This window comes from Papaver somniferum, chromosome 10 (genome assembly GCF_003573695.1).
Source record: "Papaver somniferum cultivar HN1 chromosome 10, ASM357369v1, whole genome shotgun sequence".
Classification (NCBI taxonomy): domain Eukaryota; kingdom Viridiplantae; phylum Streptophyta; class Magnoliopsida; order Ranunculales; family Papaveraceae; genus Papaver; species Papaver somniferum.
In genome coordinates, this window is record NC_039367.1 from 72,127,448 (window position 1) to 72,199,536 (window position 72,089).

General features: G+C 36.8%; 4 protein-coding genes across 4 annotated transcripts; 3 read left to right on the forward strand and 1 right to left on the reverse strand.

The window, feature by feature from the left end:
• The first annotated feature begins 22,896 nt into the window (after positions 1-22,896).
• Positions 22,897-28,261, forward strand: LOC113317859 (glyoxysomal fatty acid beta-oxidation multifunctional protein MFP-a-like). Its single transcript, XM_026565987.1, has 18 exons — positions 22,897-23,282; positions 24,187-24,258; positions 24,358-24,423; positions 24,515-24,571; positions 24,680-24,747; positions 24,855-24,936; positions 25,051-25,106; positions 25,219-25,521; positions 25,604-25,690; positions 25,791-25,965; positions 26,047-26,168; positions 26,257-26,420; positions 26,493-26,747; positions 26,850-26,971; positions 27,058-27,179; positions 27,331-27,479; positions 27,673-27,811; positions 27,900-28,261. The coding sequence occupies exons 1-18, from the start codon at positions 23,183-23,185 to the stop codon at positions 27,936-27,938; spliced, it is 2,178 nt and encodes a 725-aa protein (XP_026421772.1). The 5' UTR covers positions 22,897-23,182; the 3' UTR covers positions 27,939-28,261.
• A 4,034-nt stretch (positions 28,262-32,295) lies between these two features.
• LOC113317942 (exocyst complex component SEC15B-like) lies at positions 32,296-35,144 on the forward strand. Its single transcript, XM_026566052.1, has one exon. The coding sequence runs from the start codon at positions 32,371-32,373 to the stop codon at positions 34,807-34,809; it is 2,439 nt and encodes an 812-aa protein (XP_026421837.1). The 5' UTR covers positions 32,296-32,370; the 3' UTR covers positions 34,810-35,144.
• A 19,569-nt stretch (positions 35,145-54,713) lies between these two features.
• On the reverse strand, positions 54,714-55,840 carry LOC113318065. The gene is made up of 3 exons (XM_026566192.1): positions 55,711-55,840; positions 55,353-55,584; positions 54,714-55,182 (listed from the first exon to the last, which is right to left on the reverse strand). Exons 1-3 carry the CDS (start codon positions 55,765-55,767, stop codon positions 54,854-54,856), a joined length of 618 nt encoding a protein of 205 aa, XP_026421977.1. The 5' UTR covers positions 55,768-55,840; the 3' UTR covers positions 54,714-54,853.
• Positions 55,841-61,480: 5,640 nt separating this feature from the next.
• Positions 61,481-61,951, forward strand: LOC113315776. The gene has a single exon (XM_026564032.1). It carries the CDS (start codon positions 61,481-61,483, stop codon positions 61,949-61,951), a length of 471 nt encoding a protein of 156 aa, XP_026419817.1.
• The last annotated feature ends 10,138 nt before the right edge of the window (positions 61,952-72,089 follow it).

Genomic DNA, 72,089 nt, shown 5'->3' on the forward strand with positions numbered 1-72,089 from the left:
GCTTGGAATTTCAGCGCTGTGGTGCTTGGCAGAGACTTCAGATTTTGATGTTCTATGAAGGAGCGACCATCGGATGCTTCTGAGAACTGATCTGATGGCTGAGAACGGAGGCGTTTTTGTGTGTAGAAAATGAGGTTGTGCGCACCATTCTTCGCGGCTTCCTTGCGTGATTTCTCCCGGCTTTTCACTACTTTTCTGCTCTATTCCGCTCCGCAATTCATCCAGACTTTATTTATTACCTAAAAATGCAAAATAAGTAAGAAAAATATTTATTCTTGAAAACAATGAAAATACAGAATATGGGATAAAATGTAGAATTAATGCACAAAAGATGAGTTAAATGCCAACAAAAAGGGATAATATATACATTATTTGGCACTCATCAAATACCCCCAAACCTGAATTTTACTTGTCCTCAAGTAAAACAAAACTAAGGAAATCCTAACTATACCACTGTCGCTGGTCTCTCGAATGCATTTAGCGTATGCACTAAGCCTTTTAAACCACTAAGTGTCCCTAGTGGACGAGTTAAGTCTCGTGAAGGTTTGCTTAGAACGTACCTACAAAGTTCTAGGTCAAAATATAAGCTCAGATTCCATCAAATGTGACATGTGCAAAACAGTTTAAGCTCACAGCAAAATGGAGATGTCAATCTAGCTATCAAGGCACAATCCTAGCACTGATAACAAAAAAAGACATGTGATAAGAGTGTAAAGTGTATCTACACATGTGTAAAGAAAGATCTGAAGTTATGACTACTAATCACCAAGAGATAGTTTCTCAGGCTAAGAACTGAGGTCGAAATCTAGCTAGCTGTCCGGACTTTACGAGAATTGTGAATGAGTTGGAGGTATTTCACAATTACTCGCGTTGTACATCAATGGCATACACCCTCCTTGCTTATTACAAAAACAACAAAATGACTCTTTACATGACTCTTATTTACATTGACTATTCTCTTTTTATTTTTGGAACAAGAGATGATGGAATACTTGATTTTTTTGTATTTTTCTGATATTTTTTTTTTTTTTTTGAATTATTCGTTTTTTTTTTTTTTGCATAAGAAACACTTTTGATACATATACAAAAGGAAACAAAAATTACATGACACTTTGCAAGAGGTAGCCCTTTTTGATGCACCCAGTTAAATTCGATGGTTGTTTTCTTAATGTAACCTCCACCTTCTATCCCAACCAACCAAAGAACAAGCTAGTCAAGTTTCGTTCAGTATTCTAAAGTGATTGGCAATCGTAACTTCCTATCAAACACCTTGAAGATCGAGGCCATACATGTATTGGTAGATCGTGCGCGTGCAAATTTCTTATCACTATGTGAATTGTGCTAGAATCAGGGTGCCTAAATATCTAGACTAAGACTCCTAATAAAAATACATATTTGCACAAGAGTCAACATTTCAAGGTAAATGAGCTCCATTTTTATGATTTTTTTCATTTTTTAATTTTTTTGAATTTTGATTTTGAATTTTTCAATTTTTTCAAAAAAAGGAGTTCGTTTTCAATTATGGCATATTATCGTGGTATCTACTCTATACCCCCAAACCTAAACTAAACATTGTCCTCAATGTTTCAAAATATGGAAAGAATTAAAATGCAACATATGGAAAGGGACATGCTGAGTAGAGTAAAAGGAGAGAGAATACCCGATTTCGGCGAAAGCAGAATTAAAACTCCGTTATTCAAGGCAAAAATCCAACATATTTCAGCCGAGATCATATTGGATTAGCAAAATATATACAAAAGGAACAAAAGGGTTTTTAAGAAATTTTATCTACTGGATTATATACAAAAATTCACCATACACTAACAATCTAAAGAGTTGAGGATCAACCCAAAAGACAAAGTGTAAGGTTTCAACAGCTTCACACATAATAATATGGTAGGCATGCAAGTGAAGCTGTGAAACAAAATGAGCTACCCCCAAACCTGGATTTTTCAAAGATAAATTTTGGAAACAAAATCGCGCAGTTTTGGGGGTTCATCATGCAAGGTCTAGCTCGAAATGAACTTGCTAGGGACGGGCAAACATGCAATTTCCAACTGTGGTTCCTCAAAGATATTATATTTGAATGCAAAATGGTCCAAGAGGACTTGGGAAGCACACAGTTCCAAACCTAGATTAGGCATTCTCAGAAAAATTGGTTTTACAATATTGGTACAAACCAAATCTAGGTTGGGTGGAAGGCCATCAGATTGTGACTCATGTAGGAGAATAGGTGCGTCATTATCAATCAAATCAAAATCTCCTAAATCATCTACACATGTCACATCATGCTCACAATCATCAATCAAATTAGCAAGTTCACACTCAGAATCATCAACACATCAACAGATTTTCCATGCATCGGCAATCAGGAAATATCACAATGTGACCTAGGTAGAGAATCAGACACATCACTTATATTTTCATGCATAATAACATTGTCTACAGAAGATTCAACTATTCCTATGTCATGCTCATCTTCACAGAATAATTGTACGAATCCCATGTCAATATCAAAATCATATGAATTACAATGAGTATTAGAAAAAACAACATTCATGAAGGTCGAGGGCGAGAAGCCATATGTTATTGAACCAACAGGTTCCACAATATTTTCATGTTCTTCTAACACATCATCATAATCATCATAATCATCATCATGGTAGCATGCATATTGGTCCTCATTAAAAGTGGTGGTGTCGTTAGTCGATTCATGTTCCTCTAAATTAGGTTCATATTCAACATCATTTACATGAATGGGACTAGACACTTCATTAGGGACAACATACATTTCCTCATGAATTTCCTCCTTTTGTAGGTGAAGCAAAATCTGATCTAAATATGCCTGAATTCGTGATGTAGATCTATCGAAGTTTTGTTCACTGAGTCTGAAAGCTTCTGTGGTGGAGTCTAAATTCATGGGAGTATAAAATTCTTCATGTTCTAATTGTGGTGATTGGTACATGTGTGCATGGTCATTAGGGTTTATAAAAGATTGATCGCAACCCTCAAAGGATTGATTATGGTCCCAATGACTACCATTCTCACAATTTATGGGCATTTCATACCTTGGATTTTCTCTAGATTGCCTAAAATTATGCAAAATATGACAATTCTCAACAGGGTGGTCTAAACTACCACATGCGGGACATGCATAGATTTCAGGTTGCCTAAGAAAATTAGATGTGACAGATTCCTCATGTGATTGCATTTCTAAAGCTGCGATTCGAGCTTCTAATTGATCGATCAGAGATGATTGTGTGGGTGAGGCACTAGCAAAATGTTCATTTTCACGTTGTGGCGAATTATGCATGTGTGAATAGTCATTAGGGTTCAAGTATTGAGGCTCGGGACTTTGAAAATGTCCATAATAATTCCTATGACTATTGACATCATGGTCTATGGGAGGTTCATAACGTGAAGTATGTCCACACGCAAGTTCTCTAAGGGATTTGTTGTATTCCCCAACTGTAGACCAAGATCTAGACATGATTGGGCTCAAAAGCTAAGTAACTATATTACAAAGCCCAAAATTTGGTTTTTAATGGGTTTGGATTTTTGGGAAAAATTTGGTTTTTATGGGAATGAAAAACATTTGGTTTTTGATGGGAAACATTTGGTTTTTATGGGGATAAGCCCACTGTTTTGGTTGTGCTTTGGTGAGGCAATGGGTTTGGAGAACTGTTGTGAAACAGAGCCCAACTTTCGGCCTAGAGTTTGGGTACACGGCCCACTAACGACTTTAGTAAGCCCAGAAACTAATGAAGCCCAGCTGAGTTGGTAGGTTCAGTTAACCTTGTTTAGGTTGTTTGTTGGGTTTTTTGAAACCCAAAATTTTGATAGGGACAATCCCACAGTTAAGCTCAAATACAAACCCAAAAGTTAACTTAAATTACAAGCCCAACAAAAAAAATGGAAAAAATTATTACAAGCCCACAAATTAAAAATGGAAGCCCACAGGTTGGGTTCTCTTAATGGGTTTAGGCTTACCTTTGAAGCACAGCCCAGCTGCTCAGTTAGGTTGCAAAAGCCCAGTTGGGCTTTGGATCATCCTAAGCTTTGGCTTCAACACTCAAGGCCCAGTTGGGCTTGGTTCAATTTCTTATCCTTCTGCAGCTTACAGCCCAGTTGGGCTTGGTTCAATTTCTTCTCCTTCTGCAGCTTACAGCCCAGTTGGGCTTTATCTTGCACCAGCTTCAGCAGGCAGCAGCAGCAGCTTAGGGGAGGCTGGCAGGTTGCAGGGAAAGCACAAGAGAGGAGCTGCAGGCAAGCAGCACAAAGCAACAGCAGCAGGAGAAGCAGGGCAGTTGAGGTAGCTGGAAAGAAAGCTGCAGCAGCACAGCAGCTTGACAGCCAAGGCAGCAGTCAGCAGCAACATCAGCTCCACAGGAGCACTACAGCAGCACAAGAGCACCAGCAGTTCAGCAATAGCAGCTCAGCAGCAAGGCAGTGAACAAGAATTGTAATGCAAGATTGATTGCAAGAATGTAAAGATGACTAATATGCAAATATGATATGCAATCAGGACAGCAAGATGTAATGAGTATGCAATGCAAGGATGAATATGCAGGTGAGGCTAGATGAACTAAGAACAGCAAATAAGAATGCTTCGAAAACACAACGCCAAGTCCCCGGCAGCGGCGCCAAAAACTTGGTTCAGTTGAAAAACACACAAAAACTCTTGCAAGTATACAAGGCCAAGTTTTAGTATAGAAAGTAAGCAAGGGATCATTCCACAGGGACTTGGGGTGTATTGAAGTTTCCTAGATAGTCTGAGCTAGTGACAGGCAGTGAAGTTAAGAGACAAAGAAACAAAGAAAATTCAGTGGCAGTGAGCCAAAGGCAGTGGCAAAGAATAAGAAAAACTAAGAACAACTTAACCAAAACAGAACATGGAAAAGAAATTGTGGATGGGAAGTGTAAGGAGATGGATGAGAATTCCCTTCACCTAGCTAGTTCATCTAGGTTAAGTTTTTGTCATATGTCTAGTTAACTAACCTTACAGCCTTAGCTAACCCCTAGTATTGGCTGTCTGTTTAAGGCACAACCAATCACAGACTAACTAGGCAGTGGCTTACTAACTAATGTAGCTGATTAACTCCTTAGAGCCACCACTGACCCCTAGCATTAGTGGTCTTCTTACAGCACCACTAATCACAAATCAGTTGGGCTTTTAGGAATCTAACTAGCCTAAGCTATTTTGAGTTCAACAAAAACCATCCTAATAGCTAACCATCATGGTTCAAAGGTCTTCTCTGAGGTTTAAACAGGGAAAATACATGATCATGTGTAGAAACAATACAAACATGCTAATTAACACAAACATAACATGACAGATAGATACAAAACATCACAGGAACAAACATCACACACAGAACACAACAGGATATTACACTAAACATGAACACAACATGAACAACACAAAAATGATCATTAACAGAACTTGGTTCTGGACACACTGGCTAATCCAGGCATGCTTTACAACAACACCCACAATTCCCTTTTATACCCAATACATCAAATTAGGGTTATCACCCATTTTCCCAAAATTCCAAAATAAAACAGTACAATTAGGTTTACTGTTTTTCTAATGTCATGGGTCTAATTGAGCCCATTCCCCTACTCTAATCCTCTCCTGGTACGGTCCCAACATGAATTAGGGTTTCTAGAAAAAAACCCCAAATTACAGAGAAATTAGGGCTTGAAATTAAACTCACCTAACATGTGATTTGACGAGTCTTCTTTCGACCCATTCTTCTCCTCAGTCTCCTGCTCCATTCCCATGCTTCAATTACGTTTTATAGCCTCACCTAGTTTATTGATTTATCACCTAGGGTTTCAGTGGTGAAAAATCAATAAGTTAGATGGCTATAGAGGTAGGGGAGGTAGCTACGGCGTGTAGGTGGTGTTTGGTGGTGATTTGGTGGAGGTTAGGTGGTAGAGATGGTGGTGACAGAGGTGGAGAAGGTGGTGGTGTACGGTGGAAGGGGAAGGCTCTGCAAACAGGGTATGGTGGTGAAGGAGAGCTCGATTGTTTTGGGAAGAAGGGTGCGTTTGGGTAGCTGGTATAGGGTTTGGTGCTCCAGTGTGTGGCGGCTTCATCGATTTTTGATGTTCAGCGAGACTAAGCCGTGAGATGTGGAGCTGGTAGGTAGATCGGACGGTGATGCGGAGGCAAGCGAGGAGCGACCGTCGGATGAAGGGATACAACGAAACGAACGGTGCTAGATTAGGTTAGGTGCTGTAGTGTAAGACGGAGATATCAAACTTTGGTGAACAGCAAGGGAACAACCGTTGGATTCAACTACCATCTAATCTGAAGGCTTGGAATTTCAGCGCTGTGGTGCTTGGCAGAGACTTCAGATTTTGATGTTCTATGAAGGAGCGACCATCGGATGCTTCTGAGAACTGATCTGATGGCTGAGAACGGAGGCGTTTTTGTGTGTAGAAAATGAGGTTGTGCGCACCATTCTTCGCGGCTTCCTTGCGTGATTTCTCCCGGCTTTTCACTACTTTTCTGCTCTATTCCGCTCCGCAATTCATCCAGACTTTATTTATTACCTAAAAATGCAAAATAAAGTAAGAAAAATATTTATTCTTGAAAACAATGAAAATACAGAATATGGGATAAAATGTAGAATTAATGCACAAAAGATGAGTTAAATGCCAACAAAAAGGGATAAATATATACATTATTTGGCACTCATCACACCACAGTGCCAATGGAAAACCATGACAGCCACGTCTCCGCGCCAAGGCATGGCAACCATGCCAGCCGCACCACCGTGCCAATGGCAAACCATGCCAGCCACGTCTCCGCGCCAAGGCATGGCAACCATGCCAGCCGCACCACCGTGCCAATGGCAAACCATGCCATCCACGTCTCCGCGCCAAGGCATGCCAACCATGCCAGCCCCACTACCGTGCCAATGGAAAACCATTCCAGCCACGTCTCCGCGCCAAGGCATGCCAACCATGCCAGCCGCACCACCGTGCCAATGGCAAACCATGCCAGCCACGTCTCCGCGCCAAGGCATGCCAACCATGCCAGCCGCACCACCGTGCCAATGGCAAACCATGCCAGCCACGTCTCTGCACCAAGGCATGCCAACCATGCCAGACGCACCACCGTGCCAATGGAAAACCATGCCAGCCGCACCACCGTGCCAATGGAAAACCATACCAGCCACGTTACCATGCCGGCCTTCTCTTCACGACTGCTAAAACGAAGGCGTGCGACAATCAACGACCACCCTTCCATCTTAGATGTAAATCTTAGTCGTCCAAGGTCACCAACCAACGCATGGTAACCTTTGGCCCAACGCCAAAACCCTAGTTTGGTCGCGCCTAAACCTAGCCAAGGCATGCCGACCATGCCACATGTGCCAATGGCATGCCGCGCCAGCCACCTTGTCGCGCCTAAGCCATGCCATGTCGGCCTTCTCTTCACGGATGCTGAAACGAAGGCGTACGACAATCAACGTCCATCCTTTCATCTAAGATGCAAATCTTAGCTGCCCAAGGTCACCAACCAACGCATGGTAACCTTTGGCCCAACGCCAAAACCCTAGTTTGGTCGAGCCTAAACCGCGCCAAGGCATGCCGACCATGCCACATGTGTCAATGGCATGCCGCGCCAGCCATCTTGCCGCGCCTAAGTCATGCCATGCCGACCTTCTCTTCACGCCTGCTAAAACGAAGGCGTACGAAAATTAACGACCATCTAAGATGCAAATCTTAGCCGTCCAAGGTCGCCAACCAACGCATGGTAACCTTTGGCCCAACCCAAAACCCTAGTTATGGCCACGCCCAATGCGCGCCAAGGCATGCCGACCATGCCACATGTGCCAATGGCATGCCATGCCATCCACCTTGCCGCGTCATACCATGCCGGCCTTCCCTTTGCGGCTACCAAAACAAAGGATTGCAACGATCAAGGACCATCCTTCCATATAAGATGCAAATCTTAGCCGTGCAAGGTCGCCAACCAACGCATGGTAACTTTTGGCCCAACGCCAAAACCCTAGTTTCGGCCACACCCAAACCGCGCCAAGGCATGCCGACCATGCCACATGTGCCAATGGCATGCCATGCTAGCCACTTTGCCGCACCCAAGCCATACCATGCCGGCCTTCCCTTTACGGCTGCCAAAACGAAGGCCTGCAATAATCAACGGCCAATTTTCCATCTAAGATGCAGATTTTAGCCGTCCAAGGTTCCCAGCTAACGCATGGCAACCTTTGGCCTGATGCCAAGACCTAGTCGCGCCCAAACAAAGCCAAAACCCTAACTTTGGCCGCCCCTAAACTAGGTCATATTAAAGCCATATCGGCCATGCTTTCATGCCACTGGCTACCAAACGAAGAGTTGCAGTAATCAACGACTACCCTTCCTCTCAATATGCAAAATATCGACCGTCGAAGGTCACCACCGAGCCGACAAGTTTCCCAATCTCAACTTTCCAAACAACAACAACATTCTACATGTTTTCCACGAAAACACTCGAGACATCAACACATGTCACAAACTGGGGGATGCTCATTGGGTATTGGTTTGGCGGTTTACAACGTGCGGCGTACACTACGCCCGTTATAAAACAGTGTCATAAGGATGAGGCGGTTAGTAAATACAGGTAGTAATGGTGAAACGCTTTCTTTTATGGAACATCAATTCCAGGCGTTACCGGTTACCACCTCCTCCCATTTACTCACCCGTTTTCCATTTCTTAATGAGACCAGAGTACGTTTCACTTCGACTTGTATAAATAGGCCTTACATATTTCCACCGAACAAAAAAGTTCAGTTCAGAAGCATACAACACTCAGAAAATATTTGCTAGCTTTCCATCTGTTAGCTTGCCACTTTCTGATACAAGTCGTAAAACAACTACTCTTCCAGAATCAACTATTCTGGTCTCAACACTCTCTTCGCTTTCCTCCCCAAAACCAACCCTTCTACTTCACTTTGTGACCGAAGCAAGTCTGGAATGGTCATTTCTTGGTTTAGGCCGGATTTGTACAGATTGATCTCTCGAATCTAAAGTACTCCCTTGCAGTACATTGTTTAGGGTTTAAACTCATCTCTCACCCACACACCCGAAATTACTAAAATCAGCAGAAATCGTTTTCACCCTCAAACAGCTTCATAATCTTTGGTGTGCAAAATACTTGTTCCGGTATAAGAGGATCCAACTATAATCAGTTTATCCTTGTGGTAGATTGGATTGATTAGTTGTGTAGATCGGCATCAATACAATTCTTTGTGATTAAAAGTATTGATTCCAAAATCTTAACAATTACTTCGGTAGTTGAGAATAAGATAAATCTAAGAACCTGCCGAAGGAGTTTATTGAGATAAACAGAAGAGCCTTTGTCGAACTCACATCACTTGGTTGAAAAGAGTTGATACCAAACAAATTTGTTGTTCGTTTACTGTTTGGAATACGAACCAAAGGAATTGTTCCAAGTACGTGACTTATTCATAAGTTGGAGGCATGGGAATACAGACGGAACTAGGTGAACTATAGGTTTAGTTGATTGGTCTCAACTACACGAAGTTAGGTTTAATTTTGTGTAGCGGCTTAATCCTGAGAATATTCAATTCTTGACAAGGTCCCGGGATTTTTCCGCATTTGCGGTTTCCTCGTTAACAAAATCTTGTTGTGTCATTTACTTTTATTTTCTACAATTATAATTGTTTGTTATTATAATTTAAATTAAATTACACAAACGTTAATTTCTATTTTACTTGATAGTAATCCTATTGTGTTTGGTTAAATCCGAACCTCTTATCAAGTAAACATACTTCGTTATTGTATTGTCTCGATCTCGTATCCATAGACGATCACAAGAAGTATGAACCGACTAGTTGTATTGTCTCGAATCAGTCCATAGACAATCACTTTCGGAGAAAGGACTTATAGGTAGGAAAAGTTTTAGCTTGAGGTATATTTGGGTACCTTCGCATTTCCAATTGGTATCAGAGCAGGCAAACACGAAAAGATCTAACAATCTGTGTTTGGTGCGATCCAACCTATCAGAATTGAATCTAATGAATGATTCAGTTAACGTAAAGCAAGACATTATGAGTTTTGAATTAACACTTGATGATGGCATCTACAATTCAATATCTGAAGAAATCATCTCTAGAGATTCTAAGAGACAAGTTAATCTTGTTAATGATGTAGAAACCAATGAAAACTGGAAAATCTGTCTACAAGAAAGGATGGATGAAATTTCCGATGATGATGACTCATATTTTGAACGAGAAGTAGAAGAGGATATCTCATAATACTCTAAACAACTGGATTCTTTGAAAAATAAAAAACTGAGATCTTCAGGTTTCGTTGATCTTATGACTCCTCTTTGTCGTGAGAATAAGAAATTGAAGAAGATTTTTCAAGGATATTATATTGGTTACCAAATCGGTGATTCTCTTCTTAAAGATCGTACTGACGAGCTAAATTCTAAGAAATTAGAATGTGAAATTCTTCGAAGAGATCTCTTTTTATCGAAAAAGAAACTTGCTGAATCTGAAGCAAGGGTTAATTCTCAACCAAAGAGTTTTGAAGAGAAAGAAGGTGTATATCTCTCACGAGAAAAACATCTTAAGGATGATCTAGCTGGTGATCTTGATAAAATCAAGACATTGGAAGAAGAAATTTTGGACCTTAAAAAGTTCAATGTTAGCTCAAACAATTTAACCTCAATGTTAGAAGCAAGTAGAAATCATCGTGATACACAAGGATTAGGCTACAAGGGAATAGATCCTTCAAATATTAACAAAGAGGTAAAATTTGTTAAAGCTACTAATTCTTCTCAACCAGAGGCTTCCACCGATGTAAAAAATGCTTGTATTTCTCGTAAAGAAGTAAAACCAGTCAAGCCTAAGAATTGTGTTCAACCAGCAGCAATCAAAGAGAGCACTTCTGCTAATGTCAAGAAACCAAAAATGTTGAACAAAGAGAAGAAGAAGAAGAAGAAGAAGAAGAAGAATCGTCGAGCTCCAATGCAAGAGAATCCACAAAAAGGTAACATTAAAACTCACACTTCCTATGTTACTAAGCATTGTAGTTATTGTGGTAATAAAGGGCATGTGGAATGGGGATGCAATATTCGTTAGTTAAAAGACACACTTTCTTTTGTATCAAACGAATTGGATAATATTTCTCCCCAAAGGAACTCAGATCGGTATTGTCCTAAGTTTAAGAAAAAGAATTATTATAATGATAGTTCAAATTTTGCTTATCACTCGATATGGTCGTTTCATAAAAGACCCAATTATAGAAAGAGATATGACTTTTTAAATGCAAAAACAAGATCTGATGTTCCAAATTGGAGAAAGGGTGTTTCGCAAAATATTTGAAAGGACAATGATCCTAATGGTATGAAGGAGAAAGCTGCTCCTGCGAAACCCAACTCTAAATGGGTCCTGAAGTCCTCCATAGCCAAGAAGGGACCAAAAGTTAGTCACAATAATGACTCTCAGCTATTAATTGTTGGTGACAATAATTACAAGAGTTTTCTTGAAAGACTAAAGAAATACATCATGTCTAAATTCTCTTGTACTAGTGGACATTGTGATAATGACACTCTTTGAAAAGGCGAGGGCACCCAAATATACCTCAAGCTAAAAAATTTCCTACCTATAAGTCCTTTCTCAGAAAGTGATTGTCTATGGACTGAGTCGAGAAAATACAACTAATCGGTTCACACTTCGTGTGAACGTCTATGGATACGAGATCGAGACAATACAACAACGAAGTATGTTTACTTGATAAAAAAGGTTTGTACTTAACCAAACACAATAGGATTTCTTATCAAGTAAATAGGAGTCAACGTTTGTGTAATTTACTTTAATTATAATAAAACAATTATAATGCGGAAATATAAAGTAAATGACAGCGCAAGATTTTGTTAACGAGGAAACCGCAAATGCAGAAAAATCCCGGGACCTTGTCCAGAATTGAATACTCTCAGGATTAAGCCGCTACAAAAAATTAAACCTAACTTCGTATAGTTGAAATCAAGCAACTAAACCTATAGTTCACCTAGTTCCGTCTGTATTCCCACGCCTCCAACTTATGAATAAGTCACGTACTTGGAAAAATTCCTTTGGTTCGTATCCCAAACAGTAAAGGAACAAAAAATCTGTTTGGTATCAACTCTCTTCAACCAAGTGATGTGAGTTCGACAAAGGCTATTCTGTTTATCTCAATAAACTCCTTCTTCAGGTTCTTAGATCTATCTTATTCTCAACTACCGAAGTAATTTTTAAGATTTTGCAATCAATACTTTTAATCACAAATAATTGTATTGATGTCGATCTACACAACTAATCAATCCAATCTACCACAAGGATAAACTGATTATAATTGGATCCTCTTATACCGAAACAAGTATTGTGCACACCAAAGATTATGAACCCAAAATCAGAAATACTCAATATCTTCTTTGTCTTCAAATCTTCTTAGATCTTCAATAAACACCTGCACACAACAACTCGAATCTCTTGTGATCAATCACGCACATAACGGAGTCTGTTAACAATGGATTATCACAATATCGTCTTTAGAACTAACAACAGTCTAAATATCCCTGTCGAAACTTCGATCTAGTTTAAGTGAATCTTATATCAGAAGAGAAGATTCTTAAGCATTAACAAACTAGGTGCAATCAAAGTTCAACCACCGTTAGTCAATCAAATAAATCGAAAACACAAGATAAACCGCAATTATCTAGTTTCTTACCAACGATACTCGTAGAGCTTCTCAATCCCAAAGAAGACTTTAAACTGAGAAGCCGTAAGAGATTTCGCCTAATTAGGTTACTCTCCTCTCCGAATAGGCGGCTTCACCAGTAACAACACAACTGAGGAAGTTTGCTGTCACGAAGGATTAGTTTGCTAGAAATGCAAACTTCAAGTATTTATAGACAAGGAAGTTTGGACACCAAGGAATTTCCAAAACCGAAAATATTCTCAAAGATATTCAATATATTCCAAATTCGGTTTCCATAATTCCTGGAAATGCTCTGTCCAAAATAATGACCGAAAGTCTCTTTGGAAAATCTCAACTAGTAAATTCACATTACTAATTCTTATTTTCCTAAAATAAAATTAACAACCTTAGATAAAAGATTCTTAACTTATTTATATTTCGATCCTGGGATTTTCTTCCTGTAGCTATTAAGGAATAACTTTGAATAATTAAAGATAAACATTACTGCCTGTGTTCAAAGTGTGTCGACATCCTTACTTTGTAAGTGCTCCTTCATACTTACAACCTTGAAACCGATTTGCCACACTTCTAAACAAGTTTAGAATTGGTTCATCTGACTTTCAAGAACTATGCGATTGATTAAGAAACATTCAATCACAAATCATGGGTTTAACGGTTCTACCAAAAAAAATTTCGGTTCTACCTCCATGTGAGTATTGTGCATAGTCACACTAGCTTTCCAAAATTCAGTTGACTAGTACTAAGGTCGGTTCCCCACATATATATGGTATCTAACTTATATGTGTTGCACATGTCCGTAGGATCGGTTCCCCTTTCCCTAAAAACGTGTTGCACATGTCCAAGGATCGGTTCCCCTTTCTGCTACAAACTTGTTGCACCTCATATAAGGATCGATTCCCCTTTGTGATGTGTTTCACCTCTTCATATAATCGGTTCCCCTTTACCCAGATTCGGTCAAACAAATCACAAACTCGATCATACCATCTCAGGTGATTACTTAAGATCGGTTTCACTAATAAAAGTCATACCAATACATAAGTCAGGCCTTTGTGAATAGTTTTTCCAAGAACACAAACAAGTGGTGAGCAGTTATACTAAATCACACATATTGTATGTTCACAAGATATGCAATGAATGACAATCCCAATAACACCTGGCGATTTCCTTTTCGATTCATAAACAAGTTTATGAACTTACTTCCTTAAAACACATGTAAAACATTGTTTCCTAAGATGAAATCCTCACCTCATACCCATACATAATCACAATAGCATTTAAAAGATTATGTCGATGTCTTATCTACAAAGTTTAATGGTTAAGCAACAAACTTCATATTGTATTCCTTAACACTATTTCTATCTAGAGTGTTCATGCTTCGCAATTCCGTTTTCAATATGCATAATTTAAAGATACGTTAGGGAATGAAACAGTTCAAGTCAAATATCACTAACCTCAAGTTGAATGATGATGTTGTCGTTGTAGCTTCTTACTTCTTCACTTATTCAAGTCTTCACAATACTTATAATGTCTCATATCCTAATACTTTCAAGCTAACCTATACGAAGTTGACTCTAGTACATAATCAAGCGACTCTTAAAATGAGTTTTGATTCACTAAAATATGACAACCAAACTTGACATACCAACGCTTGGTGGGTTCAACCGAGCAATGCTCTAACAATCTCCCCCTTTGTCAATTTTAGTGACAAAACTCTTACAATCATATGGATAAACAAATTACAAGAATTCATTACACATACGCTTGATTCCTGAATTCAACAGCACAATAACTGCATTCATTCAATCCTTAAATGCCGATGTTGACATTATAATAACAAAGTTAATATTCCCCCTAAAGGTGAGATAGGTAGATTTCATCAATCTGCACGTCTTTGTTATACCAATTAATATGATATGCTACCCTCCCTTAGTCTATGCTTTCATTCTTTCATTAGATAAACATTTAAGCACAATTGTTCTTTTCCTTAGTGATACAAATCAATATAAAATCAATACCAGTATCACTTGTTTACTCCATATATTTCTCCCCCTTTTTTCCACAAAATGACAAAGAAACTAAAAAATAAAGGACAACACGAAAAGAATCTTACAAATCTCAAAATAGACTTGCAAACCTATAGAGTTAAGCACGAGGGTTCCACACACCATTTTTGATAACCAATATCAAAACTGAAACTACAAATTAATTTTTTTTGATATGTTATCAAGGAAACAATTTCCCGAAGCAATTTTCCCAATTTAGTTTAGCAAGACAAAAAATCAACTAAGCACCTTAGTCCCTTTCCTAAACCGATTGTACAAATACAATCGCTTCATTCGATAAGACCAAAATAAAGATAACTCTATTTTTCTCATCAGGTTCTAATTATCCATATAACATAGACCTTTCAATTTTAAAAAAGACAAGTACTAGGTTAGTTAACTAGCATTTCTTGTTAAGGCATTCGATTAGACTTGAATAACTGAAACCTCCACTTTGATAAGTCTAACTAAGATAAACTTAGTTTCTCTTATCCGGAATCAAATTGGACTAGACAACTCATCTTGTAAACCTTTTCTTTCGTTAAGCCATAAGTAAATCATACAAACCAAATAAATCAACTTGTATAATTATTCACCTCAACCGGAAGCAATTGAATCAACATTAAGCATTATAACACCGCAATTGCACCGAAATTCTGTAAGCCTAAACAATTGATACCACACAATAAAGCAAGATAACAATAGTTTTTCTTAGCCGGAAATAATTGAATCATACACGCATCCATACACACATCATGGAATAAAACATCAATTGTACCGAAATTTTGTTAAGCAAAAGCAAAATATATATGAAATAAAATCAGGTTTTTCTTAAACAAGAAAACAATTAACTAACAATATTGTTACCTCAAATTTCGCATCCACTTCTCCAATATGCTTGCATCTTCTTCCAAGGAGAATTGATATCGAAATATCATTATGTTGTCATCCTTATGCAAAACAAAAGAATAATCACAACCAACCTTTACCATAGAATGGTTGAAAGTCGGTTTTAACAATTGCAAGCAAAAGTTGAAAACCGTCAAAACACATATGCTTTTATGCTAAACCAAAACCGATTCAACATATTGTGACTTTTTTCACATATTGTTTCTACCAGAAACCCTCATGATCCTTTGATAAAGCCTACCAACATGGGCTAGAACTTAATCCTGCTAAATCAAAAAGTCACCCAAACCATAAGGGTTCACAACATTATGAGATCAAATTATCAAGAAATTATGAATGGTAGCTTCACCGCATTGGTATTTTACCGAGTGGTTGAATATGACATTTCTCCAAATCGAGCATTACACTGAGACATTCATTACTGAGATGATGTCCAAGCATGGCAAAGAACACTTTGGGCGTTTCTCCATAGCCTTGCAGGAGTGTCTGTGTGTGCCACAAAATCAGAAAGCTCTGATGTCTGCACAAGTGTTGAATCGCACTACCGCAACAAAAGGAATGCTGAATCAACATAAGATACTCGGGACCAAGACGATCAAACATTCAATGTTTAAGGGATATGACACTTCAACACTCAAGCATCTAAGAAGCCTTCAAATTTTACTCTCAATCAAAGAGTACACCTTCGATAATGGCGCATCTGGCTTCAACACAAATATCTCGACAATGATTCAACACCAACACGATCAAAGTGTAACTAAACTACAATCAATAAGTCTTCATTATCCCATGATAATACTTCTGAAGCAGATACAACATCGTTCATCCATGGATGGAAAAAACTCCTTCAACATACACTGGGGACTTGATCTTATTCGAGAAATCGATTCAAATCTATTTCAATAAATGTTATCCACATAACAAGTTATTGCAACCTGATGTGATTCCATGAAACTTCATCAGCTGAACCTCTCTACGTCACAAACCTTGCATGACCAAGGAACTTTTCTCCTCACATCCAGAATGGAGAATGTCGCTGCTATCTTCCAGAACAACATCGGTTCCCTGACAAAGCCACTTCACAGTAAATTCATATTCATGAGAATTATGGTTGAACTCCTAGTACACCTTCATCTTAGGAGTGCTCAACTCACCAATTAGTTCGTGCATGTAAAGGCTCACTGGATGGAGGAGAAATGACTATGTCGATAATCCAGCCTTTTCGGTCTCTGGAGCAACTCCGACCATAGTATCGGCATCAACCAGGATATGTGTAGGAACTCCATTCATGGTCTCAGCATCAACAAGAATTTCTAGAGAAAATTCAATCGTGATCTCAGCATCAACAATAGTCCCAAGAGCATCATCCAGCTTCATCAACTATCCATTCTATGAAGTGTTACTCGATGAATCATGCTTCTCCAAGAACTAACGATTCATATCAAGATGTGTAGACATGATAACATGTCCACATGAAATTCTTCCAAAATCTTGCACGACGGGCGGGCACAAGCCAGAGTCTTCTACAAGATGTTCTCATCACCTCTACAAATGAGATACAACACACTTCAGGCCATGGGTTTACAAAAACGTACCAACCGGGGAGAAATGAGACAATACTTCCTCAACGAAATATGTTCGTATACGCCTCTTCTACAACATACCAAAAGGACACGTCAATCGGACATACTAGCAGAAAGATATGGCTTCCACACTCATGTGTTATGGAATCTGAAAATTTGCACGGGATTACAAGTTATGAATGTGCATGCGTCATTGACTTCCATAGACATCTTCAAACGGAAGGATTGTTTTTTCATATGATTCCTCAATCTCTTAGATTCAAAATTTGGGGTCAAGCACCGAATTCTGACGTCGTATGAGGTTCATACAGCTTCTAGAGCATACAACATGCAAGCAGCAATTCTTAGACGGGATTCATTACCTTCACAGTCGATCGATGTCAACCAGGTATTTCCACTAAGTCCTTCATCAAGGTACCTCCAACTTTGACCACCTAGGTCTTTACATCATGTTTTTTCTACCTGGGTCCGCTATCTAGGTCTTGCCAGAAGAAGGAAAAACGAAAAAGAGATTTAACTAAATACTGGGGACTAACGATCCACTGATCATGACGATCATTTTCACAGTCCAAGAGTGGCACCAAGCCCGCCTCTGCTAATCATTCATCATAAAACGAATTCTACAACCGAGACATACAACCATGGTCATTACATCATCCCCTCTTGAGAGCAACCTCAGTTATGGTCCCGTGACCAGGGTTTCAGAAGTGATGTTTCTACGATTGACAGAAACAAAAATTGGTACTGGCTCATGTATCAACCATGGGTTTCATATAGGAAATTAATCAATGGCATTGAAATCCTTCATCAAGCATTCAAGACACAAGCAAATGGTCTAAAGACACAACAGAGGCGTTTTACAACAAGCTCGTTTGAGACGATTTTACACTGTCCTGCACAAAGAAGCGAGCTGGGAGAAATTGGTGAAGAATGTAGGTATGGGTCATATACCATTCTCTTCGCATGAATGTCCTCTACAACATATCCAAAATTTGCAATAATTGGATGAACGAGCAAAAAGATGTGGCCGAAACATCAAACTACATGACAACTGAAGTTTCTAAAGACTTCCTGGAAGTTTACTGTTTCGTTGATTTCGACCATTAAACGTGCTCAAAACTCAAAAATCTTCTTTGATAAATCTAGGAAATTTCCTGGGCATCAAAAAGTTGGGGAAGATCATCGAAAACAAACATCATATGAAGATTCTACAACATTTTCACTGAAGACCTAACTTCTGAATTTTCTGATGACGAATTATGACGAAATTCTTCATTCATACACATCTTAATCAGGATCTACACCATCAACGCAAGTCCGAACTTCATCTTCAGCCGATAGTCTCACTTGCAAGTCGGCGGTGCTTTTGCTGATGAGATATGAACTTTTCATCTTCAGCTCTTTTCTTATGTTCATCACGTCCCTGCTTTCCCTTAGCATCTGCTAAGACCAAGAAAGCATATATCTTAGCAAGAACCACTCTCATATTATCAAGAGACATACGATGTATCATCGTTCCAGCGTCTCTGAAAGGTTGATTCACTTTGGCATGACCATCTGCAGAAGTCTTCATCTTTGACTTGATATTTCTGGAGCGTCTCTGAAAGGTTGATTCACTTTGGCATGACCATCTTCAAAAGTCTTCATCTTTGACTTGATATTTCTGGAGCGTTCCCCGGAAGAGCCAGAAGGATGGTTGTAACTGGAAGTCACCATTATCTGAGGCGAAAGACATGGAGTCATGGATATACCAATAACAAACACGCAACAAAAATGGTAACAATCCAACTCTTACATTTTACAATTTCACTAGCAGTAGTGAACTTAGCCCAAAATTTTCAAAATCTTGCTTGTTTCTTCAAACCTGCAAACATGAGCAAAGTTCATTATTCAAAAATGATAAATTGATTTTCATAAAACTGTGAACAACCCGCGTAGATTTTTACTGAGTGAACATCCACTGATTTTTCAAAAATTGGATAGGCGTCCATTCTACAATTGTGAAACTCACATACAGACATTATTTCACCATGTATAATTGTCTACTTTCATCAGTTGTTCAAAATCAAAACATTGATTTTACAAAAATAAATATATATATATATATATTTTAACGTGAAACTCACTTAAATTAGAAAAAAATAATATATATATATATATATATATATATAGTTTGCTCCCTCGCCCGAGCATCCGTCTTTGAAAGAAGAGTATATTTTCAAAAATTTATGAAAACTCACGTATCGAAAATAAAAAATTTCATGAAAGCTTATAGAATTTTTTTTATTACTAGCAGACACACGTCTATTAAAAAAAAAACTTTTTCTCCCGTACGAGCATTCACCTTTGAAACGAGAGTATTCCATTTTGTGAAATCTCACATATTTGAAAAATAAAATTTTGGTTTTCCCGAAAGCTCATAGACAAAACTTTTATCATTAGACACATGTCTATTAAAAAAAATAAAAAAATAAAAAATTTCTCTTTTTATGTTAGGGATTATTGTTTGTTTCTTAAACTAACGAACGAACGAACGTCTATTCCTAAAACAATGATTTCTTTTTTGGACCGGGCCCGCTAAACTGTCCAAAATTGAACGTCTGATCGTCCAAATCAGCAGTGCTTCATCTCTCCGTGCTTACGGGATGACACTCTATCATACTGCCAGAATCCTTATCCAGACATTTGCTCGTATATGACATCATTGGATCAAATCGGGGATTCTGGAAATGCCTTTGTACGACTAAGTTCAACTACTTATCTCGTTAACTGGAAAATCACCATCCAGTGCTTACTGCGGAACATGACTGTCCCTTACTAAGCAGGGGACTTAATATTCATGGTGGATTTTTGACAAAGGTCAAAATTGTAAAATCATGATACTGCATGTTTCTGATCCGGCTTCAAGAATGTATATGACGGTTCATAGTTTATGATCCGTGAACCGTTTCACGATCTCTGACTGAGCGAACATTCCTCTTAGAGCTATGATGAAAATGTTTCTCGAAAGGCATCCTAGCTGAGCGTTTGATGCTTCACACGTTTCATCATCACCTCTACATAGATTTCCCTAGACATAATGTTTGTTAGAGAGCTTAACGCCTTCAAGACGTCACGCTGCATGTTGTTCCCTTGACTACGTAGAGAGACTGTGTATAGAATCTTGATGATTGGGCGGTTCCCTAGACATAATGTTTGTTGGAGAGCTTAACGCCTTCAGGATGTCACGCTTCACGTTGTTTCCTGACTATACACCCCTCAGAACGAGTATGATGCTTCAATTATCTCATATCTCGATTCTGCAAATAGATTAATTCTAGCGGGTCATTCATCAACTGAATTCCTAGAAAATAATTTATTTTATCTCATTACTCCGTTCCATGGCTGATCCTCAACTGGATTCCATGGATTAGAAATAGATAACAATTTTATCTCATTACTCCGCTCCCTGAATCCCCAGTTGGATTTCATGGATTAGTAATAGATACTTAACTCATTTTATTACTCCGTTTCATGAATCATTCCCAGCTGAACTTCATGAAATAGTAATAAATATTCAACAATCGAGTGTCTAGGCCATCACCGAGTAAGCCCCGAGAAAATGGTGCAAGTGTACTTGACAATAATGCACGAACGAGCACCCAAATGCACGAACGAGCATTCAAAAATATGGACGAACGAGGAACTTATGAAGGAAAATAATATTAAATAAAATAAACAGGAGGCGTGGGACCGGGCCCACCGGCCGGACGATCATGTCTCCGTGGCTGGTCCCCTTTTACGTTATTTTATTTTATTTTAATTTATTATTTCCCTCATCTTATGAAGACTCCTTCATTTGAGCAAACTCCCTCGTTTGAGCGAAACTCTTAGTTTCTCCATTCTTTCATCAAACAAAATAGAGAAAGGTGTCACGGGACAGGGCCACCTAGCCGGAAGGCCATGCCCTATCCGTGGCTGCTCCCACACCTTACAATCCCTTATTTTATCATATTATTATTTCCATCATCTTATGGAACTCCATCGCTTGAGCAAAATCCTAGTTTTTCAATATTTTCTCAAATATTGCTCAAACCATGAAAAAGTGAAAAAGTCAAATGATCACATGACCGACTAGGCTACTCACGTCAAGTATTTTAAAATATTATATTTTTCAAAATATTGGTCGCACGAGCAAAGTTCTACTTGCTCATTCGAGCAAAATCGAGAGTTTCAGTCAAGATCAAACTCTTCTGAAAATCCAAAATATTGCTCAAACGCGCACCAGAAAATACCAAAACTCTCAAGACTGAGACGCGGACACTGTGGTGACATGGGCATGCTACCTTGACCGACCAAGCCCGACCCTAAGGCTTGCAATGAGCCGGTCCCACTCTTTCACTCGAGCAACCGTCACACTTACTGGAGATCAATGTGTCTACTATTCTGGAAATATAAATAAGTCTCTGGATCCATGATTGAACAAGGTAGACAACGTTCGTCTAACAGAAGAATTCTGATCTGAGCAATCACTCTCAAGAATTCAATCAATCGACCAGAACTTATTCGAACTCAACAGTTCACAGAAACCTTAAACACATTCACAATCCTTGACCATCATTGATCTCGCACACTTCTCAGCTTCCCTCATACAGATTAAACCACTTCCCTCTTTGTGACCGAATTGACTCTGGAACGAACATTGTCTTGGTTTAGGCCGGAGTCCTACAGATTGATCTCTCGAACTCAAAGCACTCCCGTGCAGTGCATCTGTTTGAGGATAGGCAGTTTGCTCGGTTGAGGAGCCTCCGTCCACACGGTCGTCTCTCCATTCTCTAAAAAAACCATCAAATCGTTTTCCCCATCTACAGGATGTAATTCTTGAAATCCAACGGATTATTGATTGGGCCCGGATACAACCTTGAAAATCCCTTGGACATCCATACCCGTTCAATTTTCTTGTCAAGTCATACAAATATGAAGTTAGTATATTTGTTAGTTTCCAAATTAGGTATTCCTTTCAAGTCATACTTTGATGAGATTACAAGATACAAAACCAATATATGTATAAGTGGATATACTTATCCCAAGTCCACCATAAACATCTTATTTTAAAAGGGATGAGTCGTTCTTCCTCTTCAAATTTTGAGTAACTTTGAAGCATTATACTCAAATCCAATTTTAAACCCTTAAATAATGTAGTCTTATTTCTAAAACTATATGTATACATGTTGTTTTTATTTCTCTATTATAAACTTTAATTATAAAGTAAAATCCGTTAAATTATCCGCATCCAGTCCGTCCATCCGTACATCCACTGGATGCAAATCCATAGGATGTTGAATTGGATGCGGATGCCAAATTTAAAATCCGTACTGAATTGAATTGGATGCGGATGAGGTGAAAACTGGTCTATACCGGCCCATACTCAACCCTAATTTAAACCGTAACCAAGCAAAATAATCAATCATAGATTCATAGTGCTGGGCCTTATATAAGATTTACCGATCAAAAAAAATGGCCTTATTATAAGAGAAAAACTTGATCGGTAATTTTATCAACAATGAGTATTTTCTATCCTACTAAAGAAAATTGGAAGTAATTCGAGATTAGTAGTTAAGTCACATAACTAATATTGGTAGATAGCTTTAAAAAGCGTGTCAACATTGAATTCATCACCATCATCAACAAACCCGATCCGTATATTCATTTTTATATTTTGCTGACACATCCTACTGTTTCGAGAAGAAGCAGAAGAAATTGAAAACTTCAAAAACCCAATCACTGGAGCTGTCTAATTTAAGTTACAGTCCAAAAATCACATACGTCAAAACGGGTACAAAACTAAACCCTTGATCAAAGAACAATCAAGAGAAAACCCAATTTTCTGAAACTCTTAGAGAAGTTTAGAGAAAGAAACGTGAGAGAGATATGGGTAGCAACAAAGGAAGAACAGTTCTGGAGGTTGGAGCTGATGGGGTTGCTGTTATTACTATCGTTCACCCACCTGTTAATTCCCTCTCTTTTGATGGTATATTGCTCTGAATTTTCTTTTCAATTTTGTGCAATTTCAGTTTCTAAGTGTGATTGAATGCTAGGGTATTTCTGTGTCTGGGTCTGTCTTTTTATCTGAAAATTTATCCTATTTTATTGGATTCATTTGGTATCTATTGATCTAATATTTTAGGGGAATTTTTCTTCTCAGAAATCATTAAGAGTTACTAGCTCAAATTAAGGGAGGAGAAAATCATAACTTACGTTATTGCAGTTTATAAGTGATACTAGATTGGGATCAGATGAGTATAATATGGTGCTAGTGTGATGGATAGAACTTTAGAATCTGGGTGAACTGGAGTGGAATTTGGAGATAACCTAGATGATCATAGGAGTACATCAAAATGAAATTTCAGATTTGTTTCAATGTGTGAGATAGTTGATAAAGACTCGACGGGGTATAAATTGTATGTATAGGTGTTTGTTTGCAGTTCATAAACACTGAATAGCTTAGGATTATCTGTGAACCATATATGACTGTCGGAGTCCTGTGCTGTGGCATGAAAGGTTTCGGGAACATCTACTGTGGAGTTTGGAGGATTTTGTTTTATCCAGTTAGAAAATGTGGAATAAAAGGGCTTCCTAGATTTATTGAGTGGTGATAGGTGATGGGATTCAACATTAGTAGTCGAAATAGGCTGCCACAAATATGTTTATCTCTAGTGAACCAACATTTCTTTCAGATACTTTTTTTTTTTTTCTCGTATATGCCTTTTGGGGATTCGTTCGTTCAACGATATTTCGCTTGAAGTGTAACAATTTACCAATAGCAAGTGTTTGAAGATCAGTTTAGTCATTTTCCATGTCACTGTAAACTATCTTTCACTCTTGTGTTCTTTTCCATATGTTTTTCATTTTTTGTTTTTGTTTTTGTTATATAGTATTGAACAGCCTCAAGGATAATTGTGAGGAAGCTATGCGAAGAGATGATGTAAAAGCAGTTGTAATTACAGGCAAGCTTAAAGCCTTCTCAATCTATGTCTTTTCTATTAAGAATAAGAAAACGCTACAAGTGGGTTGCAGAATATTAAACTAATGATGTGTCTGAGCAGGCGCGAAAGGAAAGTTTTCTGGAGGTTTTGATATTTCGGCTTTTGGTGAAATCCAAGGGGGAAAGGGTATGTTTATTTTTCTTACGTACCAAAAATCTCATCTTCTCTTCATTTACTTTTTTTTTCCTTAGTTCAAGTCTCATTCTTCATTTTACAGTTGAGCCACCAAAGCCTGGTTATATATCAATTGACATTATCTCCAACACGTTAGAAGGTATTCCTTTGGGTTTCAGTGATTTTCTTTTCGTGTTACTTGTTGAGGAGTTTCTATATTCAGGGCCTAGTTTGTTTTGAGTGCTTTCTTTGTTATAATGATTCCTAGGGGGAAAGAAACCTGCAGTTGCTGCTATTGATGGCCTTGCCCTAGGCGGTGGTCTAGAGATCGCAATGGTATCTTTCACTGTGCTCTCAATAAAACTTCTTTGCTTTATATTGTGATTGCGGAAATTTTGTCATATGCAACATTTTAGATGACATGCTTATGTCTTCTTTGTCAGGCATGCATTGCACGTGTTTCTACCTCCACAGCACAGTTAGGCCTTCCTGAACTTCAGCTTGGAATAATTCCTGGATTTGGAGGTATTATTGGCCGTTGCCTTATTTTGATTATCATAGGTCTTGTATGAAGGCTCTGTTCAGATAGCATATATCTCGCCATCTACTTTTCAATCTTACACCAGTGTTCTGTTTCAGGAACACAGAGACTTCCACGCCTTGTTGGTCTTACGAAAGCCCTTGAAATGATGCTGGTAAATTTTTATGCCTTTTGCATTTGTTTTACTCATCTGTGAGTGTTGAATAGCCTTCTTTACCAGTTGATTGAATAACTCTCTCTCTCCATGACTCCATCTAAACAAAAAGATGTCTAAGCCGGTGAAGGGGCAAGAGGCTCATGCCTTGGGCTTAGTTGATGTCATAGTTTCACCAAATGAATTGGTAAACACTGCTCGTCGTTTGGCCCTTGATATTGTGGAGCGCAGAAGACCTTGGGTTCCTAGTCTTTACAGAACAGATAAGATAGAGCCCCTGGGAGAGGCCAAGGAAATACTTAATTTTGCTAGAGCTCAGGCCCGGAAACAAGCTCCCAACCTCAGACATCCTCAAGTCTGCATTGATGCCATCGAGGAGGGCATAGTTTCAGGCCCTGTTGCTGGGCTTTTGAAGGTACACATGTATCTTCTTTTTCTTTGTTGCTTTCTAGGTTGCCAGATTACACAAAGGTTTGATGTATCATTTGGGTTGGCAGGAAGCCAAGTCTTTTCAAACACTTTTACATGATGACACTTGCAAGGGTTTGCTCAACATATTCTTTGCACAACGTGCTACCTCAAAGGTCGGTATCTTATTCATAAGTTCATTTTCTCAGTCTGGGTGTGTTGCTTCATAACACTAGCGTTTATTACTGTAAACATTAATACTCTGTCGCCACATAGGTTCCTGGCATCACTGATAGGAGATTGACACCAAGAAAAATTAAAAAAGTTGCCATTCTTGGCGGAGGACTCATGGGATCTGGAATTGCAACAGCATTGATTCTTAGTAATTATCCTGTGATCCTGAAAGAAGTAAATGAGAACTTTTTACAATCAGGAATTGGGAGGGTAAAAGGTGAGGTCATTCAATAATGCACACACTTCATTCAGTTTGAGGTATTTTACTATTTTGCAACCTGACACCTCTTTTGTCCAGCAAATTTGCAAAGTCGTGTCAAGAAAGGAAAAATGACGCAAGAGAAATTTGAGAAAACCTTCTCCCTTCTCAAGGGTTCTCTCGGCTACGAAAGCTTCAAAGATGTGGACATGGTCATAGAGGTTAGTTCAGGATCGGTTCATTTATCCAAACACAATTAATGACACTGTCGATAATTAACTGGTTTTATCTTTTTGATGCACCAACTAGGCGGTTATCGAAAATGTCTCGTTGAAACAACAAATTTTTGCTGATCTTGAAAAACATTGCCCACCTCATTGCATTCTTGCTAGTAATACCTCCACAATTGACTTGGATCTGATTGGGGAAAAGACACGGTCCCAAGATCGTATTGTTGGTGCTCATTTTTTTAGGTATACTTGACATCCATAGATAAATGTAATGTGCTTCCATTTTATTTGTCTCTGACCATTATTTTGGTGCAGTCCGGCTCATGTGATGCCACTTTTAGAGATAGTTCGTACTAAGAAGACATCTCCTCAAGTACTTGTTGACTTACTAGATATTGGGAAAAATATCAAGAAAACTCCAGTTGTTGTTGGGAACTGTACCGGTTTTGCGGTTAATAGGATGTTCTTCCCTTACTCACAAGCAGCAATCTTACTCGTTGAACATGGCACAGACGTCTATAAGATTGACAGGGCAGTTTCCAAATTCGGGATGCCAATGGGTCCATTCAGGTATTTAATAATTCCCATTCTCAATCAACTGCTTGTTGTCCTTCTATGTCGGCTCTGTTGCAAGTTGTAACACTCAATTGGTGATTTTCTGTTTTGGTGCAGGATGATTGATTTGGTTGGTTTTGGGGTTGCAATTGCAACTGGCACCCAGTTTGTCCTGAACTTTCCTGAGAGATCGTACAAGTCTATGTTGATTCCAATCATGCAAGAGGACAAAAGATCTGGTATATTTTTGCTTTTGCTTCTACGTTTAGGGCTAGTGATAGTTATCGTGTTTACTAACATATCTTCTGTGACTCTCTTGTTCCAGGGGAAACCACTCGCAAGGGTTTCTATGCCTATGACAATAAGCGCAAGGCAAGCCCTGATCCTGAAATTGCAAAATACATTGAGAAAGCAAGGAGCATGTCCGATGCAAAAGTTGATCCCAAGGTCTCTCTCTTTCTCTTTCTCTTTCTCTTTCTCAATTGGATCATGTCTTTTCATGGTTCTGCTGTAAAAAATTTGAAATTTGAAGCTAAAAGACTTCAAGCATGGTCTGGACACACCAGATTTGCAACTTATTCTCTTATCATTGATGCAGTTAATGAAGTTATCAGATAAGGACATCATCGAGATGATATTTTTCCCAGTTGTGAATGAGGCCTGCCGTGTCCTACATGAAGGAATTGCAGTTAAGGCATCAGACCTTGACATTGCTGCTGTTATGGGCATGGGATTCCCACCGTACAGGTTGTTATTTAAGCTTGACACTTGATAGTAGATAACAGTGGATCTATTTCTTTGCATACCTATATCATATTATACAATCTTACACGATTCTCCTATAATGATAAGAATTTGACTTTGCCGCCGTTATGGGATGGATGGGGTTCCCACCATACTGGTTGTCAGTGAATCTTACACGACAGTTTGTCTTGTTCAGGGGAGGAATCATGTTCTGGGCTGACTCACTCGGATCCAAATACATTTGTTCGAGGTTAGAGGAATGGACCAAGATGTATGGAGATTTCTTCAAGCCTTCGGCCTACTTAGCAGAACGAGCTGCCAAAGGAGCTAAACTGGTAATAGAGACAGAAAACAATCTTTTGCTTCCATTCTTTTTGTTACATCAATTTTTCTTAATATGTTTGTTAATCAAATGCTATGCAGAGTGCACCAATGATGGATCAAGCTGTGTCTCGGCTATAAGAAGGTTAAACGATTATCTTCTTGGTATTGCTGTATTCTCTCTGTTGTTGTAGAAAATCCAGAAAAAGAAAAAGAACCCCCAGTTAAAGTTGCACCGAAGATGCAAGTTAGTTTTAGTAAGAACTACTGTATTAAGATTGTAGAACCCAAATAATAATACTCTGTAACCATCCTTTTTATGGTCCGTCTCAGTAACTTTTTCTTTTGTTAGGTTTCACTACTTTTCCTTCTCTGTATTGTTAGTACTTCATGTTTGGGGTGAAAGTAAAATAAAGTTTTAGTTGAAGAAATGAATGTTTTGTCTTGATCCAGAATCAATGAGTTTCTCTGAAAATAGTGAATTGAAGTTTATTTTTTCTGAAAAGGAAGTGAATTGAAGTTGTGATTGTGACCATCCAAAATGGTGGATGAACATGTGTATATACAGTTGGATGATCCCCACAAGACAGTGCTCCTGTGTTGGCAAATTATCACCCAACTCCATTACTTTTTGTGTTGGTTGGTACCGCCCATTATAATATGAGATGATGCTGAGTGACCTTTTATGGAATAGAAGACACTTTAAGTTTAATGGAGTAACAGTTACAGGCTTACAGGTATACATTTTGCTTAATTTAAGTGGTTGGTTCGATCATCTGTCTAGAATCCACTAGTGACTTCTGTCTGGAATCCACTAGTGACTTTACCGTATCATCACCTAGTGTCTTTATCACTTTACTACTTATAAATCCACTTCATCTCCCAGCCGAAATCAGTTAGAGGTTTTTGGTTGCATGACTGTGACCTGCATTTTGTTTTCTTTTTCCTAATGTGAGTATGAAGATTTTGGTGCTACCTTCGTTCAAGAAAAGACGATGCTTTCACTTTTTCAAAAGTGTGGCAATGATTTCGATATCTCGTACCATCCTATTCCAGGAAAAATAAGAAATCTATTATAGGGGTCTAAGAAAAGAGTTTTGAGGGCTCGTAAGGATTCAAATATCCTACAATGAAGATAAGGGGACCTAATTCATAAGAAAAATACTAAAATATCCTTAACCTATTAAATATTGAAACCTAAAACTAATTTGTTTTCATTCCTCTCTTTCTAACTCTTCAATTTTCTTCTTCCCCATCACCTCCATCGCCTATTTCTTCGATTAATCATCAATTCTCAAAATAATTTATTATCGGTTAACACCACTTAATCCACCCGCAATGACTTTAATAAGGTAAAAATAAAAAAACCCATCTTATTTCATTAGTTTTAATGCATGGATACGCGGAATCGGTCGAATTAGGTTTTTGAAAAAATAGTTTCAGAACTGTCTACGATTGGAAAACCCAACCGTACGCACCGTCTACGGTAGGGAAACCAAACCGTACGCACTGTCTACGGTTGGGTTTCCCAACCGTATGTCATCTACGTTTTGGAGTTAAGAACTCCAAACCATATATTCTGGGTTCAAAAATCCTACGGTTTGAAAAAATCATACTTCCATACCGTAACTTGTACGTACGGTTGGGAAATATGAATTTTCCCAACCGTAGGTTAGCTTATACTTCAAAGTTGGGGGTTTTCAAAAGCAAAAATAAGTGATGGGTTTTCTTAGTTTTTTATTTTTGTGATCGTCTTCTTCATCGCCCGACGGAGAATAAGAAGAGAGAAAGAAGAATAATATGGTATTTTTATCATCCTCATCTTCATCATGATGTATGAATGAAAAGAGAAGAAGAAGATAGTAGATTTAGTATTTTGTATATGATCATCATCTTCATCAAGATGAAATTATAATCATCATCTTCATCATAATTTAATTTTATAATTCATGGAGGCTAATTTAGCCCCTACAAAAAATAGTTGGTTTTTTTTTTAAGAAAACTTAGGCAGAGCCTAAGATAATAGATTGATAGCAATGCTAGTGGTATCATTGTTTTGAAAAACTTCAGACCCACTGCTAAGGTTCTTACAAGTAATAGCCAAGTTTAGAGCTTGGAGATTTTGGGTTTTATGAAGAAGTTTAAGACCCATTAAAAAAAAAGATACAGGTTTTACATTTAAGACTGTTGCTTCATTCAATGTTTGTTTTTCCTTATGATAGTTCCTGCTGAATCTTCCCTTTATAGCTTTGAGATAGAGAGCATTGAAGTGTTCCAGAATGTCATTGGTTTCAGCTTGTATTTCAATGTTCATGTGTTGCTTTTTCTCTGCCCACTCAAACGCTAAGTCTGCTTCTCCTGTGGCTCCTCCTGCTCCCCATTGACCTGTGTGTCCTCTGCTATCAACATAGTTTCCTGCAAAATCAGTGATAGTTAGTGCTGAGAAGAACTGATAAGTGTTAGGATCCTGAATAGTGCAGATTTTGATTAAGAAACCAAAAGTTTGCTTTTGAGGAGGGATCCCAACATAATTTCCTGTTGTTGTTATATGGGGATCAGTATCATAAGTATGCCCCTGAGTATTCAGAGCATGGTAGGGAAAATTGTGGATTCTGTTATGATCACATAGATGTTGTTGTATACTGAGAGTTGTATTCTTAGCATTTGGAGTAATGTTTTGGAATACTAGATCACATCTAGCATTCCATATGAACCAGCAAGTGGTTGCATAAGTGCAGGTATTGCTACTGCAGCTAGCATTTTGAAACCAACTATTGAACCAATCCATGAAAAGAGTTTGGTGATCAAAAAGACCATGAGTTCCACCTAACATGTGCTTCCAAACCTCAGTGGCAGCAGGGCAGTTGAGGAACATATGTGTCATTGTCTCCTCCCCACTATTGCATATTTTGCATATGGGATCAATATAGTGGAGAATGCTTGCAGTTTTAACATTAGTTGGGAGGATTTCATGAGCGCATTTCCAGAGAAAGATTTTAATGGTTGGTGCCACTTCCAAGTTCCATATAGCTCCCCAGTTTCTTGTTGTATGATCATTTCTATACAGGTTCTCTATTTTGGCTTTGTACAAAGCTTTAACAGAGAATTTTCCTGTGTTGTTGAGTTTTCAGTGCATGATGTCTTCTTCTCTGGAGTGGATAACAAGATCACTAATGACTTGAGCAGTACCAGGACTGAAAATTTGCTGAATGAGTTGGAAATTCCATTCCTTTTGATCTGTCATTAAGTGAGCAAGCAGCTGTATATCAGTGGGGCAGTTTGCAGGCTTTGTGAGCTTGTCAGTTGAGTCAGGGATCCAAAGGTCCTCCCAGATTTTTGATTTTGTTACCATTGCCTATTCTCCAGATACAGTGGTGTTGTATATTCTGAATTCCTTCAAGAACCCCTTTCCAAATCCAGGAGTCTCCATCTTTGGCTTTGGTATTCATGTTTAGAACATTTCTCCCCAATAAGTATCTGGCATCCATCAATTTGTACCAGAGAGAGTCCTTATCCTGTTCCAGCCTCCATCCTATTTTTGTTATCATGGCACTATTGAAGAGTTCCATATTCATGAACCCTAATCCACCAAGATCCTTTGGTTTGCATATAGCTGTCCAAGCTTTTGGGTAAAACCCAGTGGGGTGTTCCAGATTTTTTCCCCAAAAGAAATCTCTTTGTAAGTTGTTGATATCTTGACAAGTTTGCTTAGGTATTCTGAAGCAGTTCATTTGATAAATGCTGGCTGTGGAGGTGACAAATTTTATTATAACTTCTCTTTCAGCTGGATTTAGAGGGAAATTCTTCCAACTTGACAGATTTCTCTTCATCTTATCCACTCCTGGTTTGAAAGATTGGATTTTGCTTCTGTGAGTAAATAGAGGAGAGCCTAAATATTTGTCATTTAGGGGGAGAGCTTGAACTCCTAGCAGATTGCAGATATGAGACATTAGAGCTGGGTCAGTGTCCTTGCTGAAGAAGATACCAGATTTGCTGAAGTTGATGAGTTGACCAGAAGTATCTCCAACAAAAAATAATTGGATATGGGGTTTTGTTGATTACTATTTCATAACCCAATTTTATCATCTTGTGAGCCCTAAAAACCCAATATTTAGAACCCCTATTCAAAAATAATACTTTTACTCTTTTTAGTTTTTAGTTTTACTTATAGAGGGGGTACAATATCGAGCAAAAATTCTAAGGTACATAATAATGTGCTAGGCTGAGTCGCACATTTTTACAAAGACTAACAAAATTCCCGCCATTGATCCCAATGACCTTTACTATAACCACCCAAAAGTCAAAGTTAGACTTCGTTTTACTTGTTAAATTGTTTCTTTTACCCTTACAAACAAAGAAAACTGCGTAATCTGTATTTATACTATTCATATTGGTAATTTCGAATCTTCTCAATACCTGTATTTGCCAACCTGGCATTAAAATATACAATTAACAGTATAAAATAAAAAAGTCGTCGCCATTATCTTTTCTCTCTCTTCACCTTGTTCTCCTCCCACCTTCTTCTCTCTCTTGCTGTGCTAAATCTTCTCCGTCAGATTCTAACGGAAACGTCATGAGTTCCTCAGGAAGAACTAAAAAAACCGTTAACAAAGACGGCGATGATGATCCTAATTCTGAGTATAATCAAGAGGAACAAGTAATCTCGTCAGCAATCTCTAATGGTGAAGATTTAGGTCCAATCATTAGAAAAGCTTTCTCAAACGGTAAACCAGATATTTTACTTTCATCTCTCAAAAACTTTAAGAAATCAAAAGAATATGAAATTGAAGAAGTCTGTAAAATTCATTATCAGGATTTTATCACAGCAGTTGATGAATTAAAAGATTTATTATCAGATGTTGATGAATTGAAGTCTTCGATTTCGAGTTCCAATTCAATTTTACAATCAACTGCTTTACCTTTACTTAATATACTTGATAGTTTTATTGAATCTAGAAATGTTTATAATAATGTTCATGTGGCACTTAATTCCGTTCAGATCTGTATACGTTTGCTTGAACTGTGTTCCAGAGTGAACTTTCATTTGGAGAGTAATAATTTCTATTTAGCTTTGAAATGTATTGATTTGTTAGAGAATGAGTTTCTTGATGATGGTAGGACTCCGAGTGTAACGATTCGGAGGATGTTAGAGAAACAAATTCCGAGTATGAGATTGTTTATTGAGAGGAAGATTAGTAAAGAATTTGGTGACTGGTTAGTTGATATAAGACTTGTTAGTAGGAACTTAGGGCAATTAGCTATTGGACAAGCTTCAGCTGGTAGACAAAGAGAAGAAGAATTGAGGATTAAACAAAGGCAAGCTGAAGAACAAAGTAGATTGAGTTTACGAGATTGTGTTTATGCGTTAATTGAGGAAGAAGAGGAGGATGAGAGTGGTGATGGAGTTGGGTATGATGGTAAGGAGATGTTGTATAGTAATGGTGGGAGTGGTATGTTAGGGTTTGATTTGACACCACTGTATAGGGCTTATCATATTCATCAAAATTTGGGGTTAGAGAATCGGTTTAAGCAATATTACTTTGAGAATCGAAAGCTTCAATTGACTTCGGATTTTCAGGTTTCATCTATGACACCCTTTTTGGAATCACATCAGACATTTTTTGCTCAAATCGCGGGGTTCTTTATTGTGGAGGATCGGATTTTAAGGACGGGTGGGGGGTTGATTACGAAATATGAAGTTGAGAATTTGTGGGATACTGCTGTTAGTAAAATGTGTTCTGTTTTAGAAGATCAATTCTCTAGAATGCAAACTGCAAACCATCTTTTGCTTATTAAAGATTATGTTAGCTTGCTTGGTGTTACTTTGTGTCGATATGGTTACCCGGTTCATGCTTTGCTTGATGTTATAGGCAAGCATAGAGATAAATATCATGAACTTTTGCTTTCTGAATCCAAGAAATTGATTGGGGAAGCTCTTGCTGCGGATAACTTTGAACAGATGATGATGAGGAAAGAGTATGAGTATTCAATGAATGTTTTGGCGTTCCAAATACAAACCTCTGAGATTATGCCGGCGTTCCCCTATATTGCACCATTTTCTTCTACAGTTCCAGATTGCTGCCGAATTGTCCGATCCTTCATTGAGGATTCTGTGAGCTTCATGTCATATGGGGGACAACTGGAGTTCTACGATGTTGTAAAAAAGCATCTGGATCGGCTTCTGACTGATGTTCTGGATGGGTCACTTCTTAAGCTCATTAAGTCTCCTTCGGTCAATGGAGTGTCTCAGGCAATGTTAGTTGCAGCTAACATGGCTGTTCTTGAACGAGCTTGTGATTTCTTCTTTCGTCATGCTGCACAGCTTTCAGGTATCCCGTTGAGAATGGCAGAAAGGGGTAGAAAGCAGAATCCTCTGAATAATGCCCGTGATGCTGCAGAAGAGGTGCTTTCAGGGCTGCTGAAAGCAAAGGTTGATGGGTTTATGATTTTGGTTGAGAATGTGAATTGGGTTTCAGAAGAAGTTCCTCACAATGGGAATGAGTATGTGAACGAAGTGATCATTTATCTTGAGACTCTGGTGTCTACTGCTCAGCAGATATTGCTGGTTCAAGTACTTAAGAGGGTCTTAAAAGGCGTTCTTTCACATATATCAGGGAAGATTGTCAGCATCTTACTGTCGGACTCTGTTAAGAGATTCAATATAAGTGCTATTACAGGAATTGATGTGGATGTTAGGTTGTTAGAGTCATTTGCAGATAATTTATCTCATATTTTCTCGGACGAAGATGCAAGTCAATTGAAGTCGGCATTAGTGGAGTCGAGGCAACTAATGAATTTGCTTTTGAGCAGTCATCCGGAGAATTTTCTTAATCCTGTGATCAGGGAGAGGAGTTACAACACTTTGGACTATAGGAAAGTGATTTCAATATCAGAGAAGTTAAAGGATTCTTCAGATAGTTATTTTGGAAGCTTTGGAGGGAGGGGAACCAAACAAGACCCCAAGAAGAGGTCCCTTGATGCTTTGGTCAAGAGACTCAAGGATGTGAGCTAAGCGGGTATGAAACCATAGTCGACTCCTGCTTCTTCTTCTTCTTCTTCTTTTTTTCCTCTCCCGCTGTCCCACTGTGGTCTTGTTAAGATCTTCGACACATTTTTCTAACATTGCTTACGGACACATTAGCCCATGCCTATAGATGTGTATCTTTTGACCTCATTTTGTATGTATTTGTTTCATATTGTCCAGTTTTTGGAATTCATTTTATGCCGCATTCATGTGTATTCTGTTATTTTTTGTATTTGTTCTTCTCTTTGGTGTGGATGTATAAAGTAGACGACTGTTGTAAACAATAAAGATATCAGTTGATTTGGCTGTTGAGTTTCCTACCAGATATGTTTATGAAACTTTTAAAACTTTTTTTTTGGGCATTTATGTGAGTATAGCTGTAGAAGATAACTTTGGTGCTTCAGCTGTTATCGTATATGACTTCATCATCACTTTGAGTAGCTTCTTGTTGTTGCTCAAAAACACACTACCCATTATGCCCTTTTTCTTGTATACAGTTCATCTGGTGATTGAGTTTTCCTTCATTGGTCGATGAAGAATGTATTCAACTATAGGAGGCTTGGATGATGGAAGGTCCTTTCCTCTGCGGAATTTCATTCTTGAAGGACTGACTCCATTGAGTGTACACGGTGTTGCCCGATTTTGTGTCAGGCAAACAAACTCTGTACCGTTTGCCGTTTGTTTATGTGTCTGGACTTTGATCTAATCATAGTTTAACTAGCTGTACTATTATCAACACTCAACACCATGTAAGTTCTATAACTCTTTGAAAGAAGACACTGACACGTGTTTGAAGTGACGGCTAGTTCTACAGTTCAATTGTTGCTTTTATAATTTCTGGTATTTTCTTCCTTATAAACGGGCTGAAGTAGAAGCTAAGAATTCATTACAGAAAGAGGATCTGTCTGACTCTGAGGGTTCGACATCCAATGGCAGCTGATGGTATCGAAGAGGAGATTTGTTAGGGATAATTCACCTTCTTAGGCTTGGTAATCTAGATCTGCCAATGATTTTTTTTCCCCGTCTCTTTTTGGCCATTCCACTAGTACTTGAAATAATGCCTGTGAGGATATGCCAATAATTGTGTTTGCTTCGAGTGAGTGTGTGTACCAACTACGGTACAACTAATTTGGAACTAGTGATGATTTAAGGCTCTTCGACTAAGGCATCTTATTTCACTTTCCTTGACTATTTCGTGATGTGCAATTCGACTCACCGACGCGGTTGTGCAAACTCTGAAATTCGGAACCTTTTGACTTGGATTTTGAAGAAACGGGTCAATTACCGTGATTAACCAAGTCTAAAAGTGCCGACGTACGCAACAACCGCGTTAACCTTCCAGGTGAGGACGCATAGCAACCAACACGACACCGCCAAATGTGGTCTATGCTACGTTGAGAAATAAATTTTAGGAAAAATATCATTTGGTACTTTTTTAGATGGTCCCATGTCTGTTTAGTCCTTTGGAAACACGCCTTTACTGTTTGGTCCATAATAATTTAAAAATATAAAACAGACAAAATTACCTTTCCGTGTTAATTTTTACTTATTTTTTTTGTAACAGTTCATTCGTCAAAATGAACTCTTATTAATTTCTACTTATTTTTTCAGAAAACATATAAATCAGAGTTCATTTCAGAAATGAACTCCGCATAAAAACCTAAAAAAAAAAAACAGAGTTCATTCCAGAAATGAACTCCATATAAAAACCTAAAAAAAACAGAGTTCATTTGTGGAATGAACTGCAGTAGCATTATCTTCATCATCTTAGTCATCTTCAACAGCAACAGCAAACATCATCGTCTTTAACAGCAGCAGAACTTCATCTTTAACACGAGCAGCAAAATCAAGATCTTCAACATCAAAATAAAAAAAAATACATCCAAATAACATAAAAATCTTCATCGTCTTCATCGTATTCATCGTCTACATCATCTTCAACAAAAAGCAGCACCAGTAGAGAAGAAAGAAACACAAAATCATCGTTGTCTTCATCATCTCCATCTTCTTCAACAGCAGCAACAGCAACAAATGACGAAGAAACACAAAAATCTTCGTCGTTTTCATCATCTTCAACATCAACAGTAGCTACATAGAAGAAAAAACCAAAAAAATATCATCATTCTTCATCGTTTTCATGAGCATCAACAGAAAAAAGAAAAGAAAAAATGGAGAGAGAAACTAGATCTGAAAACAGAAGTAGAGAGAAAGTAAATCTGAAATAAGATATTTTCTAGGAAAAATTGCAAAACAGTCATACTATTAAGACCCGATTTACAAAGTAGTCATACTGTTACAAACTATTAACAAAATGGTCATACTTCCGTTAAATAGAGAGTTAAGTGGTGACTCATAGTTAAATATGATAATGAAATTACCTACATATCCTTCCTATTTATCCTTTCATACATAACTTCAAACTCTACCTTCATTATAGTTTTTTTGATGGTGGTGCTATTTGTAAGTGGTGGCGCCGCCGCTTACATATCGTTACATCGCATTCAGGTTCGTTAGAACGCATTCAGGATCGTTAGAACGCATTCAAGATCGTTACACCGCATTCACCCAAATGGTTCATCGCTTCCCCTTTGGGGTTTAGTGAAGATTCTTAAGCTTCCACCACCACCACCACCACCATCGCTTCATCACCACCACATCAACCAAATTATTAAATGAGGAGGGTATTTTGGAGGAGGGTAGGGAAAAGTTAACACCGTTTTATTCAAAAATGTTAAATCGGATGGAAGTGTGACCATTTTGTAATCGAAATACAAAAGTATGATCATTTTGTGAACGAAATACAAAAAGTATGACCATTCTGTGATTGGCTCTATTTTCTATTGACTTTTTCTATATATATGGTCCCAAAAGGGTATTTCTGCCACTACCTAGTGACAATTACATCATCCATGACGTCACCCTATGACCAAACCATAATTTCTAAGACCAAAGTATAATATATTTTACCAAAAAGGACCAAACAGACAGTTGACTCAGTCAACTGGACTAGACTCATCCTAATATATTATTTCTAGAACTAATAGGTATTTCCTACATAAACTTTTTGAGTTTAGAGCCCCTACCAATATTGACCCTAGTCAATATAGCTAGACCGACTGTGTACGATTTTTTCTCCATATATGATTTAGTCGCTCCTCTCATCCATTTTATACCCTTTATGACAACCGAAAATGGGTCATTTGTCCAAATATTTTTAAATCACGGTTCAAATGGACGAGTAAAAAATAGTTCGGGTGAAATGGCCCAAAAAAAAAGTAAGGATGAAACTGGTTTCATCCTAGTTTAAATTTAAAAAATAGTAAGGATGAAACTGGATACATCCTGTGTAAATTAAAAATAAGAAAAAATATTTGAAAATGGGCACGATGAAACTGGTTACATCCTGCCTATTTTTACATTTTTGTCCATTTAAACAGTATCAAAATTTAACTGTCCATTTCACCCAGGAATTGTTCATTTTGATCTTTTTAACCAATTTTGTGTTATGACAAATACTACTGTCATACATTCTTTTTTCTATTTTTCGGAATATTTTCAAATAGGTAAACCGAATTTTTACGACTTATGATAATGCTTTTGATTTACACTAATGATGATTTGAAAGCAACATCTGTAAGAATTACGCATTATGATATGGCAAGAGATGTTTGGAAGTTGAAACTATTCTACAGGTGGATAAAATTTGCAGTGGGTCTTTCACGAGTTTGTACACGTTCATATAAAATTGGAATAAGAAGAAGAACAAGAACTCTTCTTTTAAATGGAAGTCAGGGGCATTATACTCAGTCATGTCCAAATGGTGATCCTTATCGATTAGCTAGAGCGGATAGCTTAAGCGGTTAAAGCAGTTACTTATGATTTAATTTTTGATTTATTAGTCATTAAATTATGTTGTTAAACTTAAGTAGTTGTTAGTGTTGTACGGTGCATATCTTCCCACGTGTAAGGCTGCAGTTAGCGTCAATCAAAGACGTTGACGCTATAACTAAGGCCAAACACTATGGGAGAGGGCATATTTTCCCTATCCCTCAAATAAAGGGAAGGGATATGGGTGAGAAGGCAGCCTCACTATGATGTGCTTTTATCCCTTCCCTGCATGACACGGAAATTGAGTTTCCGTGTGGATAGTATCAAACAGAAACTGAGTATTCGTTTTTTTTTATCCAATATTTTTTTTACGTTAGAATATTTGTATAGGTAAAAAAGATAATTTATAATAATAAAAAAGGAAATATAATAGGTAAAAAGGAGATATAATAGGTAAAATAAAGAGTTTTAGTAAAAAAAAGAGTGAAAAAAGAAAGTTTTAGGGTAAAACTAGGAAAACCATAAACGGATACTTAGTTTCCGTGGAAAAAGTCACGGATACTGAGTATCCGTTCCACTGAAAAATGGAAACTGAGTATCCGTAAAGCAGGTTCACACAGAAACTGATTTCCCTTCCCTACAAGCGGGATCAGATCTGATCCACTTTGAGTAGTAGGGAAGGAATATCCCTACTTATGTAGGGATATGGGAGATCATAGTGGATGGATTTTTTGGTTTTTCCGTACATATGAGGGATAGGTAAGGAAAATAGGACACCATAGTGCTTGGCCTAAGGAACTGTCTCAGTTACTCAAAAAGTCTTGCAGAGAACCATGCTCGTGACCCTGCAGAACGTACCGCCAGCTAAAGAGCATGATAAGTTGATGGCTACTCTAGTATCCATTTCTCAAGAAAACAGTACGAAGTTTGATACTCTTATTGATATATTTTCTAGATCTCCTACAAATTCACATGATCAACACCCTGTATGTGCTTCTCATACACACAATCCTTCTTCTGGTCACACTTTTTAATCTCATTCTAACTCACACAATGTTGGTGACACCGACAAAACCCCTAAACTAGACTTTTCTAGATTAAGTGGTGAAAACCTCGCAGTTGGATCTAGAAATGTTACATACATTTTCAAAACCATTCAGTTATTGATGAATATAAAACTGAGTTTGCATCTTTACATCTAGATGGAAATGCATATTCATGGTCTTTTGATTACACTAATGAAACATGTTTTTCCTGGTTTGCTTTTGATAATTCCATCTGTACTCGTTTTGAAGATCTTGTAAATGATAATTATGTGGGATCTTTCAATAATCAACCCACTTCAGTGGATTAAAAGATTTAATGTTGAGTAAAAATCTACATCTTATTAAAGAATATTTTATCTTAAGTTTTTATAAGTAGCCTCCAAGATGTTCTTACAAGCTCAATACAGATACATAAACCAACAACACACACTCTCTCTCTCAAAAAAAAAAAGTTAGACTTCAATAAAGTGCACTCACATAACAACAATTTCCAACCCTAAAGGTTTTTCACCTAAACCACCCACTATCTCTTCTTATTTCAACAAATATTATGCTCTCAATTCAAAGCCACAAATATAAACCCATACTCTCGTTTTTCCTATATCTATTCCTTATGTTCAAACTTATACTCCACTACCCAAATCTCTTTATATACCACCTATCAGGAGATTAACTCAAGAGTAACAAAATTAGAGAAGAGTGAAAGGCCTTTGTTGTATCTATGATAAGCAGTACAAACAAGGCCATAAATATAAAACTCAACAACTTTTTATGGTACTACCAAACCAACCCATTTAGGAATCTCCGCCAGATACTTTAATAGAATCTGATATGGGGATTTCTCTTCATGCTCTCACAGAATGTGTGAGTGCTGACAAACCCAGATACCTGGATACATCAAGAAGCAAGCAATCATAAATTTGGTGGATACTGGGAGTACCTATAAATTTTTGGATTCCTTTATTGCCTCCAGATTGGGTGTGGGTAAATCTTACTTCTCATATGTTGGTTACAGTGGCTAATGGAGCTAAAATCAGTAGCACTGGTGTTTTCAAACAACTCAGGTGGCAAATGCAGAACCACCACTTTGAAGGAGACTTAAGATTGCTTCCGTTAGGAGGTTGTGATATGGTACCATGAGTTGATTGGCTCAGTTAATTAGGTAATGTTGTGTTTACTTTAGCAACGCTATATATCTCATACAATCACTAGGGAACTCAGATTACACTTCAGGGTATTTTCTAAAAGCCATCCACTATGATGTTGAGTGGTGTAGCTGTCAAATTTTTTGTCAAAAAGAATATTCATGTACTTTGCTGGGTCAATTCTTTGCAATTTCTGCTATCCCAAGTCCGACAGACATACCACCACTTAAACATGCAGTACTCATGACTTCAATGATGTTTTTCAAATCCCACACAATTACCACCACAAAGAGTACTTGATCACAAATTCCATTAAATACAGATGCCCTTTAATAACATTGAAACCATACAAGTGTCCCTACTATATTCACAAAATCAGTGGTGGAGGCCTTAGTGGAGCAAATTCTTCGAGATGGACTCATTCAAGAGAACCACAATCATTTTGCATCTCCAATTCTCCTAGTAAAGAAAAAGCACAATACTTGTGTGGATTACAGGAAGCTCAACGATCTTACAGTCAAAGATATACAAGTACCCCATCCCTGTAATTGATGAATTATTAAATGAGTTTCGTAGTTCTAAATGGTTCACTAAGATATATTTAAGATTTGGTTATCACCAAATCAGATTATATGAATCAGATATTCATAAGAATGCATTAGGACACACTATCGTCACTATGAATTAAGGTTATGCGATTTGGCTTAACTAATGCACCTGCCACTTTTCAAGCACTCATGTTTTTGACACTTATCTTAAAATATTTGTGTTAGTTTTCTTTGATGACATTCTTGTCTATAGCCATTAACTTGATGATCATGTTCACCATTTATCATTAGTTCTGCACTTACTCAGAAAACACCAATTGTTCGCTAAATACTCAAAATATTTTTTTACTCAATCTTCTTTAGAGTATTTAGGACGTATTATTACAGCTGATGAGATGGCAGCTGACCTTAACAAGATTGACAACATGCAGAATTGGCCCACTCCAACCAATATAAAAAGAGGATTTTTGGGACTTACATGGTACTATAGAAAATTTGTTAAAGGGTATGACAACATCAACGAGCCATTAACTGACCTTTTAAAGAAAAATTCATTTCAATGGTCCCCTTTGGAAATGACAAATGTTCTTCAGTTAAAACAAGCCATGTGATCCACACTTGTGCCAGTTCTTCCTGATTTCTCTAAGAATTTTGTTGTGGAAACTGATTCATATCGTAGAGGTGTTGTAGTTTTCCTTACATAGGAAGGAAGAGTAATTTCCTTTTTCGGAAAACTATTAGGTCCAAATGCTCTTGGACTTTCAACTTATGAAATTTTTTTCCTAGTTGTAGTGATGGTTATCACAAGGTGGAAGCATCACTTAGGAGGCCATCATTTTATTATCAACACTGGCCAGCAAAACATCAAACACTTCATGGATCACAAGATCACAACTGTTCTCCAAAAAAGGTGGTTGGTGAAACTTGAAAACGCGAGGGTATCAAAATACACCACCAACTTTTTCTTTGGAAACTTGTATGGACAAACTTAAATACAATTCCTGAGAGTTCAACTTAATAAATCTTAATCAAGGAATAATATTTAGAGTTATATATCTTTCTCTCACAATTACAAAGTTTTCAGAGACAATCCCGTGAACGTGATTTACGTGTGAGAGTTCTTGGACGATTCCAAAGATCAATATCCAAGAATCAATCAAGTTGTATCCAACAAACAAGGATGGATGTACCTACTTTGATTGATTTACGTACAACTTGTGTTCAATTATAAAGATAAACAATATAATACAGAAAAGAAATAACACAGACACCAGAAATTTTATTCGCGAGGAAACCGCAAATGCAGAAAAATCCCGGGACCTAGTCCAGATTCAATACCAAACTGTATTAAATCGCTGCAGACACTGGCCTACTATCAATTAACTTCGGACTGGAATGTAGTTGAGACCGAATTAAACCCTCACAACAATTCAGTTACAGTCATGCTCCTTACATCTCTTGAATTCCAGCAGGATTCCGCGCAATTGATTCCTTTAGATGACGTCCTTTACAGCCTAAGAGTTGCTTCAACTCAATTGGACACTTTAAACCAATCTTCCTCCCACATATAAGCCTATATGTGTGATTTCATTTTTGATCGTAGATCAAGGTGAGACTGGAAATCGATAGCAATAAACAAAGTCTAGCTAACCTCAAAATCCGGACTTATGATTCCCGAAGAGCATCCTAGATTATTATTCACCTTACAAGTATTAAACCTGTGGAATCACAAAGTCTGAGACGATGAGAACTTTGTGATTTCTATCTATCTTGTTCGAGTGAGCAGCTCAAAAATCAAACAAGATCACCATACACGAACTATTAAGATAAAAGATAGTTGGACCTGGCTTCACGAATTCCCAGGTGAAGTTTTTTTTAGTCACTAAACCCTAGAAGGGTTTTAGGAAGAGGAAGAATCTAGTTTACAACTAGGACTCACAAAGGTAATGTCTGGGATTCAAAGATCCGAGTAGCTTGAGGTTCCCCTTAAATAGACTTTCAAAGTATATGTTGCTTTAGGTTTAAGCTAAGATAGCTTTGGAACCAAGCAAAAAATATCCACCATTAGATGAATCTTTGAAATGGGATTAACATATCAAGATATACATCTGGTTAGGATGAACCTTAACCGAACCGTGTACAAAGACATTGTTCATGGAAACTAGTCGATTGAACCATAAGCTTAATAAATTGTCATAAACACTTAAGACTTTTAACCCTGAGTCACAATCATAGGTTATGATGTGATCAATCATGTATATATAGTTTTTTTAGAGATATATTCAAATGCTAATTATCTCATAGAAATAATTTTATGTGCATCTGAAAATATTCGACAAGGAAAGTACGTGTACTCTACCTTGTTCGTGACTATTTTGTCATGGTACATATACCGGGTATGTGTACCCTTAAGACAAAAATAAGTTCCAGATCTTACAGAACTTTCCGGTTTGGTACCGGGTATGGATACCACACCGGTTTCAAAACCAACAGTTCTTTTTCAGTATGCATACTAGGTATGCGTACCAATCCAGGTTCACGAGTTCACAGACTTTTTGTGGTATGGATACCGGGTATGCGTATCTCTAAGTCACTATCGACATATAGATATGCCGGTATGTGTACTGGGTACATGTACTACGGCTCCGGACTTATAAAAGTTTTCCCAGTTTGTGAAACTGATATGCATATTGTCATGTTTCCATATTTACAATAGTTCTATATTTCTCTCTAAATCAATTCGAAACATTCCCAAATAACATCAATGGCACACATCACTGTTCCAGGCTATTTTTGAATGATAATCTTGGATCACGATTTAGATTATGAGCAATAAATTGTTCTTAACCGAAATTCATCAAGTATGAACAAATGTTTAGTAAGCTTAGTCATATATATTTCTAGAACTAATTACTAAGATAAACTTGACTCGAAATTCTTGATATGCTTGTACTAGTCTAATTAGTCATGCGACATCGTATCATAGATAGAAGGATGAATATAACTTGAGAAATAGGTGGTTCACTCTTCACTTACCGTTTGTTGAAGAAGTTCTTGAAAAGCTTATGTTGATATTCAACTTCAAACGGTAAACGCAGTGATGTCCGATTCTCAACTATACTTCTATCCTAATACGAGACTTAACTAATTGTAGACTAGAAACCAAGATATAGTTTTGATCAACTAAATTTTAAAACAAGCTTGATATAACAACACTTGTGAGTTCGACCGAGCAATGATCTAACAAAACTCTTGGGTTTTACTTACACAATACAGCATAAGGAGGGCCTATAGAACAAAGATGTTGATGCTCTTTCCAGAATTTGTGTTCATGATGCTTCTTCAAGTTCTAATGCTATACCTGTCTCCACTCCGAATTGGGATCAAGATGTAATCTAGAGTTATGACCAAGATACATGGAAAACTTAAATCATACCTCAATTACTAGTCAATGCTACTTTTGTCCCTCATTACACTTAGAATGAAGGTATTTTGAGACACAATATAAGGATTTATGTAGGTACTTCTAACAACTTAAGACATAGTATTATGGATCTATTCATTCTCCTGCAATTAGTGGGGATTCATGCATATATGCAAGTTGCATGAGAGTCAAACATTATTTTTATTGAAAAGGGCTCAAACATGACATTTTATTCTTTGTTACTCATTGTGATAATTATCATAGGAACAAAGTGGACCACACACATTAAATACGTTTTCTCCAACCGCTCCCTATTCCTTATCAAGTATAAAAATATATCCCTATGGACTTCATTAAAGGCCTACCTAAATCCAACAAAAGATGTTATCTTAATCGTGCTGTATAGATTCACCCAAGTATGCACATTTTATAGCACTCACACCCTTTTACTGTAATCACCGTGGAAATAGGAGTTCCTCAGCAAAATGTTCAAGCTGCATGCGTTACTAGCTTCAATTGTCTCTGACAAGGACAAGGTTTTCTCCAGCACCATTTGTCAAGAACTATTCAAGACTTTATGAACCAAGTTATACCTCAGAACTGCCTAATATCCCCAAACAGATGGACAAACTGAAAGGGTAATTGCATGTCTGGATGGCTACTTGAGATGCATGACAGGCCATAAACCAAGCAACTGGACTAGTTGGATTCCACTTTATGAGTGATGGTATAACACTTTCAAACAAGTTTGCAAATGACCCATTCAAAGCTCTGTATAGGTAATCACCTCCACATTTATCTTTTCCCCTTGAAGTCACCACATTTGTAGTTGTTGTTGAAGAGTATCTAAAGAATAGAGAAGCTATGACAGATATTTTGAAGGAGTTTCTCTGCAAATCTCAAGAGAGAATTAAATTTTTTGCAGACAGAAAGAGAACTGACATGACATTTGAGGTGGGTGATCAGGTCTACTTAAAGCTATAGATGTATCGCCAATCATCTATAGCAGTTGGAGAACTTTCAAACTTTCATCTCCTTACTATGGGCCTTTTCTTTTCGTGGGTAAGATAGGGTAGGTTGCTTACAAATTGGATATACCTGCTCAGTCAACGATCCATCTTGTCTTCCACGCATCCCAACTGAAGAAGAAGATAGGTGTTACTGCTATAACAATTCTTACACTTCCTTTGGTTAATGATGAAGGGGAAATAATATTGCTTCCAGTTGCTTCTTTGGATTTTCGACAGATAACTTAACGTGGTCACTCAGTTCCTCAAGTTCTTATACAATGATCTCATACTACATCCGCAGATGCTTCTTGGGAAGATGTCGCAAAAGTAGAAGCCCACTTCCCTGAATTTCATCTTTGAGGACAAAGATGATCTGAAGAAAGGGGTACTATCATGACCCAGATGGTGGCCCTTACCGATTAGTTTGAGTGGGATGGCTGAAGCCGTTACTCATTGTTAAATTTTGGGTTTATTAGTCATTAATTTTTGTTTTTAAACTTAAGTAGTTATTAATGTTGTAGGGTGCAAATCATCTCGGGCCAAGGCTACGGTTAGTCAGGGAGTTAAATTTAGAATTTCTTTTAACTGTTTAAAAAATTGGTTATATCAATCGTTAGGAGTGAGAAAGAATTATTTGCTACACTATTGAGTGTAGAGTTCATCAACATCTTCTCCGCCTCGTATATCTTATATGTTCACGACATACTCTTTGCATTTTGGTGGACTATGCCGATTGAAAGGAATGATATGACATTATAAACCATTTGATACTACCATAGACAGTATAAATGCTCTGATCTTCAACTGGTGTTCAGGTACTAACATTTTTAGTGGAGAAGCAAAAATGTCAGAATTTAGATTGAGAACAAAATTCGAAATGGCTTCCAGAAGAAAAAAAATATATTAACCTTCCGTGAAGCGAATTTTGTGTTTCTAATTTTTGGAAATGATTTTTGCTTCTGGTATCCAAACGTTTCTATGATTACGAATCAGCAAATCTTGTGAGTGCAGTCCTACCTCTCTGCTCTCTGTGAATCGGTTCCAATGGTTTTTAGACTCAGTTAATTTTTCAATAGCATTTCTTCTCTTTAGTTCAGCTTCTTTCATCATTTGATTTCCTAAATCTTTAATACCATTTCCTGATTACGTTCATACTATAAGTTCATGTTTTTCAATTCCTAATCTGTTTCTTTTTTTTTAATTTTATTATTTGCATATCTTTCTTGTTGTTTAATTTTACTTCATGAGTAACTAATCTCTACTTTTTTTCCTCCAGGATGTGTTTTCAGTATGCATTTGCTCTAATGACGTTTGCCTCTTCTATAGTTGTGTTCTATGCGTTTGCAGAGTTTGCTAATAATCGTTTGAAGATCTGTGTTGCTTACAAAGGTAGAGGGTGGGTTGATTCTGATGTTGACTCAGTGGATCGGTCATTAAAGTTTTCCCTCTATCACTCTTTTCAAAATTCAAAAACCGAAGAATTAGTCTCCTCCGAAATTTCATCCTATTTGTAATTTTAGGATGGTTGTTTGCCAGCTACACCTACCAATACCACTTTAATTCCGTATCGGATAATATCACAGAATTAGTCATATTTTAGGTAACCACTTTCTTCAGCCTACTCTTTACATTAAAAACCCTAATTCTTTTGGCTTCTCTCATCTCTATTCAGAACACAACAATTTTAGCATACCTAAAAACTTATTGAGTTTCGTCATGGAAGGAGATGGTGATACTTAGAATGGTAGCTTAGTTAACAAGTTCAAAAAATCCACCCTTGATCTTGGTGATACCTCTGAAGCTATCACCTATGCTGCTGAAACTTCTGAGACTCCTGAAAAAGAGAAAGAAGAACAAGAAAAGTGGGAAGCTTGTGTAATCGGTAAAGTTATTATTGAAGGCATAATGACCTATGAAATGGTTGAGAATTTTATTCGTTTCACTTGGCCTTTCATCACTTCTGAATAGCTAAGAATTGTTGAGATAGAACCTAATCTCTTTATCTTCAAGTTTATCAAATGGGATTTTCTCAACAGAGTTATTAATGAACGTCCTTAGAGCATCAACAAAAAACTCTTGGTGGTCCATGATTTCATCCCTGAAATGGTTTATACAGAAGCTCAATGGGGGTTTCAACAGTTTTGGATTCAGTTGAAATACCTATTACCTGAACATATGAATGTCCACGCGGTGACAAAGATGGGAGAATTGATGGTTCAAGTTGTGGCAATTGAGCCAAAAGATGATGTTCCAATTGGGAGTGACCCAGTTAAGGTTTGCGTTAACATCGATCTCACCAACCCACTAAGAAGAGGTATCAAGACTATCACTAATGTTGGTATTACAAAGTGGATTAAGTTTTGCTATGAAAGACAACCGAGTGGGATGTGCACTACATGTTATGTCATTAAGCACTACAAAGTGGCTTGTAAGGAGGCTGCCAACTATCTTACCAAATCTCATGAAAAACCATACTTCTTTAGTAAGATTTCAAGTGTAAGAAAGAACATCTCTGCACTTAGTACTTCAGCTGCACCTGCAACCAAGAAGAATCTGAAGAATTTTAAGAAGACCACTATTATTGTCCCTCCAAAAGTTGGTGTTCCAATTAAAATGGAGTTTCTGTTGAAGGATAGTTCTGATAATCCTGATGACACAACTAGGTTAGGCAAGAGAATTAGAATCTCAAGTGACGCAGACATTAATCAAGGTGAATCTGAAACCACCACGTCTTCTACCACTGATGTTAGCAACACAGTCAACAAGAAAACTCTGAAGAACACAACAAGAGACTCGCATGCTGATAATGCAATTTTGGAGGAACAGGTAATTTTCTCTTCTAGAAACAATCTCTTTCTTCGATTTAGCATCTATTTATTTTGGTTTTTGTTTGCATTATCAGTTGTTAAGATAACTGGTTTTTTCCTGCACAACTATTTACTTTTAATTAATTTTAATTTTTTCTGGTTTAACACTCTTATTACCCAAAGGCTCTTTTGGCTGTTTGCTGTCATTAGCTTTTTAAGTTTTGTTTTCATCATTCCCATTCCATCGATTCACAGTATGAAGGTAATCTCATGGAATGTTCAGGGTTTCAAGCAAAGCAACACTAGAAATCATCTAAGTGACCTAATAAGAACTCAAAACCCTGATATTATTTTCCTATGTGAAACTAAAATTAGTTATGCTAAATGCAAACCTTTTCTCATGCAGTATCAATACTCAAATCATTCTTATATAGAACCTGAAGGTTTATCTGGAGGTCTTGCTTTACTCTGGAAAAATGGTTTCACTTGTGATGTTATTGATTCTTCCATGAATATTTTCAATGTTGTTGTGCAATTTTGACATGAGTAAACCAGAATTTCTCCTAACTTGTATGTATGGATACAATAACAGTGATAAGAAAAAGAGCCAATGAGAATTCATTCATCAAATAAGTAATGCTAATACTGCTCCCTGGATATTAATAGGTGACTTAAACTTTCACATTCTAGGAGATAGTAATAATTCCAGCTCTTCCATGGATGGATGGGTTAATGGCATGGTTCAAAATTGTGGTTTAGAAGATATTGGCTTTGTAGGGAAAGATTACACATGGACCAGTAACAACATAGGTAAAGGCACAAGAAGATCTAGAATAGACATGGATCTAGGAAATAGTGATTGGAACTTAAATTTTCCTAATGCTAAGTTATTTCATCTCTCGCAAGTAGGTAGTGATCATTGTCCTGTCATGTTAGTTTCTGATTCTAATTCCGCTACTTGTTGGAAACCTTTCAAGTTTTTCTTTACTTGGCTGAATGATAACTCTTGTTATGAAATCATCAAAAAAGCTTGGAATGTAAATATTTCTGGTTCTCCTGGATTTCAACTTGTTAAGAAACTGCATTTTTGTAGAAAAGATTTATCCTTATGGAACAGGAAACATTTTGGAAACATCAATCAAAAGGTGGATTCCTTACAAGCTGAACTGAACTCTCTGCAAGAACAACCAGCTAGTGATGAAACTCATAACAAGATTTTCAATATCAACAAGCAGCTAAATCAATGCCACAAGGAAAAGAGTGAGTTCTATCAACAAAAGTCAAGGGATCATTTCATCAAGGATATGGATCTCAATAGCAAATACTTCCATTCTAAAGTCAACAGGAAGAAATCCAGAAATAACATTGACTCCATCAAAGACCACAACAACATTTGGCTTCATTCTAGAGAAGAAATAGCTTAGCACTTAACTGAGCATTTCAGGAATATGAGTACTTCCTCCAATACTCAGTTAGATGAGAGACTGTTTTCATCTTTGCCTACAATTATTACAGCTGAAGATAATCTACTTCTTACCAGTATTCCTTCTCACCAAGACATTTTTTCCACTTTGAAGAGCATGGAAAACTGGAGTGCACCAGGTCCTGAGGGTTTTCAAGCAGGATTTTACAAAATTCAATGGAGTATTGTTGGTGATGATGTTTGTTCCATGGTTACTAAGTTCTTTCATTCTAAACATATACTCAAGCAGATCAACAAGACTTATATTTCTCTTATTCCCAAGAAGAAGAAGAAGCATGTTGTGCTGCAGATTATAGACCCATTGGCCTTTGTAATACTTCTTACAAGATAATCTCTAAGATATTAGTTAACAAAATGAAGCCATATATGGACAAAGATCATCTCTCCCTTCCAAGCAGCTTATGTTTCAGGAAGACTCATAAGTGATAACACTGTCATTGCACAGGAAATCATTCATTCTATGAAGAAGAAAAAAAGGAAAAACAAGATGGATGGCTCTAAAGTTGGATATGTCTAAAGCCTTTGATAGGCTTGATTGGAACTTTCTCATTAAGGTGATCATATTTTGGTTTTAGTCAAGATTTTTGTGATCTCATTTATGAATGTATCAGCACAACTTCTTTGTCTGTGATGCTCAATGGATCTCCATGTGAAGAATTTCATCCTACAAGGGGGATAAGACAAGGTGATCCTATTTCACCTTACTTGTTCATTTTGGAAATGGAACTTCTCTCAAGGAATCTAATCACAACTCAACAAAATAACACCATAAAAGGTATTAAAGTGGCTGCTCATTCTCCAGCCATTAATCATTTACTTTTTGCAGATGATTGCTTGATATTTACTCAAGCAAATCTCAGTTCTGTTAACAATCTACTTCAGTTAATCCATGACTTTGATTCTCAGTCAGGACAAGTTATTAATATTGATAAGTCCTCAGTTCATTTCAGCAAGTTTACAGATCCTATTGAAGCTGACACTCTTACAGAAATTTTTGGTGTTAAAAGAATGTCATCTAAGGAAAGATACCTTGGATCTCCTTTGATTTTAGGTCACTCAAAGCAAAAAGCTTTTAAAGCAATAGAAGAAAGTTTCATGAACATATATTCTACATGGTCATCAACTTCTCTTACTCAAGCTGGAAGAGCAACTATGATTAAACATGTGCTGAATTATGTACGTGTCTATCAAATGGGTACTTTTAAGTTACCTTCTAATCTTATCAACAAGCTTACCACTATACAAAGAAGATTTTTCTGGGGTTATACTTATAATAGAGGATTTAACCCTCTAGGATGGCAAAGAGTATGCAACTCCAAAGAAGATGGTGGACTAGCTTTTAAAGACCTAGAAATTCTTAATCTTGCACTTTTGACTAAACTTGCTTGGAGGTTATGTAATGAGCAGGATTCTCTTTGGTGACGAATCATGGAAAGCAAGTATTTCAAGAATGGAGACATCATACATCAAACTCTGGAGGCCAAAAATTGTTCTTACACTTGGAATAGTATAATTAAAGGACTCAAGGTAGTTCAAGAAAACTACTATATGGAAGTTAACAATGGGAGGGATTCCAGGCCTCACTGCTTCTCCATCACCAGTCAATGATCTTTTCAGGTTTTATTTAGAAGTTGAAGGACTCATAATTCCAAACACCAACTCTTGGAATGTTAATCTTCTCAGTCAACTATTTGATCATGATACTTCTCTCAAAATTCAGAACATTCCTTTAGACAATACTAAAGAAGATGTGATGATATGGATGCCAGCAAAGGATGGAAAATTCTCAGTCAAGAGTACTTATAACATGCTTTCCAAGAAAGACAATTCCACTCCAATCAATGGAAGAATTATACCAAGTAAAGTCTGGAAAACCTTATGGCAATGCAAGATAGCTCATAGAGTGAAACTGTTTGCATGGAAGTGTATACATGGAATTCATTCTATTAGAGTTAAGCTGGCCTTCTACAATAGTGAAATTGGTTCTCAGTGTGGCATTTGTGGTTTGGCGGATGAAACAATGGAACATTTAATGTTTGAATGTGGTCACTCTAAGGCTGTGTGGAAACTGTTAAACATCGATATTGAAGTTATAGCAGCTAACTTTTCATCAGTCTCTGAATGGGTTGAAGAGTGGTTCTCTAATGAATCATACAGTTCAGATAAGGAAATGCTATATAAATTAATGGTTGGGGCCTGGATTCTATGGGAAGACAGATGTGATTCTGTCTTTCAGGAAGTATCTCTCAACCCTGCTAACTCTTTGCACAGAATTTATTACCATCTGCATTCTCATTATTCTGTTAATAATATGCATACCCCTACTGCTAATGTTGAAATTGTCTCTAGATGGAAACCTCCTCCGGAGGATTTTCTTAAATTTAACATTGATGCATCTTTCAACTATGATACTAACCAAGCTGGTACGGGTATAATTATCCGTGATTTTGCAGGCACCTGCTCAGGAATCAAAGGGAGTTTCGAAAATGGAGTACTAAGTACTGAAGCTGCTGAATGTATGACTGTCTTGGAAGCTCTCCAGTGGGCAAAAGAGTTGCAGATTAATAAAGTACACGTTGAATCTGATGCTAAACTTGTTATTCAGTCAATTGTGGAAGGAAACCTTCTCATTCAATCGGAAAACCGGAACATTCTTAAAATTATTAAGATTTTAAGTCGTAGTTTTACTTCTTGTCATTTTAATTATGTAAGTCGCAACGATAATCAAGTTGCAGACAAGGTGGCTAAGTCAGTAAGGGAATCTGCTGCGCCTGTTCATCTTGCTAGTAATTTCCCTGAAAATTTTTGTATCTTATGGCAAAGGATCTTCTTCCTTCAACTACTTAAATAAAAAATTTCTTATCAAAAAAAAAAAAAAAAAATCTAGTGAATATCACTCCTTGATCAATTCCAGTAGTGGCCGTGGCAGACAAAAAAACTACTATATAAATATAAAAATTGATTCCAATAGTAAAGTATACATTTTGGGTAAGTCTCCTCTAGGCTGGACCTGATGATAGTTGCATTAACATATTAAAAAGTGTCCCATTCCTACGTTACATGATACACCATTGCCAAAGTCAATTCATATGTGTAGAATATGTGAATCCCTTCACAATTCCACAAAGATCAAAAACTTGGAAAACTAAAAGCAATGTCTTCTGCTTCCCAAACTCTTCTTCTAGGCATGATTCTTTTGTGCTTAACTTGATCGGTCATCATCCCGTCAACAGCGGTGAACTTGGAAGATGATATTAGACAATCAGCATATGAAGTCATTCAAGGCTATGTGTTAAGAATTTTGTGTATATTATTTCATGTCTCTTCATAACTGATTACAAGGATATATATATGTGCGACCACATAATAGAGTCCTAATAGAAATACATTCCATATCAGTCTCGGTTTCCTAGAATAAGTCTTTCCTAGACTTTCCTAGTATAAACACATTCCATATCAGTCTCAGACTTTCCTAGTTTATGTTCTAAGAGACGTGTACATCTGAGACCTTCCTAATTAGTCTCAGACACATTCTCAATATTCTCAATACTATGGATTCCCAGTGGGTCTTCTACCAGTAGGAGTTAAAGACAAGAATAGTGGTAAATTTGCTGTACATCTTGGCGAGGGTGGATGCTCTTTCCCTATATTTGGATATGAAATCAAATACGAACCTACTTTTACTGGTATTATATCTAATGGAAAGTTAACAAACTTGAATGGTATTAGTGTTAAGGTTTTATCCTTTTATTGGGTTAGTATTATTGAAGTGCTTAAGAGAGATGAACTTCAATTCTCTGTTGGAATTATATCAGTTAATTTCCCTATTGGTAATTTTTATGATTCTCCTCAATGTGGGTGTGGGCTTAATTGTAGACCTAGAGTTGACCGTCTCATTGTTTCATCATCTTAAATCCTATACATTATGTAAAGATATGTAGTAGTTACTCTCTTTTAATGGAAATTTAAAGAAATGTTTAATCAAGTTTAATTAAGAAATGGTTTCATGTACTAGCTAAGATTGATTTGTATGTATGATTTTAAAACTGCTGTCAGATTAGAAGTACAAACAGTGATCACCTAATTGCATAAATTTACCATGTATAACAAAGAGAGGGAGACACACTTTGAATATCCTGCGAGTCTTTATCTACTTTATTCTTTACTGTTACAGAGTCTTATCCCATTGTACAATGAGATGAAAACTAAATACTTCTGCACTTGCACTCCATATCTAAAGTTCCCGAATGCTCGTTTAATATGCTAACAGGCACAGAAGACAACAGAAAATTTTCATTGTTGTTGCAGGGATATTAATTTACTTTGGGTTACCAATTCAGTAGACTAAGAGCCTGTTTGGTAGCATTTTCAAAAACAGTTTTCAAAAATAGTTTTCTACTGTTTTAAAACAGACCCTTTTTCATTGTTTTCATTTTCTAAAAGCTGTTTGGTATGGCTGTTTTCAAAAACATATTTTTTAAAATTAGTTATATGTTAAAACTAACAATTCAAAAAGTAGTTATGAGCTTGCACAAATGTTTTACATAACAACAATTTTACATATTTGTATAAGCTAAAGGCGTTGGTGGTGATGTCGGCGTTGATGATAAATCCACATTGTCCCTGCTATGTCATCTCTAACATTATTCATCAGCTCAATATTCGCTGCGCTTACATCAATGTCAATTGCTGTGCTTTCTTGACCAGTACTTGAACTTTCTTCATCTGCCACTAGAAGATCTTATGCCATGAATTGACGAAACAGTTCGTCATTCCTTGAATTTAAGCGAATGAAGTTGTGTAAAGTACAACATGCAACGGGAATGAGTCTTTGTCTGCGAAGTGGATAATTTGGCATGCATTTCAATATTTGAAACCTACTTTTCCATACTCCAAAACAACATTCAATAACATTACGTAAAGAGGAGTGCCTATGATTGAATAATTCCATAGGACCATTTGCTTGTCGACTTCTTCCCCTAAAATCACGCAAGTGATACCGTTCTCCACGATAAGGTGTCAGAAACCCAGGCATGTTTGTGTAAGCGGAGTCAACAACATAATACTTTCCTACATTCAAATTACCAGTTGCTAACTTCATCAATTCAACAGACAGTTGGAAAATTTATCATCTTAAACACTATCTCAAGGTACAACAATTCAAATATTGCATGGACAGATTGATCTACTGAAGTATTAAATGTAAGCTAACAAGAATTAAAGTAATATGTATTCAATACCTTCTCTGGGAATTGGGAATTTGTTTTCTTCGTTCGATATGGCATCCATGAGTACTCTTGCATCATTGGCAGTTCCTTCCCATCCCGTATATACAAATGTGAACAACATATCGAACGAGCAAGCACACATAATGTTCTGCGTGATTTGAGCTTTTCTTCCTCGAAATGGAATTTGTTTAGAAGCAGGTACACAAGCACTAATATGAGTTCCATCAATAGCACCAACACAATCCTGTTTTGAATTATCAACTGTAAAGGCTAAGCTAACGATGCTAAAACCAAGATAAATATCAACTGTAAAGAAACAACACATGCATATAAGATACATTAACAAGTAATATGGGAATCAGAGTCATACCACAAACCATGGATAGAATTTAGGATTTGTCATAATCTCTGGAGGTATCTCATCCATATTGGGAGGTTTAATTATGAGGCATCCAAGGCGACATAATGCTTCTAAAACCTTCTTAAAGTGTCTGTATACGGTCTCATTCGAATGTTGAAACATCTCTGCAACCACTCTATTGCGCATTGATTGACTAATAGTAGCCAAAAATATTCCAACCGCCTCTTCAACACTTACTGATCTATCATCTTGTAAGAAGTCATTGGTCCTTAAAGTTGAACACAACAACATAAATGTAGAAGGATCCATTCTCATCAAGTTGTACATTCGTCTTGGATGTCCATTCAGTAACTCCAAAATAAACTCTCGCCCACTAAGCACTGATGTCATCATTGGTATCTTAATATAACGCTTATGCAACTCCTTAACCATAAGCAATTCCATAAACGAATCTTCCGAGTCTGAGGATGAGTCACTTGATGAACTTGTATACCTGGATTCCATTTAAATATCTGGTAAAACACAAGAGTATTACTTCCTGATGCAAAAGATAAATGATTATAAGAAATATCCCATCCTCAATAAGGTGCACACACTTTCTCTAATATTCTTATGATTTACACTGTCTTTATTTTTATGGTTTTTGGTCTCTACTAGTATTATTACTGATGATATTTTGTTTACAAACAAAAACACAGTAGGGAGAAGCTGATGGAAATACTGGACCAACACTGCATAGAAGAGATATACACACGCGCAATTAAATAGTTCGATTTATATTTGACACGCACGCACAATTGAAAATAAGGACAATGTCCCCCCTGCCATTAGAGACCAAAACATATGCGCCAAAGTTTTGGATCATCCAAATAACAAAGCAACACAGCAACAGTTTTTTATGAGATTTTCTATCAACAAAAGTTTCAGGGATCTACACAACAACGAAATGTGATTTAATGATAAAAGTGGCAATGGAGGAATGCTACTTATTTCTTCTATATCCATTTCTATAATCTCCACACACACTTCTAATGAAGTTTTTCTCTCAAATGCGGGTAAATAGCTAACACTAATGAGAGAATTGTGATGCTTCGAGTCTAACAGAACTAGTCCTTTTTATATAATGGAAATGGTATACCTATAGCAAGTTTACATGGTACCGTACACGTATAATTCTTACAGAGAATGATATTTTTCATTTTTCTATTGATCCTACACTGATTACAGAGAATGGCAAGGGATTTTCTATTGATCCTACATTTGTCCTGATGATGTGCAGTGGCGAATGATGAATGTTCTATTCATAGATTTAAGCTAGAAACAATGGAAAAGTAAAGCTACATACCTGGAACTTTTGATATGCCAGTGAACAACCAAATCTCTTCCAAATACTCCCTTTGGTACAGTCCCTACACAAAGCAAATACATATTGTTATTACAAGCAAAATGAATAACAATAAAAAAGAAAATTTTACTGATATCAACATAAACCCATTACTAATTACTATCAAAAAAAGCAAATCACACAAAACCAAGCTCACATTAACATAAATATTGTGTCACAGTGTAACTTCAAGTTCTAAATCACAAAACTCAACAACCCTTAACCGAGTTCAGTTTCTAAGAAAAAAAAACATATTACAACTCTTAAGCCACATAATTCTCCTTGATTCTTTCATTTTCTTAAAATTCTCCTATAATCGGGGTTTCTGAACTTGTCAATGGCTTTGAGATATACATCATCTTCCACTCCTTCCATGTTGTCCAATATATCCATACAATCTTCAATAGATGATATCTCGGTGCTGGTACAAAGAGGAGATGTTACTTCCTTATCCTTCTTACGTTCAGCCTTCGCTTTTGTTACTTCAGCTTTAACTTTAAGATTTTCAGTCCATGCTACAAGTGCATCATCAAACCTTGATGATTTAGTCGCCTTTCGCTGAGGAAGATCAATAGGAAGTTCTAAATCACGTCTCTGTATGTTTGATTGTGTGTGTGATGAAGGGTGACTCGTGTCTCCAGAGCTAGCGGGTTCTACATGTACCCCTTTGCCAAGGAATTCTGTTTCCAAGTCTCTTTCGGTGTCTGAGTCAGGAGGAGACCGTGTTGATGCATTAGACATGCTTCCAGATGCTGTTGTGCTATTAAATATCTCCCCAAGCATATAATAATTGTCTAACCCCTTTTTACGGAAGGATTTTGCACCATGATATTTTTGCATTTGGGAATGTTACACATGCATTATACTCTTGACCTATATTATGTACAAGTAAATATCTTAGTGTAAACATTTATGCGCATACCTTCAAGTAACGCTTCCAAGCATCATCACTTGCAGTGACCGTGTTTGCAACTAGATCCCAACCCATACCAGTATCACTCACTAACCTTGCAAATTCCCTATGCTCTATATGCAGTCGATTGAATTTAGCTTTCAACTTAGGAATGCTGTATCTCTTACCAAACTTAGCAAAGAGAGCATTATCTATTTCTCCCCATTTCTTCTTCTCCAATGTAGTGGTTTGTAACCCATTTTTGGCTTCATCATGAACCAATTGAACAAAGTAATCCACAATATACTGTGGCCATGTGCGGATATCATCTACGTTATCATCACTTGATAGAGAAGCCATCTTTTTTTCTACATAATACATACTGTATAAAACTTAAAGCTCACAGGTATGCAAAATCACATAACTCGGAATTTTAAGGCAACAAGATTAAAAATATTATGCAAAATCAAAACATGTTTACTTAAATAGAAAATAAATAAATCACTGTGTTGCTTAAATAATTTATGCATTGCTGTCCAGGCTTAGTGTTGTTGCTTCTCAATCAGTTGTAAAGCAAGAGAAATATCAAGCAACCTGCTGATTTAGTCATGAAAATGGTGCTACTGACAGTTACAACTAGTTGTTAATAAACTCCCAGATAAAATGACGTACGAATGATCCTAAAAATTCAGTGTAGTCCACCACATGGTACTTACGTAAGAAAAAAAAAGAATTGTAATAACAGTAGTCAGTAAGGATCCCTAGTTTTAGAAAATTTATCCATCTCCCATTCCCCAAAATCCCCTTCATAAGCTTAAGTGTAGCTATCCCCATCTTCCTAAGTGAGTCTTCAAAAAGCCACAGTATAAAGAACACAAATGACATATTCTTCTACCTACAAACATCCATGTTAAGTTGTTTTATATGGTCAAGGAGTTGATGACAGTCAGCATGCAGTAGTCAATCATTGAAAAACCCCAGGCTCGAAGGCTAATCGTAACTAAACTCAACGAAATCCAAGTACAAATGCTATCTAGTTTTGTTCAGGATCCAAGTAGACATATCTCGTACCCATGATTAGACATTGCCTGTAATACCCCAATTAACATAAGGCAATATGGGTAGAGTATGCATTTGTTGATCATTTACAAAGAAATACACTAATAATAATTCATAAAAGATACAATTGCAAATTCTTCTTGAACAACTCCTGCCATGGAGGGTTGGGCGGCTTTTCACATGTAATTTTACTTAAATCCACAAAAAAATTGTTAATTGGAATGCTTATAATGCAAAATTAATGTGAAATTTTACTCACAACATCAAGGTCACATACTGCAAAATTCCATGATTACAGAGTAATTAAGCAAAATTAAAGCGGAACTTGTACCTTACGACATTTGAATTTGTTTTTTTGGATATAGTTTGTTTCAGTCCTAAGATGGTGTATATTATTTCCTACCTTTCAGTTGTTTAAGAAAGAATACATGCCCAAATTAGTTATCCCCATTGCTACACCGGGGTAAATTTGTACTTCCCCTGGTAGAAACACAAGCAGCTAAACCCATAGGAACAGTGTACATCAAGCTAGTGGTATGATGAGAATAGCAGTGGCAGCAACAGCAATAGTAGGATTAGGCAAATACCCAGCCAAGACAATCATAATCTCATACCACCACCATTCAAGACAAATCCCTAAACAACTTGGTATAGCCAATTTCAACAATGGACCTAACCCACTAATCACATTCTTAAACCCAAATGTCCATTTTAATTTACATCTTCCCGATATGTAAATATAACCAGACATCAAAATCACCATATTCAAATTTGTTAACACTGATGCCATTGCTACACCGGGTACTCCTAATTTCATTACCATCACTAATAACATGTTTAATGGTACATGAAACAAAACAGCTAGAACTGAAAGTCGAACCCTGAACATGTAACATAGACTTTTATTTATGGAATATGACTAACAATATGTATTACAGAATCATTAAATTCTAGATTAGGAGCAATTTAACTGCCCAGATATGAGCGATAGATTACCTCGTATTCAACCTCGTGCTTCTGAGATTCTTCAAGAGGAACGTAGTACTTTGCAAGACGAGTTTTCCCTTGTCTGTTTTGCAACAATATGAATCGAATCTGCAGTAACATACAAACAATTAAAAGATGCAGGAATGGTGGTTTCTAATAACCGTATACCAAATCAATCAATACATTTGTTTCAAATCATATACCCATTATTCCAAAAGGGGATTAGCTAATAACCGTAGAGAAATCGAAAATAAATCATACATGCAACCCAGAAATTGAAATAGATATTCATACCTAAAAATTGTTGCAAAACCTAGAACTTGATACCAAATCAATCAACCCATCTGCTTCAAATCATACACCCGATTAGTCCAAAGGGAGATTCACTAATAGCCTAAAAGAAATCGAAACAAAATCATGAAAATGATCATGAAAACAAAATTAACTCACCTCCTCTGGGAAATTCTCTGCTCGTTTCTGAAGGAGAAGAAGGAAGAAATGAAAACGATGAAATGTTGTTTTCATTTTAGGTGTTTTCGAAAACAAAAAACGAGTAAAAAACGTTTTTAGAAAAACTGCTACCAAACACGTTTTCTCATTTTTTTCTGTTTTCCCTGTTTTTGAAAAGTGAAAACTGTTTTGGAAAACACTACCAAACAGGCCCTAAGATTTTTGTTTTATATAAAATTGATAACCCTGTAGTGTTGAAAATTCTGTGATATTGTCCACCTAAAGCAAATAATTAGCTTGCAGGGGTCGTCCGAGAGCGACCGGATTTATTGTTGAAACATCCCTAATTTTTACCTTTTTATGGATTGAGTCGATCTTTCGGTATTCTTTCCATTGGTGGAATTTTGAAACACACACACACATATTCGGCTGATATGTGCAGATTTTCGGCCACTGTGACCAACGAGAAGTTAACGAAGAATTAGTTCCAACCGTTACAAAAACTGGTTCTCTCATAGGCATAGCAGCCGTGGAGAGCTATTGCACATGTATGCCAAACAAATAATGGGAGTTATTGATTTGATTATCATTAAATCCATTTTATGGTTCAAAGAATCATTTACTGGATAGCTAGCTAGCGTATTATTAATTAATCAACAATATTTGATGCAATAAACACTCTGTACTGTTCACAACCTACCAGACCTGTTCCTCCTACTCCACAAGGGTTCAACCATCGAAGCCTGAAGGTTGGTAACTTGGAATCTAATCAGCAGGCAGGTTGGTGACAAATTAACAATGATCCACTATTTTATGCGCCTAAAGCACCTATACCTAACGGTTCGTGAATTAGGAATCCTTCTACTGACGGCTAGAGAAATTTGTTTACTACAGTATTTACTAAACAAAGAATACACTAATGATGGGGTGGCATATGCATATCAATCCTCATCTCATACATATAGAAAGCCAGTTGATTGACTTGTGTTGTGGAATTTGCGAGTCCTATGGATCAAAAACTTGGTAAACCAAAAGCAATGTCTTCTATTTCTCAGTCTGTTCTATGCATGATCCTTTTGTCTTTAACTTCTTCCTTAATCACGCCAGCCGCTGCTGTCGAAGAGAGTAGTAATCTTTCAGCATATGAGATACTTCAAGGCTATGATTTCCCAGTGGGTCTTCTACCAGTTGGAGTAACAGGATATGAATTAGACAAGAGCAGCGGTAAATTTGCAGTACATTTTGGTGCGGGTGATTGTTCTTTCCCATTATCCGGATATCAGCTCAAGTACAAGTCTACCGTTACTGGTGTTATCTCTAAAGGAAAGTTAACAAATTTGAGTGGTATTAGTGTTAAAGTTTTGTTTGTTTGGGCCAACATTATTGAAGTTGTTAAAAGAGATCAACTTCAATTCTCAATTGGTATTGCTTCAGCTTATTTTCCCATCAATAGCTTTTACGATTCTAGGAATTACTAGTTAATCCTGTTTATGAAAACCCGCTTAATGGCTAGTCCGCTATCAAAAAGGTTTTAATCTCTGGTCCAAAAATGTGTTTTTGGACCAGATATTTTACTCTTTAATCCAGCAAATGTTCGGGACTTATTATTATTATTTTTCTAAATTCCCAAAACATCCCTACGTATAAAAACAGTATCTGACGCAGTCTTACAAGGGAGCTTCATTTCTTCGTTTGGTACATCAAAGCAGCTTTGGCGATTCATGGAGATTAGGATTTTTCAAAATCGCGATGATGATGGAGCCTTGTTGCTTTTCCAAAAGCTAAGTTTTATTCTTCTAATCTTGATCTTGAACATCTTTAAGTGTTGTTTAAAAAGGAGAAATCATTTTTAGGGTTTTCAAAGTTTATCTTTTGGTCATTCTATGATAGGTGATTGAACTTTATTTTTTCTGATTTAACTTTAGGTTATCTTCGACCCTTGTTTAATCTTGATTCTAGATGTGATTAATTTTAAAATTTTATTTGATAGATCGGTTAGTTTATGTTGATCAATTTGATTTATTGGAGATTTTTTTATGATGAAGTTTTTTAAGTAGAATTACTAGTGTTTTGAATTAATTTGGATTTAAAGATCTATCGTTTCTGCTGCTCATGAAGATCAATTAATTTTTAGTTTTCCTAACAATTCATTAACATGTAAAATGAGAAAATTGATTGTTGTTTCTTATGTTAGTAAAAGCATTAGTTCAATTCCTCAACCTTCCACAACGGTATCGGATTGAATGGGTTGAATTATTGTTTCTCATCAGTTATTTGTGGCAATGAATGATATGAAATGCTATATTTGATTCGTTTTTCTCATGTACTTGAACTAGAACTAATAAAAATTCTTGTTTGGAGTAATATGGGCAGTGCGGGTTGCAAATTTTCAATTCTTGTTCTCTTTAGTACATTTGTATATGTACTATGCTATCTGCTAAGTTTCAATCAGTACATATCAATATCTATTAGGTTTTTGGGTTGCAAATTTTCAATTTCTGTTCTTTTTAGTATATATGTATATGTACTGTAACATCTACTAGGTTTCAATTAGTACATATCAATATCTACTAGGTATTCACTCAGTATATATCAATATCTACTAGGTTTTCATTTCTTGTTTTCTCTAGTACATGTGGATACGTACTGTAATTTTCTTATTGAATCTCTCGAAAAATATATTGCTTGCTGATTTTCTATTGGGATGGGGTGGATTCCACTATTATCACAAGCTACAATGTCGTTCTAGTCTTCTACCTTATTATGTTACATTCCCGATGTTTCTCGTTCCTTGTCTTAGTTGGTTTCAAATTTCCTATTGGACATCTTGTCTTGCATCAAGATACTACAACTAGTTGTGCCTAATGTTACCAACGTAATCTGAATTTTGCAGTTGTGACTGGAGCCAGGTCCTTAGCAAGAGTTTTAAAACAATCATAAACACATCAAGTCCATAGAAATAGCAACCAGTTGCAGTACGAGTAACCTCAGATTCTGTATTTTACAAATGCAACTTTACTTCGATCCAAGACAGTGCAACAGGCTGGGCATAGTCAAATATATTTAGTACATGAATGTAGATCCAGGTGTGGATACCATCCATATGGTCACATCAGGTGGTTACAAAAGGAATTAAGTGAGGATTTACTCAACAATTTACAATAAAGAAATTCTTTCATGAAGGAATTAAGTGAGGATTTAGTAGAAATTAAGTGAGGATTTACTAGAAAAGACAATGTATATATCCTACTATGAAGATATGGTGGTTATAAAAGGAATTAAGCGAGGACTTAGTAGAAAAGAAAATCTATGTATCCTACATTTCTTTACGTTGTACATATCATTATGTACTGATTTTGAGATTCAATATTTTTATGTACCGATTTCGTAAGGAAAAATTCTTACTGAAATTTGTTTGCTGATAGAAGAAGATATGATGGAATTTTCTTTTGAGTACCATGTTTTACAATACAAGAAGATATGTACTGCTATTAGATAAGGATTTACACTCTTTTCTTATTCTTTTATATTAAGTTCATACGATTATATGCATGCGCCAGGTTTTATAGTACATGCAGATATGTACTGCCTATGTTTAAGGCTTCATACTTATTTATTTTTTACAATAATGGTGTACAATGGTGATAAAAACTTGAGTTAAACTCACAATTTATCAATATGTAGTGTTATGTGATGAATATAAGAAGTATTGAAGCATATTATGTTGCTTTTTTTTTCCCATATCCTTCGTACTAAAAATATTCTGAGTTAAAGTTCCAGTTTTCTTATATGCGTCAGGTTTTACAGTACATGCAGATATGTACTGCCTGTATTTAAGGCTTCATACTTTTTTTTTACAATAATGGTGTACAATGGTGATAAAAACATGAGTTAAACTCACAGTATACAATGATGTGCTATGGACAAAACACAACAATACATAATGTCTTACAAAGAAACCACGGTACATAAAAAAAATGTACTCAAATAGGTGAACTTGCAGTATGTAAACGTTGTACACTGACACAATGGAAGAAGTTGAAATAAGATGAGTTGTAGGTTACTTCCTATATTGCTATATTCAAGTTTTTAGCACGAGTTTACTGAAAACAATATTATTCCTTGTTGCTATGATACAATAAGTGACCAGGCCTGCAATACCGAACTCTTAGCACCAGTTTTCTGTGAAACACTGGATCACTTTCATAATCCCGAGCTTCCACTGACTTGACAAAGGCTGGATGTTTATACCACTGCAACGCATGCACCTCACTGCAACACATACTCAAAAGGTAACCAATAAGTTTTTTCCTCACAAAATTTATGTTAGAATTAATTGTTTGCAACAATTATGTAAAATGAAACCACCCAGTACACTCAAATATGCACTGGCATTTGACACTTTCGTAAACCACCAGTTTTTCATAGTACAGACAAATATGTACTGAAGTTTTTACCAGTTTTTCAACAATACAAATATGTAATCTATTCGATAACATTACATATTGATATGCACCAGTGCATATTCGTATCAATATGTATTTAAGCTTTTAACTCTAGGATAAAGTAACCTACATTTATCAGATACAATATGAATTGGTCAAATTTCCATCAGTACATGTTGATATGTACTAATTCAATAACACATTGGCATGTAGTCTAACTAGCAACACTACATATTGGTATTAAGTAATTACTCAAGCTAAAAATATCAATATGTAGTGTATTCAAATATCGCAAATTAGCACGTAATATCTATCAATGCATTTTAGTACATAGTATCTATCACTACATATTGCAAATTAGCACATAGTATCTCACTACATATTTATATGGATTCACCATTTATGGGGGTCGAGGGGCCGCACATAATATCTATCAATACATTTTAGTACATAGTATCTATCACTACATATTGCAAATTAGCACATAGTATCTATCACTACATATTTATATGGATTCACTATTTATGGGGGTCGAGGGGGAAGCGCACCCTCGTTATTACATATAAGCATCACTACATCCAAAAGGAAAAGAAAAAGCATATGTAGTGATGCTTTTTAATCATAAAATAGAGCACAATAGCTAACAAAATCAAATGTACCTTCTTTCAAGGGTATATTTTCTTTCTTCCCCTTTGCTTTTGCTTTCTTCCCTTTTGATGTTGGTGAAGGAGTAGCAGCTTTCAGGAAAATTGCTTTCTTCCGCTTTGCTGTTGGTGAAGGAGTAGCTGTTGCTGCTCCTGTTTTTTTTTTTTTTGGTTTTTTCTGTTGGTGCATTAGAAGTGTAAGTATCATTTGAATACACTACATAACAATTTGAATACACTACATATCAGTATCTCAATATCATTTAAATACACTACATATCATTTGAATACACTACCAACAATACATATTTGTATGTTTACAGCAAAAACCAGCGACAAATATTTACCTTTTCTGATGGAGGAGTAATAGATTGGGAAGATTTCCTGCTGGTTTTTGCTGGTGAAGGAGTTTTTTCTACAATTACTTCTTTAATTGTTTGTTTAATTCTTCGATTGATAACCATTTTTTTCAGATTCAAAATTTACTGAAACTGTTAGGGTTGCTGAAATTGGAATTAAGGTTTGCTGAACAAGATTGATTAGAGATTTTGGTTTTTGTTGCTCCTGATAATCGATTTTAGAGATGATTAAGTATGGGGTTTTTTATTTGATTTTGTTGTTGGTGGTGTTGATTGAGAAAGAAGGAAAAGTTCTCATATGTAGATGAAAACAATGAAGATTTTTGTCTGAAAAAATAAAGAAAAAGAATGAGTACAACCGTCCAAACGTGAGTAGTGAGGGCAGTCATGTAATCTTACCTTTTTCAAATGTTTTTTGGACCTCCTGGTAACCGTGATTTTCCGCTGGACTACCCAGTAACCCGGGTCGGGTTTACTGGACTAAACAGCAAAGTCCTCTTTACGATTCTCCTAAATGTGGGTGTGGGCTCAAATGTAAACCTCGGGTTAACCCTTTCATTGTTTCATCATCTTAAATTTTAGTATGTACAAAGGTAAACACTTGGAATGGATATTCAAATAAATGTTTTCAGTGGCCAATGAAAAATGGGAGTTGCAGAAATTTATCGATTTGTAATCTCTTGTTGTTCGAGTTACACATTGTTAATCTAAGGTGCGCTATTCCTCATGTTGAAATTTAGTATTTAGTATCTTGTTACCAGGTCAGGAACTCATGAAAAAGAAGCATATGATGAATGTGTTGATGGACAACTTCTGTGCAGAACAATTCCTCCGCAACAAAATGAATAGTACTACACCATTCCATTAAACTGAAGTTGCAAAAAAGGAAAATTGGGAAAATGCTCCAATACGAGGTGTAATGTTGGAAATCTGCCCCAACATTAAAAATAGCTGACAAAGACGAGCTTCTGTAGACTAGCTACAGATTAAATGTACAATTCTTCTTCTTCTCATTGAGCCATTACATCTTCAAAGTTGAGTTTTACAAATATTTGGTAGGGGAAATCCTCCATTAAATACTATTGAAACAATCGGTCACAATTTGTTCATGAGAAATTTTGGAATCATGCATAATCATAATATAACATGAGTTCAAGAAAGATCTGATTCTTCTTATGTTCTTTGGAGAGATAACACATGATTCTTTGTTGTACCATAGGCTTCAAGCCTTTTTAGTTGCGAATGAGACTCATCTTGTAGTTTGAATTACAGGATGCACCATTCTCCCTCAAAACAACAATAAAAACACCAACAATAACCGGAGCGACATCAAATTTACGAAGAGAATTGAAGAATTTTAAGGTTTCAAGCAAAAAATGAAAGAACATAATTATACATCATAGTTGAAGATAAAGCGTGACAGAAAGAAAAACAAAAGACGTAAGTTTTAAAAGTTTATGATACCAACAGAACACAATACAACTTGTGAAGAATCATGTGCTTAAGTCCTTTTCCCATTGCCTATTTTAATTTAGTATTATTATTATTGTATTATGAGTTCTATATATTAAAAAAAAAATCAATAAAAGAAAAAATATATAAAGAAGTTTCAAACAACAAGGAAACGAAGAATAATAAATACAAGTTTCCAAAGTAATATGAAGTTCGGGAGTTTATCATCAATATTTGAAGCAGAAGACGAAGACGTTTCTATTAGCTGTGAGAGTGGTGTTGAATGTAGATCGGATGAGAAGGTGAGTGAGCATTCTCGTCCTCGCATAATGATTTTTTTTCTTTATTGAAGCATGATATATTTATTAAAGTTAAGACAGAATTACACAGGAGTACGTTGTACCATAGAGTGACATTACAATAGGACTAAAACATGGGGGTATTTTATGATCCCATATTGTTGTTGACAGATTTCCTTGTGAGTTGTCTTCCGCTGCTCGATTTGCTAAGCCGTCTGCTTCTTGATTTTCTTCTCAGTAAGGTGGTTCTGTGTTCGAGGTTAGAAATCCCAGGAGATTTTCCGAGTCCGTTTCGAATTGTACCTTTGGTCATCCTCGTTTTGTTGCCGTGTTTGATGCCATAAGCATGGCCCAGGTTTCTGCTATGGGGAATCCCTAAAATCGTGATAGCTTCATAGATCTTGCATATTATTCCTGCTCGTTCTAATCCTGGTTGTCCTCGTGCTGCCCCATATGTGTTGATTTTAATCCAATCCAAGCGGGAATTGATCCATCCCGCTAATATTGTAGTTGAGTTTGAGGACCTGCACGCAGGGTTTGTAGATGGTTGCATACCATGAAGGATTGGTGAGAGGTTGTGTTCAGCCCATGTATATTCTCGCTGAAGTTTTGCAGCCATTTGCGTTATGCCTGTCAGATTCGGTTGCTTGTGGTTATAAACTATATCGTTTTTGGCTAACCATAGGGACAATAGAAGAAAACAGAATGTTGTGATGACTTCGTCATGGTGTTTTGTTTCAAGGAGTTGGGTTATAGTTGTTTGAGGTTTATATAGGCGGGTAGTCTTTGGTGGGTATTTTGGGGAGTGGGTATACGCAGTAATAGGAGGTTCCAAGAATCTGTGGCTACTGGGAAATGTAAAAGGATGTGTGCGGCAGTTTTAGGATCAGAATTGCATTGGGGATATTAGTTTGAGTTGGTAAGGTGGATTCGGTTTAATATGTGAAGGGTTGGTAGCCCCTCATTTAGTGTTTTCCACAAGAAAAGTTGTATTTTTGGGGGACAAGGTAGTGTCCAGAGGAAATTGAGGTGGTGGGGGGGGGGGGGGGGGGGGTGTTGTTGCAATTGATCTGATCGGTAAGACAAATTTATCCTAAAGTGGTGGTGTATTTTCTTGATTTGGTGAAACGACATATTATTTTGTCTGGCTGGTATCTCGGGGAAGGTGAAGGTGAAGATTCTTGGTTGGTAGGAGGAGATTCAATTTTTCATGGTACCAAGATCGGGTTAAAGAGTTGATGATATCGACGACTAATTGTATGGGGTAGAAAAGTGTTGGGCCAATGTTATTATTGGATCCAGTTTCGCTTGGATTGGTATGGAAATAGTTTCCAATCTGGTGAAAAATATGTCATTTCAAGGTGGGTATTAGGGAGGATAGTTGTCTCCATTGAGCGCTTGTGGAAGAGGGGGGAGGAGGAACGCTTTCGAAAAATGGGTGATGTTTAAGGTATTTTTCATTGTATAATAGTGCTACCACAGAGTTTGGATTCTCATGGATGTTCCAGATTTTCTTCATAAGGAAAGACTTGTTATGTTATCTTCTTCTTCGGATGCCTAGCCCTCCTTTAGATTTAGGTTTGATTAGTTTGTCGAAGCTTATTGGATGCAACTTCTTGACTGTTGAGTTGTGTCCCCATAAGAAGTTTCTGGTGATGTGATCCATTTTTTGGTAAATATGTACTAGTAGAAGCTGTATTTGCATAAGATGGTTGGTTATAAGTGTAAGAGAAGATTTTGTGAGCGCCCATCTTCCTGCCTGGGTTAGGTATTTTATCATCCATCCTTTTCGTTTGCGCGCTAGGCGCTGGATAAGGGCAAAAAAGATGTATTGAGATGTTCTCCCTTGTTTAAAAAGGAACTCCCACGTAGATGGGTGGGGTTGATGTTGTTGGCATGCCGAAAATTTGTTTAAGATCGATCACCTAATGTTGGTCGAGTTTTAGGTGGTGTTGATATGTTGACCTGCGGAGGCGCTATAAGCTTGAGTTGATTTGTGTCTTCCGCGGTTTATTTATATGTCATCAATAAGTTATCAGCGTACATGAAAATGCAATATCGGTGGAGCTTTTTGGGAAATGCGGAGACCTTCCACTTTTTTTTGGGCTTCTAGATTTCCCAAGTTTGTTGAGAGGATTTTCACACAGATAATGAAAATATAGGAAGAGAGGGGATCTCCTTGCGTTATTCCTCTAGATGGGTGATATATCCATGTGGCGTTCCGCTGATGTTGACTGAGTAGGTTACTATTGAAATACATAGCATGATGTAATATACAAAGATTGTCGGAAGCTCAGTTTGGTGAAAGCTTATTTGATGAACCCCAGTCCAAAGAATCATAAGCTTTTTGTATGCATATCTTAAGTGACACTTTTGGGTCCTTGGTTCGTCCTGAGGATTTGACGTAATGGAAAGGCTCGCCGACGATTGCGATGTTGTCGTGAATAGATCTTTGGGGTATAAAATCTATTTGAAATAGGCTTATTAAGAATGGGAGAAGAGGTCGTAATCGATTGACCAGAAATTTTGAGATAATTTTATATGTGATATTACAAAGCCCAATTGGCCTATATTGCGATGGTTCAGAGGGATGTTCTTATTTCGGGATCAGGGTGAAGTTAGTATGGTTAATGAGTGGGTGGATATAAAGGGAATTGAAAAAAATACGTACCATATCAATAAGTTGTGATTGTGTTTTTTCCCAGAACACTTTGAAAAACTTGCTGGTGTGTCCGTCAGGGTCTCGGGACACGCTCTGAGATGATGGAAAAAAACGATTGTTTGATCTCTTCTGGGGTTACCTCGGCTGTAAGCAGAGAACATTTATGGGGTGACATCCTTTGGGGTGATGTCTTCAAAAGTTTTTTTTATCAATCAGTTTATTTGGAGCCGGATATTGATCTGTGAAGTGATCAAGCATAATTTTGATGATAGCGTCTTTATCGGAGAACTATGTGTTTTGTTGATCTTGGAGTTGTTTTTGAAAAAGCGGGGTCTAACAACCACACCCAATATTTCGTTTAGGAAATCTTTATGGACTAACTCCAATATATTTCTAGGAGAATCAACTAGACAGTCAGACTCAATCAAGGAAAATACATCCAAGAGTTATATCTCTGTTTCTCAATGTAATCAGCAAATCAAACAGATAGAAATCCGCGAGCCTGATTAATATGAGAAACAACTTGAACGGTACCAAATACCAATGTTCAAGTGTCAATCAATTTATATCAACAACCAAAGGTTGGACAATCTAATTAATTGCATTACGCACAACTTGTGATATTTAAATTATATAGAAAATATAATGCAGAAAAGAAATAACACAGACACCAAAATTTTTGTTAACGAGGAAACCGCAAATGCAGAAAAATCCCGATATCTAGTCCAGATTTGAACACCACACTGTATTAAGTCGCTACAGACTCTAGCCCACTACAAGTTAACTTCGGACTGGAATATAGTTGAACCCTAACCAATCACACACTGATTAATGTACAATCACGTTCCTTACGCCTCTGAATCCCAGCAGGACTCTACGCACTTGATTCCCTTAGCTGATCTCACCCACAACTAAGAGTTGCTACGACCCAAAGTTAAATACTTGATAAACAAATCTGTGTCACACAGAAAAGTCTATTGAATAGATAAATCTGTCTCCCACAGAAATACCTACGAGTTTTTGTTCCGTCTTTTGATAAATCAAGGTGAACAGGAACCAATTGATACACCGGACTTATATTCCCGAAGAACAGGCTAGTAATATCAATCACCTCACGATGATCTTAACCATATGGTAGTGGAACAAGATATTGTGGAATCACAAACGATGAGACGCAGATGTTTGTGACTACTTTTTATCTTACTTATCGAAGATTGAATCTCGAGCAAATCTTAGAGAAGATAGTACTCAATACGATAGAAAAAAGTAAGATTAGAACACGCAACTACAGAGAAAATAGTTGGGTCTGGCTTCAGAATCCCAATGAATTCTTTAAGTCGTTAACCTATAATGGGTTTAGAAAAACCTAGGTTAAAGGAGAATCGACTCTAGTCGCAACTAGTATTACACAGGAGGTGTGGGGATTAGGTTTCCTAGTTGCTAGAGTTCTCCCTTATATAGTCTTCAAATCAGGGTTTGCAATCAATGCTACCTTGGTAACAAAGCATTCAATATTCACCGTTAGATGAAAACCTAATTAGATTCAAGCTAATATCTTTCAACCGTTAGATTGAACTTAGCTTGTTACACACAAATGAAATGTGCCTTCATTTAGATATGGGTAACCGTACCTAAACGTGTGTACTTGGTTGGCTCAACAATAGTTAACCGAAGTTATCCATATGAACACTTACATATCAACCTTGTTCATCTTTATCACAACTAGTTCAAATGACTCAAATGAAACTAGTTATA

Coding starts and splice junctions, on each gene's coding strand:
- LOC113315776 (XM_026564032.1), top strand. CDS start 61,481: ATGGATCAAAAACTTGGTAAACCAAAAGCAATGTCTTCTATTTCTCAG.
- LOC113317942 (XM_026566052.1), top strand. CDS start 32,371: ATGAGTTCCTCAGGAAGAACTAAAAAAACCGTTAACAAAGACGGCGAT.
- LOC113318065 (XM_026566192.1), bottom strand. CDS start 55,767: ATGGATGAGATACCTCCAGAGATTATGACAAATCCTAAATTCTATCCA. Junction 55,585..55,710: donor AATTCTATCCATGGTTTGTG/GTATGACTCTGA, acceptor AATTCAAAACAG/GATTGTGTTGGTGCTATTGA. Junction 55,183..55,352: donor ATTCCCAATTCCCAGAGAAG/GTATTGAATACA, acceptor ATTTGAATGTAG/GAAAGTATTATGTTGTTGAC.
- LOC113317859 (XM_026565987.1), top strand. CDS start 23,183: ATGGGTAGCAACAAAGGAAGAACAGTTCTGGAGGTTGGAGCTGATGGG. Junction 24,424..24,514: donor TGAAATCCAAGGGGGAAAGG/GTATGTTTATTT, acceptor TTCATTTTACAG/TTGAGCCACCAAAGCCTGGT. Junction 27,180..27,330: donor ATGCAAAAGTTGATCCCAAG/GTCTCTCTCTTT, acceptor TCATTGATGCAG/TTAATGAAGTTATCAGATAA.